Source organism: Hordeum vulgare, chromosome 4H, assembly GCF_904849725.1.
Source record: "Hordeum vulgare subsp. vulgare chromosome 4H, MorexV3_pseudomolecules_assembly, whole genome shotgun sequence".
In the NCBI taxonomy this organism is placed as follows: domain Eukaryota; kingdom Viridiplantae; phylum Streptophyta; class Magnoliopsida; order Poales; family Poaceae; genus Hordeum; species Hordeum vulgare.
This window is the reverse complement of record NC_058521.1, coordinates 605,799,610-605,871,698: the sequence shown is the minus strand read 5'-3', so window position 1 is coordinate 605,871,698 and position 72,089 is coordinate 605,799,610. Positions and strand designations below refer to the sequence as shown.

Sequence of the window (72,089 nt, the reverse complement as noted above, 5' to 3'; positions counted from 1 at the left end):
ATGATAGGTTGCCAGATTGTATACCACTAACTAGACCGCGAACAATTTTTTTTTGCCCCAATGGCCTCTGGATTAGTTTATCTTGATTACTTTCACTCATGTACGACAGTATGCATGCGAGCACAACGGCGCCCGACGTACACAACATCGACCAGATATGCATACAGAGTGGTTGCTGGATGTTAAATCTATTTTCTGCTCCCATGCGACACATGGACAATGGAAATTTGAATTGCATTTTTAGGGTAAGTTCATCTTTGTTTGTGTTGTAACTAAATTTTTTTAGATTATAGATCAATTTTTATAAATTAAGAGTATGTGGTATTTTTTTCTTCCGTTGCAACGCACGGGCCCTTTTGCTAGTAAATCATACGTTTGTAACCATCCCAACTGGTTGGTTTTTTTGCTTCCACCTTGAAGACCCAGGGTTCGATCACCCACTCCCAGTCCTTCCTTTCGAAATCTGTAATTGAGTAGTACTCCTTCCAAATTTCATTTTCACCTTTTTAGGTGAAACATGTGGCACATTGCATGTGTGCCATTTGTTGCAATCTAGAAGTTTTCTTTTTTCATTGATCTGAATTTTTAAAATATTTTATCTTCTAAACCGTGCGTTCAAATCTCGAACCATTTTCACTGTTGGGTTCATCACGTCGTGATCTTTAAAACTAGATCCCATATATTATAGGTTTTGATAAAAAAAATTCACGAAAAAACCTGAACGGAAAAACCGTGCCTCTCCTGATGGAAAAAACCAGAAAACGCGTTTTTTCTGTTTCTCACGTAAAAAAAATACCGCGGTTTTTTCTGTTTTCGAGAGGCACAACCTTGCCTCTCACGAAAAAAAAACGGTCCGAGAGGCATGTCCGTCCCTCCCACGAATGCAAAATCGTACCTCTTAGACAAGCAAAATCGTGCCTCTCGTAAAAAAACACTTTATTTTTTGTTTTCAAACCATGCCTTTTTGGAAAGCGAAATTGTGCCTCTTGCAAAAAAACACTTTGTTTCTTGTTTTCGCTCGCGAACGTAAAACCGTGCCTCTCGAGGAAGCAAAGTCGTGGCTCTCGCGAAAAAAACACTTTGTTTTTGTTTTTTCTCGCAAACGCAAGACCATGCCTCTCGGAAAGCAAAATCGTGCCTCTTGTAAAAAACACTTTGTTTTTTGTTTTCGCTCGCGAACGAAAAACCGTGTCTCTCGGGGAAGCAAAATTGTGCCTCTTGCAAAAAAAAATTTGCTTTTTTTTCGCTCACGAACGCAAAACTGTGTCTCTTGGGGAAGGAAAACCGTGCCTCTCCCAAAAAATTCAGAAACTTTTTTTTTCATTTGCCTTTTGCAAACGCAAAACTGTGCCTCTCAGGGAAGCAAAACCATATCTCTCGCAAAAAAAAACAGAAATGAGTTTTTTCATGCAAAAAATAATTTTTTGAAAATATTTTTCATCGAAAAGCTAAGAAAGACCAGTGAAAAACGAAACCCAAAAATAACTGAGAAAAATAATCTAAAAAACCAAAAACGCGTGTGAAGAAATAATAAATGAAATCGGAAGTAAATGCTCAGGGCATGATACATGATGACGACTAAGAACGCGTCAAATGATAACATGTGAGTATGATCACATGAAAGGCTTTTAAAAAAAATGCTCGCTAACTAGTTGCTCTCTCTTTTTCCTCATCCTTTTCTCTATCAGAATCCGCGGCTCAGTGCACTGTCTCGCCGACTGGACAGCCCAACGCAGCTTTCAGAAATATCTACTTTTCAAGCCTAGAGAAATATCTAATTTCTTTGACGTATATTATTAAGAATGGGCACTAAATATGGAGCAGAGTAATTGCCTTCCTGTAGCACCTAGCTCGAACTACAAACAACATGTTGGTCCAGGTTCGAATCACACATTATATATTTTTCTCATACATACAAAACATTTCTTACATATTCATATTTTTTTAATTACACACAAAATTGCATAAAATCTAGAAACATTTAAAAATAATAATCTACACATTTTTTAAATGTGTGATTTTTAAATGTCACAAACATTTGTTTTGGTAGCTATTACCTTTTTTAAAAGTTATGCTGACAAAGCATTTACACTGCATTAACATTTTCAATTTTTAATTTTAATTATTTAGAAGTAAATTAAGTTTTTGGGTTATATGTATTGAAAATATATTTAAAAGTACAAATAAAAAGATAAGGTATAATGAAGAAACATAAAAATGGGGACTAACCTGAAAGTTGGTCTGACGCATTATTTGCAGTTGGGAGGGTGCTCCTTTAGTAAGACCTTCTTCGGTCTTGCTGTGACCGAGGCCTAGGCACTCTTATCGACTAGGAGGTCTCACCGACTTTATTTTTAGACGAGGTCTCATGGACCTAAACATCACACTGGAGATGACGGACTCACTCGTGGCTTGGGTGAATGGAAATCAATTTGTATTCGTTTATTTTCCTCTTTATCCTCGACTCATCTAGACAGCTAAACAACTATTTTGATGGCTCAAAGTTCTGCAGAAAACTCTGATAAAGTTCACAAGTGTGAGATATATCATTTCACACTCTATCTATATTTTCAAGGGATATTGGACTGGCATTTGAATCCAAGCTCAATTATGCCTCAAATTTTGTTTTCAGTTGTGAGTAGGTGAAATATGGATCCAATATTAATGACATTTTTATTCGAGTTTCTCAATAACATATTATCCCCTAGATATATTTTTTATGAAATTTTATTAATGGAATCACCACCAAAATATAATGGACAACTCGGCAAATATTTTAGTATGAATAACTAGGACTTGAGTCAAATAACAATACTAGTCCAAATAAATTGAAATTAACATGAGTGATTATTTTTGACATGAAGGACCTAGTAAAAACATTAGGCTGATTTTTTGCTGCCATTTTCTTCAAAAGACCCATTTAACTACGTATTTGAATATTTTATGAGGTATTAAAATCAGGGGTGTATATATGCAAGGATGCCATGAAATGCAAGACACATGATGGAAACAATCTTCCAAACATAAGATTTTACAGTGTATGTCAGTACTCGCACCTCGAATATGTTGTAAACTCTCCAACTTATAGAAAAAAGAGTATGTTGTAAAGTTGGCATGGGAATGCCATGGTAACTGGTGTAGACAAGTATTTTTTTTAAATCAGTCACCAAAGGAATAGGAATCCCCACCCGTATATTGACCTCAATTTAAAAAGAGGTTCATCTGGCTTATGTGAGAAACCGGATCGAAAACCATCAATCCAGTTCATGATAAAAAAAACTTGACATACATCCTGCCGAAGCAAGAATACAGGAAAAAAACTTATACATAAATACAACAAAACACAAAGATCAACCACCTAAACATGATGTACACATAAGTCATTTATTGAAGGCCCACGATTTGCAGATGGGATCACCGCATACATTGTTGCATGAATCACTCATACTGTTTACATACAGCCGGGCCAGGGCCGGGTCAAGGCTAATCTAATAATGCATTCCAGATTGAGTTGTTCTAACTAACAATGCATATGGACGTGCAACTAGTTTACAATAAGCGAATCAAGAATTCAAGGGTATAGTCAGGGGCGAAGCTACCTATATGGCGTGGTTTGGCCATCGCCATACCTAACCAGCTATACAAATACTCGTATATATACTATAATAGTAATACTGAATCACCCTATTGGGTTGTGGACGTGCTAATTACAGCAGAAGCCCATCCCTGGCTGAATCGATGAAGCCCATAGCCCCACAGACGAGTACAGGACACGATTAATCAGATCACACGTTCTGCTAGCTAGGGTACGCCGCACAAAAGGGACACGGCCTGCACGCTGCATGAGCATCTGGGCATCCGGTAAATCAGCCACCGAAGGCTGTGGGCGCGAAGCTGGCGACCGGCAAGGCGACAAAGGGACTCCACGAGTCTGCGATCAGCGAGGCAGCGACCGGCGGCGACGAGCCCACGACTCGGCGAGTTCCAAGTATGCAAATTAACTACTTTCAAGTAGACTCGCTGATGACGCTAGACTTAAAATACAGTCTTCCTCCTTTTCTTGATCGCTGAATCTCATTTGCTTCAGTTTCATCAGTAGCACTAGAGAAGGTGCTAGTTGCAGTCTGCAGATGCCGCCGCCGCCGAATAAGAGGGTTAAATATGTAATGAAAGGTATAATTTAGTTTACTTCTTTCACTTGATCGCATCACTTCAACTATGTCATGTACTCATGTTACTTGCTTGATAACATACACAACTCTTGTGTTTTCTTACAGATTTAAAGATTATTTTTGCCAAAGCCAGTGGCACTAGCACCTCGAGCTGAGCTCCAACTTTGGAAGCAGCCATTGAACAACGAGAAGAAGAGCGTGCGCCTCAAGAGAATGTGCGGACTGAAGTTTCAACATATGTTCAAGAGGAAGAGAATGAGGGGGAAAATTATGTTGAGGATGAACCAATAGCTAGAGAAGAGGGAGAATGCAAGTTCATTGAAGAATTGCATCCTGACCACATCGAGCCTGATCCTGGGCTTCGAGTTCCAATCAATAATTTTCATCCCAATATTAGAGATGAAATTAGATTGGCATATGTGGCAAAGGGTCCAACTCGACCGGTTGGTCATACTTATGAACGTGATCATTTTGAGAGGGCCTTTCGTGAAGCGTGGTATGAAAAAAAATCCTTGGTTAGAATATAGCGTCAAAAATAATGCAGCCTATTGCTTTTACTGTTTTCTTTTTAGACAAGATCCGGTGGATGAAAAATTTGGTCATACTACCTTCACGAAAGAGGGCTACAGTACTTGGAAGAATGCATACAAAGCATTTCCTCTTCAAGTTGGTGGCCCTGGGAGTGTCCACAATCAAGCAAGGACAGCATATGAAGATTTCAAAAATCAAAGTTCAAGTCTGGAGCGTAAGGTTACCATATATAACAAAGAATCATTAATCAAGTATGAGACCCGTTTGGAAACATCTTTGGGGATTGTAAGTTTTCTTGCATTGCAAGGTGAACCATTTCGTGGTCACAATGAATCTGCCCTTTCTTTAAATAAGGGTAATTTTCTAGAGATGCTTGATTGGTACAAAGCAAGGAAGGAGGAAGTGAGAATTGCGTTTGATGAGCTATGTCCAGGAAATGCACAAATGACTTCTTCAACAATTCAAAAACAACTTGCCAAAAGTTGTGGAGATGCGGTCCGAAGAGCAATAAAACAAGAGATGGGGGGTAACCTTTTTTCAGTTCTTGTTGATGAATCTCGTGATATTTCAATTAAAGAGCAGATGGCCTTGGTTGTGAGGTAAGCCACTGGTTACTTGATTATGTGTTTCATATTTTGCCTTATAATCACCTTTTTCTAATTAACTAATTGTACTATTTCTTCTATGCCTTACAGGTATATGAACAAGTGAGAAGTTATTGAAAGATTTTTGGGTATCAAGCATGTCAAGGAGACCACATCAGAAGCACTAAAGAAAGCACTAGTTGAGGTTCTTGGTAAGAATGGGCTACTTATTGCAAATTTACGAGGGCAAGGGTATGATGGAGCATTTAATATGAGGGGAGAATTTAATAGTGTTCACAAACTTGTCCGAGATGAAAACCCATATGCTTTCTATATGCATTGTTTTGCCCATCGATTGCAGCTTGTAGTTGTTGCTGTCTCGAGATGTTGTTCTTCCATTGAGGATTTCTTTGGATATGTGACGATGATTGTGAACGCCGCTAGTTCGTCTTGCAAGAGGAAGGATATATTGCTTGATCAACAACGCATAAATTTGTTGGCTAAGTTAGAGAGTGGAGAAATTTTCTCAGGAAGAGGAAAAAACCAAGAAACATCATTGGCTAGACCAGGAGATACAAGATGGGGCTCTCATTATAAAACACTAGCCCGCATTGAATCAATGTGGGATGCAGTCATAGAAGTGCTAACTATTGTGCATGAGGATGAGCGTAATCCCTCAAGGGCGGGAGGTTTGGTGCAGATAATCGAGTCTTTTAGCTTTGTGTTCATCATGAAGTTGATGTTGCAAATCCTTCGCATTACAAATTAGTTGTCACAACTCCTCCAACGGAAGGATCAAAATATTGTTCAAGCTATGTCTTTGGTTACAGATGTGAAGTCTTCCTTGGCCAACTTGAGGAACCATGGTTGGGAACCACTTTTTGAAGATGTCAAGATCTTTTGTAATGTTAATGATATTCCAGTACCAAATATGGATGAAGTTGTACCGAGATTCGGTCGATCAAGAAAAGGAGGAAGAAATAATGTTACTCAAGAACATTTTTTTCGTGTTGATACCTTCTTTGCAGCGATAGATTCTATCACCACAGAGCTTGATCATCGCTTTAATGACATGGCTTCAGAACTGCTTTGTGGATTTGCTTGTCTTGACCCAAGAGACTCATTTTCCAAGTTTGACTTGGACAAAGTTGCTAAGCTAATAGACATCTATGATGCAGATTTCTCCAATGATGATCGTAAGCGTATAAAAATTGAACCCGAGCTGTTCATCAACCATATGAGAAGACATGATGACTTTAGAGTTTACCATGATCTTGCAACCCTAGCCAAAAAAAATGTTCGAACTTGAAAAAAATATTATGTTCCCTATGGTTTATCGCCTTATTGAGTTGGGGTTGCTTCTACCGGTGGCAACGGCATCGGTTGAAAGGGCCTTCTCAGCAATGAAGATCATCAAGACCGATTTGCGCAGCAAGATGTCCAATGGTTGGCTTGATGACTTAATGGTGTGCTACATCGAGAGAGAGATATTTAAAGGAATCGATCTTGCTGAAATTAAGAAGGAATTTCAACATAAAGGTAGAAGAATGCCATTGCCACGTTCTATTTAAGGAAAATAAATCTTCATTATGGGTATGTATTCTTTCTAACTATGTTCACAATAACGTGGTTTATCTCATTATATCCTACTAGTCACTAATTTATGATTTATCTATGGTTTTTATGTTTTTAGGTCATATTTATGCCCGTCTAGGTAATATAGATGATACATTGGCAATCAATCATCCATGTAATCTTCATCAAATGAGGTATTTAGAAAGACAATACTTATGTTTTGATTTTGGTTGTATTTATTGAACACCAATTAATATATATCTAGTATTTTACTGAACACTTCCATAGGTGAGTTGTACATGGTTTTTTTCATTCATACATTCCGCCACATCTTAAAATTATTCCTGCCTTCGCCACTGGGTATAGTCTTGTTGACGTGTAAAGGATCGCTGGCATCAATCCGCCAGACGAGCATTCACATGCCACCATCATCGGTGACGCGGATGGCTTGCATGAAATAACGGAAATACTAGTGTTTAGTGATACCACCTTTTAGGAGATTATTATTTTATTCTTTTAGAAAAGGAGGCTCATCTCCGCCCTCTGCATCAGAGATGCATACGACCCCTTTATTAAAAGTATAAAATAAAAAGTCTGCAATCCACAGTACAAGCTTACGATAAAGCTCTAACATAAAGTTGGAAAGAAATTGCCACAATTGGCATAAAATAGAACAAGAAGTCTATCCACCTATTCTACTATTGGACCGTCATCTAAATCGGTTGTCAATATCTTGAGCTAACATCTCCCATGTAGATCCAGTAACCAAAAGCCCCATGTTCACGCAGGAGTGAGTAACGACTATGCACGGATCAAAGAGGGTGCCATGTATAAAACGTGCAAAAAATTGGTATGATTTTGTATGTTAAAGACCATGTCAGTTCTACAATTCCATATAGCTCAAAGTAACGCACATACTTCTATACGAATATGTCTCGCCGTAAAAATGTCTACTTCATCTAGCCACGTCCCAAATAACATGTGAATGCTATTTGGAGGTGTGATATTAAAGGCTATATGAATGGATCTCCAAATAATTTTGCTAAAGGGCAGTCGAGAAAGAGGTGTTTGACAGTCTCAAGTTGATCACAAAAGCTACACCTTGTGTTTTCCGTCCAATTACGCTTTGCCAAATTATCCTTAGTGAGAATCACTTCCTTGTGAACAAACCACATAAAAATTTTGATTCTTAAAGGAACTTTGATCGTCCAAATATGAATCAATTTGGGAATTGATCCATAGTCAATGAGATCCAAATACATCAATTTCACCAAAAAGATGCCATTCTTAGATAGTTTCCAATGAAGTCTATCAGACTCATCCGATAGATTAACCTCCATCAGTCTCCTGACTAAATCAAGCCAAGGCAACCATCGATCTCCCAACAATGTCCTTTGGAAATGTATGTTCAGAGGAACAGACTGTAAGACAGTAGCAACGCAGGCCTCCTTACGCTGCATAATATTATATAGAGCCGGATATTGCGTGGCTAGCGGCGTCTCCCCCAACCACGTGCCTTCCCAAAACCTCGTAGACTCACCATTACCAACAATAAATTTAGACATATGGAAGAAAGCCACTTTTGTTCTCATTAGTCCGTTCCAAAAGGGTGAATCGTTGGGTTTCAAAGTGACTTGAGCCAAGGTTTTAGCATGTAAATACTTATTTCTCAAAATTTGTACCCACATGCCTTCAGACTCCACAGACGGTTTATACAACCATTTGCTAAGCATGCATTTGTTCCTTGACCTCTAGATTTTCAATCCCGAGACCGCCTTGCTCTTTGGGCCTACAAATAATATCCCATTGAGAGAGTCTATACTTTCTTTTGACCTCATTAGTCTACCTAAAAAAAGGGGATCTATAGAAGTCCTACATTTTCCGTACCGCGACAGGCATATCAAAAAAAGGGAAAGAAGGAACATCGGCATCCTTGCGAGTACTAAATTAATCAATACCAACCTACCTCCATAAGGCAACAACTTGCCCTTCGAGCAACTCAGTTTTTTCTCGAACCGGCCCTCTATACACTTCCACTCCTTGTTAGATAACTTTCGATGATGTATTGGTATGCGTAGATAGTTGAACGGCATGCTACCTGAAGCGCATCCGAACAGTTGTTTATACGTATCCTTCTCTTCTTTGGACTTCCCAAAGCAAAATATTTTGCTTTTGTGAAAATTTATCTTCAAACAAGACAACTGTTCAAACAAGCAAAGGACCAATTTCATATTTCTAGCCTTTGCAACATCACGTTCCATAAACAGAATAGTGTCATCAGAGTATTGTAGTATTGACACACCATCATCAATTAGGTGTGGCACAAGACCTCCTACTCGGCCTTCCTCTTTTGCCCTCCCAATCATAATTGTCAACATATCCGCAACTATATTTAAAAGGATAGGGGACATTGGGTCCCCCTACCGAAGCCCTTTATATGTATGGCAATAATGTCCAATGTCATCATTGACTTTAATTTCAACACTTCCCTTTTGTAGAAAGGATTCAACGCGTTTCCTCCAAACTTCGTCAAAACCCTTCATACGAAGCGCTTGCTGAAGGAAAGGCCACTTTATTTTGTCATACGCTTTATCAAGATCCACCTTGAAGATAACTCCATCTAGTTTCTTTGAGTGAATTTCATGTAAAGTTTCATGAAGGACAACCACACCCTCAAGTATGTTTCTGCCCGGCATGAAAGCCGTTTGACTTGGTTGCACAACCTCATGTGCAATCCGTGTCAATCTATTCGTGCCAACCTTAGTGAATATCTTGAAACTCACGTTAAGCACGCAAATATGATGAAATTGTTGGATACACATAGCTCCCTCCTTCTTTGGCAACAACGTGATTGTCCCAAAGTTAATGTGGAATAGTTGTAAGTTCCCATTAAACAAATCATGAAACATCAGAAGTAAATCATCTTTAAGTATATGCCAACATTTCTTATAGAATTCAGCTAGGAACCCATCCGGTCCCGTTGCCTTGTTATTTTTCATTTGCGCAGTAGCTTCAAACACCTCTTCCTTCGTGAAAGGCACCGAAAGAACCTCATTCTCAGCCACACCTAGCTGAGGTATATCTTCGACCCTTTGCTCATCCATGGACACAAAAGTGTCCTTGTGAGCCCCGAACAGCTGTACATAATAATCAGAGATATACAACTTTAGGTTCCCGTGTCCTACGTGTTGGGGAACGTAGCATGGGAAACAAAATTTTCCTACGCACACGCAATACCTATCCATGGTGATGATCATCTACGAGAGGGGAGAGTGAATCTACATACCCATAGAGATCGCTAAGCGGAAGCATATATAACGCGGTTGATATAGTGGAACATCTTCGCGATCCAAATCGCAGCCCGTCCCGCGATCTCATCAGGATCCGTCCATCGATCCCATCACGATCCATCCCGATCTAGTGCCGAACGAACGGCACCTCCGCGGTCAGCACACGTACAGCTCGATGACGATCTCCGCCTTCTTGATCCAACAAGAGAGGAGAAGATGTAGATGAGTTCTCCAGCATGGCAGCATGGTGGTGGTGGTGGTGGAGCTATTCCAGCACGGCTTCGCCTAAGCACCGCTCAAACTAGACTAGAGGAGAAACTGATCTAGAGAGAGGGCAACACGTGGCTATTTTTCTGTGTCTCAAAAACCCTATATACCTCTAGTATATATAGGAGGGAGGGAGGGGTGGAGGCAGAATCAAACCCTCAAGGTATGGCCGAAATTAGAGGTGGAGGAGTCCTACTCCAATCCTACTAGGAGTAGGATTCCTCCTTTCCACTTGGAAACCCTTTCCACCTTTTCCACCTTTGGGTATTTTGCCTCTCAAACTTCATGGGCCTTAGTGGGAGCTTATGTCAGCCCACTAGGGGATGGTTTGTATCCTCCCACAGCCCATAAGGCCCCTCGGGGCGTGACACCCCTCCCGATGGTCCCCGGTACCCTCCCGGCACTCCCCGTACATTACAAATGAGCCAGAAACTTTTTCGATGACCAAAACAGGACTTCTTATATATCAATCTTTACCTCCGGACCATTTCGAAGCTCCTCGTGACGTCCGGGATCTCATCCAGGACTCCGAACAACTTTAGGTTACCAACACCTATAACTCAACTATACTGAAACGTCACCGAACCTTAAGTGTGCAGATCCTGCGGGTTCGAGAACTATGCAGACATGACCAGAGACACTCCCTGGTCAATAACAAATAGTGGGACCTGGATGTCCATGTTGGCTCCTACATATTCTACGAAGATCTATATCTGTTGAACCTCTATGTCAATGATTCAGTTAATCCCGTATGTTGTTCCCTTCATCCTTCGGTATGTTAGTTTCCCGAGATTCGATCGTCGGTATCTCTATACCTAGTTCAATCTCGTTACCAGCAAGTCTCTATACTCGTTCCATAATACAAGATCCCATGACTAACTCCTTAGTCACATTGCTTGCAAGGCTTATTGTGATGTTGTATTACCGAGTGGGCCCCGAGATACCTCTCCGTCACACGGAGTGAGAAATCCCAGTCTTGATCCATGCCAACCCAACACACACCTTTAGAGATACCTCTAGAGCACCTTTATAGTCACCTAGTTACGTTGTGATGTTTGATAACACACAAGGTATTCCTCCGGTGTCCGGGAGTTGCATGATCTCATGGTCATAAACAGATACATTGATATGCAGAAAACAGTAGCAATAAATTGACACGATCATATGCTACGTTCATAGTTTGGGTCTTGTCCATCACATCATTCTCCTAATGATGTGATCCCGTCATCAAGTGAAAACACTTGTCTATAGCCAGGAAACCTTGACCATCTTTGATCAATGAGCTAGTCAATTAAAGGCTCACTATATGATCTCCCTGATGGCCATCCTCAGTGTCCATATCTATGTGCTGACCCAGCTCCTGAAAATGATCATTCTCCTCTATCTCAATCTCAAGATCATAACTCCTACAACATAAGTCCATCTCGCAATACACGGATGTGTTCAATGCTAACCACACTGACTAGCAGGTGAGCCACTCCCTACGCCCTAGTGAAGGGCATGTCCACCTATTCCGTCTCCCCAATCAAAGAGCCAAGACTCCAGGTAACCATAAAATCGTCCAAATGCGCACTCGGTGCTCCTAAGAAGAGAAACCAAAGCTTCGATAGAGAAACCCCCTCCGGCTCCTTATTTGTCCATGCTTCGAACTCAAGAACACACGTACTGTAAGGAAACTTGCTCTTCCCAAACTTTAAAAGTTTAGCAAGATCCTCCTTATAGGGGAAGTCGACCTTGAAGCTCTGTTCATCGAGCGTCGTTGGTGCCAACCGAAAACTCGCAGACGCAAACTCACGAAGCCGCTAAATAACCTGATCCTTAGACATAGTCCCGCTAGTCACCTTGATCACATCGGTTCGAGCATTGTCCACACTCGGTGCAACCGAGGTCGACGTAGGTGACTCAAAGAACATCAATTTCGGGCAACACGCTCCATATATGATCACCACTAGCTTCGGCCTCAGAATCAATGGGCACCCCCTGACTCATGCTTTGGCTTGCGGCAAATGTCACATAATTCAACCGAGCATTCAACAACAAAGTGTCCTGGTTCGCCATAACGATAGCAACTCATTTTTTCTTTCTTAGGAGCCCACTTAGACGCCTTTTCTTCCACCTTAGTCATGACACCCGTGTGATCCGAAGCAGCCTTAGCCGAAACCTCAACTGTAGCCAATTGTTTAACGGTGTACAGCTCCGCTTCCGTCAAAACAACCTTAGTCGCCCCCCGTATTTTGGAGCTGGACTTAGACTGTTGCTCCGTGTTTGGCAGTGAAGTGGGTCTAGGAGGGATCGGCCGCCTGCCACCCCGTGTTCTTCGGTATGCAGGTGCCACGTTGCCTAAAGGGCGGCCGCAACGATCCCTCCACAAACTCGTCAGAAGGACCACTGAAGTCCCTCGTCGGTGTTATGTTATTGTTCCACGCATAACCGTGCCCCCACCTGCAGATGAGGACCCGCGGTGCTGCCCAGTACTGTAAGCATCATATCCATCAACGCCTCATTGGCCACGCGGTGGCGCACGATCGTTATCACCTAAGTTCGCAGCCCCGCTCCCACGACCCGCGGTCTGGCCCGGACCTGCCGTCCGAGCATTGCCTTGAGCTTGGTTGCCTCGGCCATCGCCAGAGTTTCCACATCAGCGAGACCCACCGGCGTCTACCCCGTGTCAAGCACCGCCCCCGACCACTTTCTCCTTAGCGGCATGCATCGACAGGAAGCTTCCACGACTGGCCATGACCGCCGGTGCTAGAAAGCTGTGCACCCTCGAAGCATAACCCGAACTCAACTTCGGGAATCTAGGTGAATTTCTCCTCCTAAAAACCCTAGGTGAGGGCTTCGTCGCCAGTGTTTCATCTGCCGCCACGGTAACTAGCAGGCCCGAGATAGAGCCATCGGAAGGCGTAGCATGGGCCGAGTTCTGGGCTACATACCCAGAACTAGCAGACCCACGACTAGCTCGGAATTGTGAGGCCCATCAAGCCCAATGAGAGTTTTCAAACACGTCGCACGAAGACAGTGGATCTCTTCCGCTGTTTTCGCCACCGGCATCAGCACCGCTGGCACCGGACGCCGCTGTTGTTTCTTGTTACGAACAATTTTCGAATTTGAGCCATCCATGAAATCATCACAGGCTAACATTAGATAGCGGACCCAACCCAAGACCGGATCATCGTCGCTGCTTTTCTCTAATGCCCCGTAGATCTCCTGCCGGCCTTATCACCCTTGATCATCACAGCAACAGCGGGCTGCATTGATGAGGACGACAACGACGAGGCAATCATCTTTGGCTTGTCTGCAAACGGAATCTCCCTGTGGTCATCATCATCGTTGTCATCATCTGCAAGCACCCAAAATCGCCCCCGAACCTCCTTCGCTCGACGCCGTAGTTGTCCTCGCTATCGCTTTCCTCCTTCTCCTCCTTTGGTGGCAGCTCAACCATTTCATGGACCGCCTGATTCTACTCTCGGGTGAGGGCGCGTGTGTTCCTCCGTTGTCGTTTGTTCATAATGCAGGCGCAGATGGCTTCCTCCTCTGCGGCCGCCCATGCCGCCACATCAACCACCTTCGCCGTCGCTATTTCCGTCATGATACGGGCCTCACCGGACCGTATCCTCTTCTTCCCACTATGGGCCACCCGTTCCCGGCGGGACTAATAATCTGCCCGACATGTGATGGGGAAGGAGAGATTTTCCGGCTGTCGAGACCATGATAATCCAATCTCAGAGGACCTGAGCGCCTGTTGAGCCGACGCTATGGAGACACATTGGACAAGTCCTTGCATCGGTCGGGCGCTCTCCTCCTGGGAGTAGCGGAGTGCAATGCGGACCGGCATTGCATCCTCCAACCTGCACATGATGACATTCTAGTCGACGGATCCAGACTGCTCGGAGTCAAATCTGCCACCATGCCGGAGACGGCCAGAAATCCGGTGAGCTTGGGTGGCGGAGGGAACGGAGGGGAGTTGAATGTGAAGTGGCTAGAGTTTGGTCCGGCGAACGGATGGGGACGCATATATGTGCGGTTGTTGTAGGCCAATGCGGGCCAGACTGATATAACGGACACACCCGGGTGCCCTATAGCTGCCTCATATTTAGGCTGGATATGAGGGGTGTCGGTCAGTTTGGATGTTCAAGGCCCGTTTAAGGCGTCCGACTTGGTCAAAATTTTGCAACCGGTCAGTGGGCTTGCGCCGCACTTATTTCCCTTAATAATTGGGGTTCCTCTAATGTGTTTCTGTTTCATAATCCAACGTACTCCCTCCGTCCGGTGAAAAGTGTACATATAGATATTTTAGGACAAATTATGAAGTGGAATAAAAAAATTATTGAAAAAGGTGCAAGCCACCATCTCTCTCCTTTTTAATTGTTCAACCCTCAATGAGCTAAGTGCATGTAAAAATTAAGAAAACTATGTGTAAGTATAATGGTATTGGTCTTGATTACCGTCTGATGAAAGAGAAGCATTTCTTTCTACTTTAAAGTCCATTAAAAAAATAAAAGTATATTCTTTTATGAGCAAATTTTAAAGCCAAACATACGCTCTTCACCGGACGAACGAAGGGAATACGCGGTTAGACAAGTCAACTAATATTAATGATCATAAGAGCTGGGCAGTGGAGGTCGGTAGAAGCACATGCATCGCTATAGGACTATTGACTAGGACTAGGAGAACCTGCTTTTATTTTCTTTGCTAGTTCAATATTAACGGATGCATGCATGTGTTCAATCCTGAAAATTCGGTCTCCAATCCTCGCTGTCTCATCATCTTGGGTCTTTCCTTCATCACGGTTTAAAAGACGTGTTTAGAAATTCTCTAAAACTTAAGTGGTTATTGATTGGTTGTGAGGTGGATTAAAAAATAGCATTTACACTACGCATGCATATAGAAATAGTACAAGGTCTTTGTCACACAAAAAGAAATAGTACAAGGTCTTTGTCTCATATCTTAATGTTGGCTACGATGAGTTTCCGCAACAAGGTCTTTGTCACACAAAAAGAAGTAACAGTACCTCTGTTGCAGAAAAATTAAATTGCAACAAGATCTCTGTTGTAAAAAAATAAACTGCAACAAGACCTTTGTTGCAAAAAAAAACGGTAACAAGACCTTTGTTGTAGAAAAACACCGATAACAAGACCTTTGTTGCAAAACAAAAATTAAAATTTAACTTGTGTTGCAAAAGTTTCTGTAACGTGTTGCGGCAATTTCCTACAACATGTTCGCAACGCATGGTCGTTCAATCGGTCAGATCTCACGGTTCGTGGGGCAAAAATCTTTTTTAAAAGATCAGTCGGTGAACGCATAGCGGTCCCAAAAAAAGAAAAGGGAATCGAGAAAGGAAAACTTTGATCCCATGTCCTCTACCTAGCCGTAAAACGAAGGCGCACGGCCCACATTCCAGTTCTCAGCTCTCACGGAAGAAAACAATTGCAAAGTTAGTTGTGATCGATCTCGATCCTCAACACGCTCGAAGAAATGCCGCTTCCTCTCCTCAAAAGAACCATCCTTTGACAATCCAGTGATCTCAATGTGTGATAGCACCAAGATTCCTTTGACAATATCCAAGGCTTTATAATATTGCACAATGTAAACAGGACTATGTGTCCACGGTACTACAATCAATACCTCTTAATATACAGTTTAGGCAAGCTTTGCTGGGAGCACGCTAGAATGAATGGTTAAATCTGATCAGCAGACTGATGCGCATACAGTTATCTGATCAGGCGGATAGTGTACGCTGGACTTTAGCTACGAATGGTGTATTCTCAGTAAAGTCCATGTACACGCATCTCATTAACACTGGAACAATACCCAGATCGGTGCATATTTGGAATATCAAAGTGTCTCTCAGGATTAAAAAAAATTATGTGGTTCATACACAAAGGGGTGGTATTAACCAAAGATAACTTGATAAAAAGAAGATGGAGAGGGAGACCTAATTGTTGTTATTGTCATAACAACGAAACAATAAGACACTTATTTCTAGACTGCAATCTTGCAAAATTGTTATGGCGTACTGTTCATATAGCCTTTAATATCTCCCTCCTTTATGCAATCATTCGTTATTTAAAATGTGGCTCAATGGAGTGGACGTTCAATATCGAAAGTTATTAGAATTGGGGTGTGTGCTTTATTTTGGACTATATGAAACACCAGGAATGATATGATTTTTAATGACAAGAACTTCAACAATTTTTTACAGATTATCTTCAGAGCAACGTCTTGGATCCGTGCGTGGTCGTTACTCAGTCATGCGGACTCCAGGGATCTTATGAATATTGGGTGCAACCGATGAAAGACGGTTGCACGGGCTATCTTGCCGATTTGAATATCGTGCTAATAATAGACTAGGTGTATAGGCATCGTAGTCTACTTGTAGGTACGCCGGTTATGGCAGTTTGCTTTGCATTGAATCTTTGTTTTCATTTTAATGCTTCAAAGACTTGTGGAGCTTAGACTTTATTTTGAATCTATTTTAATAAAAGGATTGCATGCATCGATTAATGCAGAGGTTGGGGACTAAGTTTTTTTTTGAATAAAATATATTCCTGCTCCTACCAAAAGAGAAAAAAATTGATGAAGAAAAAAACTTTGATACCATGCCCGCTACCTACCTAAACGATGGCACAAGGATCACATCTGGGGTCTCACCGGACAAAACAAGTGGAAAGTAGTTGTGCTCTCCACCCTCAACAGGCTCAAAGAAATACATGCTCTTCCTCCTCTAAAGAACCATCCTTCCACAATCTAGTGATTTCATTGCACTATCAATGAGAAGGGATCCACCCACAAGAACAAAAAGGGAAAGACATGGCGCGGCTATCAACACGGCAGCGAGAACAATAGGTAATTCCACGATTTCACCGCCTCCCCCTCCCACTCCCTTCCTCGCCGCCGCCTGAGGCAGCCGCCGGGCAAGCCGGGGGCGTCAAGGATGGTGGCAGCGGGGCCTAAGCTGCCCTGCCTCTGCATGCGGAGTCTCGGATCTCGAGCGGCGGCTCCATTGGCGAGGCACGGCAGGCTAGCAGCCGTGCGGGAGGTGGATCCAGCGTCTCGGCCGCGCGGGCGGCGGGATCCGGTGGTCGCTGGCGTTCGGCGACGGCTTTTGCGGTGGCCGGTGCGCGCGATCTAGCGCCTCCCCTCCTTCCCTGTTCGGCGTGCGGGCCAGCCTGGTCGGGCCGCGCTTCCTCGGATTGCCGGTTTTGTACAGGAGGTGCTGCTAGTGGTGGGGATCTAGTTTGGGCGAAATCCCTGGTCGGCCATGGCCGGCCGCATCGACGACGACGCCCGAGGGCGCCGTTTCCCTCCTTGGAGGCGTCGGTATGGACTGATCCCCTCACTTCCCCTTCCCCTAGGTCTCCCGGGCGAAAGCCTTAACTTTGTTGGACGGCGGCGGCGCTCAAGGCGTCGTTCCCTTCTTGAAGGCACCGCTTTGGAACCTTGGGGCTGGGTGGCGCTTGTGGGTGGTGGGCGACGGCGGTGGTGCGACCCTATCCTAGCATGGATCTCCGTCCTGCTTGGAGATGGACTCGCGTAGGTGGAGGTCGTCGTTTGGCGTCATGATGGCGTCGATGGCGGAGGCACCTGCCAAGGCTGGTACCTCAATCTGATCTGAAGATGGACCAGTGGAAGATGACGGCAACGACACATGTGAGTGCGTCGGACCGGTTTGTGCCCCGGACCCGGTATGTGGCTCGGTCAGGGTCTCCGGCTTTAGATGTTAGGCTTAGGTGAGAGGTCTGGGTATTTGGTCCAGCTTGCACCCCTTCATCATATGGATAGGAGTAGCGGCAGATGTTGCCAAGATGGCGGATTCAGACATATTGTTGTACTTCTTTGTAAGGTCCTCGAGAATAATCAATAAAATGGCCGCATGCATCTCCCAGATGCAGAGGCCGGGGGTCATCTTCCTTTTCTAAAAAAAAAAAACCCTGCATAGACTTAGAAAGATGAGAATCATTGCACTCGTTCAAAACATGACTGAACTCCACATATCTTTCAAGTTACTATGCTCCCTGAGAATAATGTTGCCCTGTGGTTGCTCGGGATTTAGGATGCCAAGGAATGCAAGTAATTGTGGCAGCCGTGCCCCACGTTTTGCCTTGCGTGTCCGTTCATTTGTTGATCTATTGGAGATGCTCTTACTACCTCTATTCTACTCCCTCCGTTCCTAAATATAAGTCTTTTAAAAGATTTAATTAGGTGACTACATACAAAGTAAAATGAATGAATCTATATTATAAAGTATGTCTATATACATTCATATGTAGTTCTTTAATAGAATCTTTAGAAAGACTTATATCTAGGAACGGAGGAAGTAGTTTAGATGAGATATTTACAAGCTCATATCACACCACCACACACAAGCACAACCACTGCATCGAGAGCCAAATCTTTCTCGGAAGCTTGTATGGGGCTGATCTTCAAAACTGTTATCACGAAACAAACACCCCAACCATGGTCATCAAGACATAAAAAAAAGCAGTTGACTCCATTTGTGGAAGCTCGCTCATGAGTCATCACCATTGGTCATACATATACTAGTTTAACTTTGAAACAACAGTATGGTTTGCACACTGATTGTACAAAATTTGCATCCATATGCAAATGTTGTACTCTGCGTTCGAACAACAGAACAATAATGTTTTAGATTAATTGTTTCTCAGCCAATATAAAGCAAGGGGGTTTTTTGCAAAAAACTTGCCACGTCGGCATCTGATAGACGGACCCTATCGACCAGAGACACTGTTAATACCTATTTATACGCGGTTTAGATCTTTTTGTAACGGTTTGCCCAAAATTTGATACTAATATGTAAAAATTACCAATCTTCTTAATACCAGTCTGCTTGTAATGATTCAATTGTGATACTTTTGTGCAATTAACTCTATATATATGCACAACGAGATAATGTTGTTAACAAAATCATGGACGTGAACATACAATTTGAGCATATATCTAGCTAGAATTCCGAATACATGTCAAGTCATATTTTCTATAACGTACGCATGCATGTATTAGGCATGTGATGTGGCTTGCGTTGCCCCTTCGCCCTATATATGTATGCAACGCACCTCGTCGATTTAAGCCAGCCAACCAACCAAGCGAGCCCTCATAGGGGCGACAGAAATGGGCAGCTCCAGCGACATGATCTTGTCTGCCGTCGACGACAAGGAACCATTCCAGCCTCTCAACCAGGAGGACGTCCGCACCTACCTACACAAATCCGTCGACTTCACCAATGTGGAGTCCATGCCGCGCGGTTCTCTTCCCGACGTCCAGCCGGGGTACCTGCAGCGCGAGTTCATGTCGTCCCCGCCCACCTATCCCTCGCCTTTCCATGTCACCATGAAGGAGCTCAGGGACTCCATCGTCCCCGGCCGGCATGACGCACTGGGCCAGCCCCAACTTCTTCGCATTCTTCCCTGCCACCAACAGCGCCGCCGCCATCGCCGGAGACCTCATCGCCTCCGCCATGAACACCGTCGGCTTCACGTGGCAGGATGCCCCCGCCGCAACCGAGCTGGAGGCGCTCACGCTCGACTGGCTCGCACAACTCCTTGGCCTGCCAGCCACCTTCATGAACCGCACCGTCGCCGGTGCCCGTGGCACAGGCGGTGCCGTCATCCTCGGCACCACCAGCGAGGCAATGCTGGTTACAATCGTGGCTGCCCGTGACGCTGCGCTGCGCCGGAGCAGCTCCATCGGTGTGTCTGGCCTGCCGCGCCTAGTGGTCTAGCTACGCCGCGGACCAGACCCACTCCACCTTCTTCAAGGCATGCCGTCTCTCCGGCTTCGACCCCGCCAACATCCGCTCCATATCCGTGCCGGGCCAGAAACCGACTACGGGATCGACTCGACCAAGCTGCTCGAGGCCATGCAGGCCGACGTCGAGGCTGGCCTCGTGCCAACGTACGTCTGTGCCACGTCTTCCAACGCCGTACGTCGACCCGGTTGGCGCTGTCGCCGACGTTGCTTCATTGTTCGGCGCATGGGTCCATGTCGATGCCGCCTACGCCGGCAGCGCTTGCATCTGCCCGGAGTTCCGCCACCACCTCGACGGTGTGGAGCGGGTGGACTCCATCAGCGTCAGCCCACACAAGTGGCTTCTCACCTGCCTCGACTGCACTTGCCTCTATCTCTATGTTCGTGATGCTCACCGCCTGAGCGACTCCATGCATGGGCACCAACCCAGAGTACTTCAAGAACGATGCTACCGAATCAGGTGACGTGGCTGGTCTAAAGGACATGCAGGTCGGTGTGGGCCGCCGCTTTCGTGCCCTCAAGCTAGCTCTGGATGGTCATGCGCACCTATGGCACTTGCAAGCTCCAACAACACATCCGAAGTGACGTCGCCATGGCCAAGATGTTTGAATGTCTTGTCGGTGGGGACCCTCGATTCGAGGTCGTCGTGCCTAGGAACTTTGCCATGGTGTGCTTCAGGATCAAGGCGAGTGGAGCCATGACAGAGGAGGACGCCGATGAGGCCAACCGTGTTCTGATGAAGAACGTCAACAAGACCGGTAAGGCATACCTTTCTCACACGGTGGTTGGCGATAGGTTTGTGCTTCGGTTCGCCGTGGGGGTCATCGCTACAGGAGGAGAGGCATGTGAGGAGTGCGTGGGAGCTCATCAAGAAGACAACCGGTGAGATAATCTTATCTTATCTTATCTTACCTCTATCCCTACTAATAAATCACATATTGCTTATGCGGTACGTCATTAAAATTGCCTCTAAAACTCTCTAATATTGCCCACCAGTGCCACTATATAAGTTATAAAAAAACGTTTTGCAGGGAATCCTCGCATGGGCCGGCCCAAGCATAGGGACCAGCTATACTACGCTCTGCTCGCTGGAAAATACACAACACGTCCATTTTGGCCAGCCCATCGGAGGGGCCTATTTTTTTAGTTTTTTAGTTACTATTATTTATCTGTTCCTTTTTATTTTTTCTAATTCAAATTAATCAAAAGTAAACTTTAGAAATTCAAAAAATTATATTTACATAAATGTTTCATAAAACATAAAATGTTTGCAAATTCAAAAATTGTTCGGAATTTTTGTAAAAATATTTACATATTAAAAAATTGTAATTTTGGAGAAAACATTCGTGATTGAACCGCTCTAAAGCTCTAAAGGTCAGCTTCTCAGGCTCGATACCGGGAGTCACGCACTTGAACCGCTTCCAAACCCTGCCCGACAAGGATAATGATTTGCTAAGTTTTTCATTAATTGATATATCAGAAAATCATCGAGACCGATAGAGCGCAAGAATGATTGAAATTACCCTTGGAGCATGTCCTGCAGGCTTTGGAACTATTCCAAGGGTCTCGATAATGGGTCGAAGGCATCAACTCTTCCCTTATCAATTTGAATGTCCAACAGAATCCAATGGAAGCTGCACATGTGTGTGTGTGTCAGTAACTTATCAATTACACTTATAAGTGAATGGACACAACAGAGTAAAGACCCTCACCTGAAGTTGTATGGAAACAGTATGTGGTCACAGAAATTTTGATCTGTTAGAAACCTTAGAAGGTTTTCCTCCGTCTCCTTGGGTTTATCAGTTAGCGTCGCTATATGTATTTTATCTCGGTCAATAAACCCAATATTTAGGATGTTCTTTCTTTTACAATCCAGAATCTTCATTCTGCATAATAGAGTACAAGTTATATATAGACAATGAATTAAAATAACTAAACAAGTTATATGTAGACAACGAATTGAAAAACTTACACACAATAGCAACTCATAAGCGATTTGTCGAGGGCGTCGCCATTGTACATCTGGAAGAGTTCATCAAAGTCGATATGGATTTCTTCGGGGCGGCCGTAGTACTCCCGTGGGACACTCAGCACGACCATCGTTCTCCCATTCTTTGATTCACTTAAGTACCATGTATGCAAGTAACGCATATTTGTTGGGAGATCATCTTTGCTGACCAAAGGCGCTCCCATGACAAACTGTGGCTTAGGGGCTACCACAGCCTTGGGTAACCTGTCGTGTTGGGAAGCCAGAATGTCTTCAACCGAGATACCCCATTCAGCCGCCCACTTCTTTGCTAATTCGAAATCTTGCCCCTGCACCGGAGGGGGGACATTCTCTGTTAACACCTTGAGGGGTGGGATCGACTGTTTGGCCTGTTGTCCAAGCTGAGGAACGTCTGATTTTTTCTTGCTTGTAGTTGAACTTGATTTGCTCCCACTTGCACTTGCACGTGATCTGCTCTTTTTCACTTCCTTCTGCAATGTGCGTGTATAGTCATCAGGCTTATGGTGTAAGTCATAATGTGATGGAAGGGTCGTGAAGTATTTTGCAAATGCTATTTGCTTCTCGGTGTATTCCGGGCGGGGCTCGGGTTCCTTCTTTTTCATCTGCGCATCATGATGTTCCTTTGCTATCCTGGCGTTTTCCTCGGAGGTACGATCATAAGGTCTGATAGGAAGATTAGCATGAGGTACCTTTGGGAGGGGCGACCGTTTGCGCTTTGGGGGGCTCCGTCGCTTAGAAATCGTCGGCGGAGCATTCTTGGTGGCACGCTTCCGCTTAGTATCCGGAGCGGGCGGCGGCGGAGACGGACGACCCAAGTCCGGCGGCGGTGATCGAGATGGACTCGTGTTGTGTTGGCCGACGTCATGTGGAGGGCTTGGAGGTAATGGAGGTGTAGGTGACCTGCGACGACTCGGTGGCGGTGTTGTCCTTGGGGCCGAGCCTGGAAGCTTGATGTAGTTCTTGTCCCATAGGATGACTCCACCCAGTACTTCTTCGAGTGTCCTCTCATCTTCGGGTCCAGCTATGTCGAGTTCCATATCATGAAACCCCGCCATGATTTCATCCACCCCGACTTTAGCAAAGCCAGCTGGAATCTCACGCCCATGCCAGCGTGCATCAGGGCCAGAAGGTAAAGCTTGTCCGACGGCCACCTTCATGGATATGTTCTTGAATTTCTGATGGAGTTCACATGATGTTGACTCCTTGATTCCATCCACGGGGTAGCCGGGACCGCCCTCTATCATTCTTCGTGCATCGTCGGGCGGGGCATCAGATTCAGCCACGCTGCTTTTCCGCTTAGATGGGGCGGGGCAACATTGAAATGCCTTCCAGTGATTCGCCTGCTTGGCTAGATACCCCTCGAATACTGGCACTTTCTTTGTCTTCAGATAGTTTTTCCATAGCTTCTTCTTCCAGCTACGGAACAGTTCGGCCATCTTCTTCAGAGTCCACTGCTTGACTTTGGCCCTCAGTTTGTGTGCGGCGTCTTCATTCTCACATTCTGGCAGGTTGAAATGTGACATGAGATCATTCCAAAGATTATCTTTGTACCTTTCGGCGACATAGTCACTATCGGCTGCCCCTTTGCGCTTGTTCGACTCCCGAACGCTGATCGGGACGTGATCCCTAACGAGAACTCTGCATTGCTTCTTGAATGTGTCAGCAACATTCTTAGGAAGCTTGGGTTCGCCCGTAGGAAATATCACCTCAAAGGTGTAATGCGTCCGTGCATCCAACTTTCTAGTCGGGCCTCGTTTCGTAGTTTTGCTCGATGTGGAGGCCTAAGAGGGAGAAACATTCGTCAAATGAATGTATATGTATACAATATAGATCTATCTCCAATATTTTTCACATATTACAAGTGATTTTCGAACTTCATATGTATACCTCGCCGGACTTTATTATTTCTTCACCGGCTTCTCCATCAGTGGAGCTATCACCTTCTCCGTCATTGGACCTATCTCCTGCTCCATCGGCTTCATCTTCGTGTCGCTCGACCTCCATTCCAACGTTCTGGTTTAGATATGACGACGGAGATTCAGCTGGTTCAACGTCGGGGCCGTCTTTGATTATATCTTCGAGAAGTTCTTCCTCTTCGAGGTTCCTGATATGTGGATCCATAGTTCTGCAAAAAACGGATTCTCTTAACCTTTGTACCAAAAAAGAATTATTCTATCAGGAAGTCCGTTCCAAAACAACTTAAGTCCGAGGTCATGGCTCCACCCGGGACTCCTAGATTTCCGCATAGTATTCAAAGTAGGAGTACTTTTCCAATTTAAGCATTCAATAAGCAAAACCAAATCGTAAAATAAAGTAGTATTCAAATTAGCAAGCATTCAATTATAAGTTAATACATCATCACTTTTGTCCGTACATCGTCGAATATTATCACTAATACTCCTCGAATACTATCATACATATAGCATCACTGATACATCTAGAACCGTAGCGCCCGACGGGTATCGGCGCGGGCGGTGGACACCCAAAGAGAAGGAACCATCACAGGATCATAGCTCCAGTGAGATCCCCGAAGAACCTGCCAGGTATGCTCGAACCTGCCCTCCAACGCAACCATGTAGCGACGGACGTGCTCATCCTCCTCGCTGACACGGTGACGTACCACCTCCGCGGTGTCTGGAAGCCTCAGCACCCTCACTGGCCCACGCGACCAACACCAAACAAGGATCGGGTCAACGACGGGCTGGCTCCTCACCAACCTACGCCCCCCGGAAGGTAGCACCTCCCAATACCAGCCGGGCGGAGCCCAGTCCCGGACAGGGCCCCTCTGATCAAGCAGGTGTCCTCCGCCGAGTCGACGACGAGGATGCGGGATAGGCATCGTAAAATAAACTAAAAAAATAAACTAGTTCTATTAATTTTCTTGCTAAAAATAAACTATTAACACTTAAGCATATACAATAGCAAAATTAAACTATTAACACTTAAGCATATACAATAGCAAAATTAAGCAATAATCTAAGAAACACTATTAACACTTAAGCATATACACTATACAATAGCAAAATCAAATGACAAAAAAAATATTTCTTCTTCTTGTAACCATAAACTATTTTTTCCTCTTCTTCTATTTCTCCTCTTCTTCTACTTCTTCTTCTACTTCTACTTCTCCTCTTCTTCTACTACTTCTCCTCTTCTCTTCTTCTACTTCTCCTCTCCTCCTCTTCTAATTTTTTCTCTTCTTCTACTTCTCCTCTTCTTCTATTTTTCCTCTTCTTCTATTTTCATTGATCTCCAAACGGTATTCAGGCTTCGACATGTCAGGACTTCGAAGGCTCATATGGCAGTTGCCTTGATCGACGAGGAATATGGTAATATGAAGACCAATTTCCCAAAGTCTCAACACAAACTTTGGGAGAAGGCCCCACTTGATCGTATCAACATTGAATCAAATTATAGGGAAAATTGAAACTATATTAGAAATTATAGTTTCAATTTTTATAGGGAAAATTGAAACTATATTAGAAATTATAGTTTCAAACTAAGTCACAAAAATTGAAACTATATTAGAAATTATAGGGAAAATTCAATATAAATTCAAATGATAATTTAGATTGAATTTTCTCTATGATTTCGAATATAGTTTCAATTTTTTTCTATTTTCATAATTAATAATTTTGACTATCCAAACTATTATCTATTTTGTTATTTTCAATTAAAAACTATGTTTACTAAAAATTCTTTTTGCATATTTGAGAATTTGACAAAACTATGATAATGAAAAGTGTTTCAAATTGAATAAATAATGCAAAACTATTTTTTATTTTCATAATTAATAATTTTGAGTATCCAAACTATTATCTATTTTGTTATTTTCAATTAAAAACTATGTTTATTAAAAATTCTTTTTGCATATTTGAGAATTTGGCAAAACTATGATAATGAAAAGTGTTTCAAATTGAATAAATAATGCAAAACTATTTTTTATTTTCATAATTAATAATTTTTACTATCCAAACTATTATCTATTTTGTTATTTTCAATTAAAAACTATGTTTATTAAAAATTCTTTTTGCATATTTGAACTCCATACTTTTTGTGTGTTCAAAATGCACCATTCTAAGGCACATCACAAAATTTCAACAATTTCTGACTTCATTTGGTATTCTTCGTGCATTTACTTATTATTTTTTTGAGCTAGTTGACCCTGAAATTGAAAAGCACTACAAATGAACTCTAAAAATGTTGAAAGTTGGCATGCTATAATCATTTCACCCACATAGCATGTGTTAAAAAGTTGAGAGGGCTACGACAAAAACTGGATGCAGTTCGTGTACAAAACGGACAATCTCTCTCGAAGTAGCAAGGCTTCGAACGAGAACTCATCTCTTACAAAGGGATTTCAATTTTTTGAACTTATTTGAACTCCATACTTTTTGTGTGTTCAAAATGTACCATTCTAAGGCACATCACAAAATTTCAACAATTTCTGACTTCATTTGGTATTCTTCGTGCATTTACTTATTTTTTTTGAGCTAGTTGACCCTGAAATTGAAAAGCACTACAAATGAACTCTGAAAATGTTGAAAGTTGGCATGATATCATCATTTCACCCACATAGCATGTGTTAAAAAGTTGAGAGGGCTACGACAAAAACTGGATGCACTTCGTGTACAAAACGGACAATCTCTCTCGAAGTAGCAAGGCTTCGAACGAGAACTCATCTCTTACAAAGGGATTTCATTTTTTTTGAACTTATTTGAACTCCATACTTTTTGTGTGTTCAAAATGCACCATTCTAAGGCACATCACAAAATTTCAACAATTTCTGACTTCATTTGGTATTCTTCGTGCAGTTACTTATTTTTTTGAGCTAGTTGACCCTGAAATTAAAAAGCACTACAAATGAACTCTGAAAATGTTGAAAGTTGGCATGATATCATCATTTCATCCACATAGCATGTGTTAAAAAGTTGAGAGGGCCACGACAAAAACTGGATGCATTTCATGTACAAAACGGACAATCTCTCTCGAAGTAGCAGGGTTTCGAACGAGAACTCATCTCTTACAAAGGGATTTCATTTTTTTGAACTTATTTGAACTCCATACTTCCTGTGTGTTCAAAATGCACCATTATAAGGCACATCACAAAATTTTAACAATTTCTGACTTCATTTGGTATTCTTCGTGCATTTACTTTTTTTTTGAGCTAGTTGACCCTGAAATTGAAAAGCACTACAAATGAACTGTGAATATCTTGAAAGTTGGCATGCTATCATCATTTCACCCACATAGCATGTGTTAAAAAGTTGAGAGGGATACGACAAAAACTGGATGCACTTCGTGTACAAAACGGACAATCTCTCTCGAAGTAGGAGGGTTTCGAACGAGAACTCATCTCTTACAAAGGGATTTCATTTTTTTGAACTTATTTGAACTCCATACTTTCTGTGTGTTCAAAATGCACCATTCTAAGGCACATCACAAAATTTCAACAATTTCTGACTTCATTTGGTATTCTTCGTGCATTTACTTATTTTTTTTTTAGCTAGTCGACCCTGAAATTGAAAAGCACTACAAATGAACTCTGAAAATGTTGAAAGTTGGCATGCTATCATCATTTCACCCACATAGCATGTGTTAAAAAGTTGAGAGGGCTACGACAAAAACTGGATGAACTTCGTGTACAAAACGGACAATCTCTCTCGATGATGGTCGCTACTCCTACTTCCCCTAGTACATAACCAATATATAGCACAAGGAGAAGAAGGAGAAGCGACCCCCACAACAAAAGTGGTTCCGCGGCACGCCACGTGGTTCCGCTGCACGCCACGTGGGACTAATGGTCTTTCATTTTTAAATGACTGTTTTAATCAAAAACAGATCTGTTACAAAAGGGATTTCATTTTTTGAACTTATTTGAACTGAAGACTTTTTGTATATATATGTGGTCGAAATGCATGATACCATGAAGTTAGAAAGGGCTAAACCATTCAAAAGTAGCAAATGAAGTTAGAAAGGGCTAAACCATTCAAATTTGGAAACTACAATGACACAAACAGAAACTAGACATATATAAATTGGTCCAAGCAGTACATGATACTAGTCCAAACAGTACATAATAATAGCTACCATAGATATATATACAAGTGTTCGACGTTGAGAACACTACTCGTCTGAATCGTCTGAATCAGAATGTCCACCTTCCTCGAGGTGACGCTGGCCATAGTTGACGACTCGAATCTTGCGGTACAACTCGTATGAAACGTATGCATCTTTTGCTGCATACTCAATGTTGATAGGATCAAGTGGGCCCTTCTCCCAAAGTTTGTGCTGAAACTTTGGGAAACTGGTCTTCATATCACCATATCCCTCGTCGATCAAGGCAACTGCCATATGAGCCATTGAAGTCCTGTCATGTCGAAGCCTGAATACCGTTTGGAGATCAACGAGGCAACCAGCTGGTATCTCAATACCGAAGCTGTGCCTCATCTTCAGCTTGTCGTTCCTTATGTCAACGGAAGCAAAAGTGATGCCGCTGCGAAGGAAGTCCATGAGTTCTGGACAATCCTTGTCACTCCTGCAACAGAAACAAATTAAAATGGAACAAATGTTACATACTGCTGCAATAAGGAAACATGTTTCACTACAACTAAAGAGAAAATTATCTTTAGGATTCAAATAGAACATATGCAATGGAACCTAGAGAGATCACTATAGCTATCCAATGGAACCTAGAGAGATCACTAGCTATATGCAATTTTCATGACTATGACATATCATATTGCTATCCAATGGAACCTAGAGAGATCACTAGCTATATTCAATTTTCATAACCTTGGATCAAAGAACACCGCATAAAATTGTATCACTACAACTATGATTTCAATGGAACATATTGAACCAATCAGATTTTTCAGATTGTGGAACACTATTCTAATCAGATTGTGTTCCCTTCAACTAATCAAAATTGTTTCACTACAACTATTTGAAGCGAACCAACTATGATTCCAATGGAACATATTAAACACTAGTTGATTCTAATACGATTTTTCAAATTATGGAACACTATTCCAATCAGATTGTGTTCCCCTTCAACTAATCAAAATTGTTTCACTACAACTATTTGAAGGGAACCAACTATGATTCCAATGGAACATATTAAACACTAGTTGATTCTAATACGATTTTTCAGATTATGGAACACTATTCCAATTAGATTGTGTTCCCCTTCAACTAATCAAAATTGTTTCACTACAGCTATTTGAAGGGAACCAACTATGATTGAAACAAATAAACTTACAATGTCATTATCTTGGATCAAAGAAAGCCTCAAAACTTACCTCGCCCATTGGAAGATCAAGACATGGCGTGCGAAGCATAGTTGGATTTCGGCAACACCGCGTTGATCGGCCGTGTACTCCAAATCAAGCCCCAAGAACTTCTCATGATCCACTGCGTTGTCAAACCATTTTTCCTTCAACTGTTGAAGAAAAAACGGCACCTCCCTGCTCAGGTTCGTGTACACGACATCGAGCATGGTCGTGCCATGTGCGAGCACCTTATGAAAGCTAGTTGGCATGGTGGAAGAAGAGAAGGGAAGAAGAGAGGAGAAGAACAGAGAGGGAGAGCAGAGAGAAGAAGAAACAGAGAAATGGCGACTGTACGCTTCGGTTCGTGTTTTTCATCGCCCGAAACGACGCGGGATGCAAACCGTTTGGGTCTTTAGTCCCGGGTTGAGCCACCAACCGGGACTAAAGAGGTATACCAACGGTTGCCACCACTACGGCAGGCCACGTGTTAGTCCTTTAGTCCCGGATTGAGCCACCAACCGGGACTAAAAGGGGATACGAACGGTTGCCACCACCACTGCCCGCCGCGTAGCCCTTTATTCCCGGTTTGGGACACGAACCGGGACTAAAGGCTCCTTACGGGCCGGGACTAAAGCCTCGAGGGAGGCATTGAGAATTGGGGCGACGTGGTCGGGCCTTTAGTCCCGACCCAGAGGCAGGCCGGGACTAAAGGGTCCCGGCTAAAGGCCCGTTTTCCACTAGTGTGAGATGGTAGACTGCACATGCATCATGCATGGCTGCTCATGCATGCATTGGCTCAGTACAAGATCACTATACGTACACCTACACCATCACTGCATGAATACACTACAGATGTGCAACTAGGAGGACCCTTAATGCGTCAGCCAATGAAAATAACAACATCCAAAATGAATATTAATGATGACGGGAAATAAGGAATACTAAATTTTCATTAGATGCCTAAGGCTGGCCATAGTGGGAGTAACTTAGAGCATGGTTAATAGTATAGCCAACTGCTGGCTATAAGCCATCTTATAGCACATCTTATAGCTAGCTTGTACAATAGTTAGCTATAAAAGAGTACTACTTTTATCATATATGACCCACCTTTCATTCTTACAAAGTACCTACGAGCACGTGCTAGAGCTAGCTCTTCACGAAGAGCCCGCTTCCCTTCTTTCTCCTCTTCTCTTTCATCCAACTCAGCAAAAATATACTATTTTAATCCTTACACCCTGCTGACTGTATCTTATTATACTTGCTCTTAGATAGTATCATGTACTTGAGAGTAGCAAACATGCTGATGTGACAGACAATTAAAGAAGAAAAAGAGGGTTAGAGTAACATAGGTAGATACCGTATCATGTTAAATGTTATGCTAGTATGTGTCTTGCATGTCAATAAATGAGGTCATCTACTATCATAGTTTATGATACTATCCATTATGAAGGTAGTATCATACAATAGTATCATATGCATGATACTACTACATGATACTCTCCACTGCCTTATGCACCTACACGAAGGGAGTGCTCTCCTCATCCTCTTCTTTGCAAAGCCATTTACTTCACAAACATCTATTCATAACTCCTAGATCTACTCCTAGTACCCCTCTGATCCACAGATCGACAAAAATATTCCCATCTGACAAGATTATATTTACAAGTGTATTCAAGGATCACATGAAATGTGACAGACATGATCGTAACAATCTTCCGAACATAACGTTTTACAATGTATGTCATTACTCGCACCTCGAGTATGTTGTAAACACACCAACTTCCAAAAAAGAGAGTATGTTGTAAACTTGGCCTAGGAACGCCATTCTACCTGGTTTAGAAAAGTTTGTTTTAATCAATCACACAAAGGGAGAGGAATCCCCACCCGTATATAAATGTGATTGATCTTGCTTATGTGGGAAACCGGATCGGAAACCATCAATCCAGTTCATGATATAAGAAAAACCTTGACATACATCCTGCCGAAGCAAGAATACAATACAACACAAAGATCAACAACCTAAACATGATGTACACATATAAGTTATTTAATGTAGGCCCATGATTTGCAGATGGGATCACCGCATACATTAAACTTACAGTGTTGCATGAATCACTCATACTGTTTACATACAGCCGGGGCCAGGGCCGAATCAAGGCTAATCTAATAAAGCACTCCAGATTGAGTTGTTCTAACTAACCATGAATATGGACGTGCAACTAGTTTACTATTTGCGGATGAAGGGTAATATAGTCTTGTTCACGTGTAAAGGATCGCTGGCGTGAATCCGTCATATCTACTTCATCCGTTTCTAAATACAAGTCTTTTTTAAAATTCTATCAAGGAACCACGTATGGATGTATATATAAAATCTTTAAATAAGTATTTGTAGGTGTAGCATTACTCGTCGAGCAACTTCTCATACCTAGTGCTAGTACAATAATGCTAGAACTTGAATTCAACTAGGGCGAGCCCCTTCATCCCTTATTATCAGTCATAGTTAAGTATGTCTTTGTTTGTACTCCGTCCGTCTCATAATACAAAACTGTCTTTGATATTACTATATATTTTCTTTATATCTAAATAATTGTAGTTGAAAAAAAACTAGACTAAGTTTTTTAACTAAAATTATTTGGAGAATGCTAGGCATCCACCGATGGATTTGTAGTAACCATCCACCATCATTTTAGCCGTCCGATGCGTACGCGTGCACCGTTCGATCGCCAGCTTGGTCGTCTCCGTCCACCACACAAAATCCTGAAACAACGCTCCAGTTGCGGAAACAAGCATGCTGCTACGTCGTTCGACTGACGGGTTAAAAATGACTGACGGGTCTTTCGCAACATAGATTATGTTGTAATTTTTTTGCAGCAAAAGAGCATGTTGCGAAAACGTTCGTATATTTTTTTTGCAATAGAATTTGTTATAGAATATTTTCTGCAACAAGGATCGTGTTGTAGAAATTTTTGCAACAAATGTCATGTTGCAAAAAACTGTTGCAACGTAGGTCAGGCTGTAGAAAACTTTTGCAACAAAAGATATTTGTTCCAATTTTTTAAAACAGAGACCAAGTTGCAGAAACTCGTCATTACGCCTACTTGCACTATGCAATCGTAGAAATCGACCGACTGATGGGAAGAGTTTTCCTTGTTATATAATATTTTCCACAGCAAAGCGGAAACATATGTAGAATTCTTTCTCTACAACAAAAGTCTTGTTGCACAAATATTTTGCAACCGAGTGTTTGTTGTAGATTTTTTTCTGCAACAGTAGGATGCAAGCTAGGTGAGCGTACATAAGGCAAGCGTTGCACGAGCGAGAGGCGTCTACCCTCAAGAGATTTAGATTCAGATCCTGCAACATAGGACGTGTTGCGGTACGCAATCTGTAATAAACGTTAAGTTACAGAATGACAAACTAGATGAGTTTAAATAGGACACGCGTCACACGATCGAGACGGCGAACGTCCGACGTGCGATCCGTCGGCTGGAGTACAACGTTTCCCTAATTATTTAGATACCGAAAAAGTATTAATGAGCATGAAATTTAACCTTTTGCTAGATGCTTGCACCGGCCAGGAGTCGCCCGGTTGTTTTCAGATTCCAAAAATAAAGTCATGTGAGGTAGGCAAACAAAACAAGTGATGGCACGCAAGTTCACGCGCCGATAGAGACAAGAAAAGAAATGCACACCTTGCATGACATTGATCCTTCACCAACTCATCGCCGGTCACTATACTATACTACACACTGCACACCGAGTGCGATCGAGAGCTAGCTACCTTCATCGAGCGACAATGGCGTCCGACCGCCTCAGCGCGCTCAGGGCCTTCGACGACACCAAGGCCGGCGTCAAGGGCCTCGTCGACGCCGGCGCCACAGCCATCCCGGCCATCTTCCACCACCCTCCCGACTCCTTCACCCCGTCCACTCTCACCACCGACGTCGCCGTCCCGGTCGTCGACCTCTCCTGCAGCCGGTCGGACGCGGTCGGCGCGGTGAAGGCCGCGGCGGAGACGGCCGGCTTCTTCCTGCTGGCGAACCACGGCGTGCCGGAGGCGGCCATGTCGGGTATGCTGGCGGCCGTGCGGCGCTTCAACGAGGAGCCGACGGAGGCCAAGGCGCCCTACTACACGCGGGACGCGGCGAGGCGCGTGCGGTACAGCTGCAACGCCGACCTCTTCCAGACGCTGGTCGGCAAGTGGCGCGACACCATTTACATGGACGACGCGGACGAGGACGACGCGGAGCTCCTCCCGCCGGCGTGCAGGGGCGTCGCGCCGGAGTACACGGGGCAGATGCGGCGGCTGGGGCGCGCCCTCTTCGAGCTGCTGTCGGAGGCCCTGGGGCTGCCTCCTGGGTACCTGGAGGAGGAGGCCGGCGGCATGGAGGCGCTGAGCGTGGCCGGGCACTACTACCCGGCGTGCCCGGAGCCGCACCTCACGATGGGCACCGTCAAGCACTCGGACCCCAGCTTCCTCACCGTGCTGCTCCAGGACGGCGTCGGCGGCCTCCAGGTTCTCGTGGACGACGACCTCGAGGATGCAGCGTGGGTGGACGTGCCGGCGGTGGGGGAGGCGTCGCTGGTGGTGAACGTCGGCGACTTCCTGCAGCTGGTGTCCAACGACAGGTTCAAGAGCCCGGTGCACCGCGTGGTGTCCAGGAGAGTGGGGCCCCGGGTGTCGGTGGCGTGCTTCTTCCGGGCGAACGGCGCGACGGTGTGCGCGCCGGCGGTGGTCGACGGGAGTGGCCCGCCGCGGTACAGGAGCGTCAAGGCGGAGGAGATGCTCTGCGTGTCCAACACACAGACACGACTCAACAACTTGAGGCTCTAGCTAGCTTACCCTCCGTTCAAAAGAAACAAGCTATGTCACGCTCCGTTGTACTGCAAACTGCTATTCCCTCCGTTTTCAAATATAAGTTTTTTTAAAGATTTCACATACATATGTATATAGACATATTTTAAAATAATTTATACATAGTCTTTTATTAATAAAATATTAAAAAACATATATTTAAGAATGGAAGGAGTATATCATAGGCATGATGGTTGATCATCGGGTCGTCGTTGTGTAGAGAATTCCTCTTTCAACTACTCCGAAACTCATAGGATAGAGGTTGCCATCATGGGCCCTTCCAATGACAACAAATAATTTAAGCTCGAAAATACTTTTAATGAGAAAGTGAACTATGGCCTTAAAGTTAACTTTTATAAAATTGAATTGTTTCGTTTCGGAGAGGCTAAAGGCGTGTCTACACAATACGCGGACCTGTTCAGTTGTGCATATGCCTAATTCTTGATAAAATATTCAAAAATTCTAATTCATTATCAACGTCTCACTAGTCACTGATATTGCAGAGTGGAAATGTGTTTGATAGTGCTTAGAGGAACATTTGAGCAGTTTGAAAGGTAAGCAGTTTGCTCTCCGTTACAGGACGACTCGTTCTGATAAAACTCTATTCTCACAAACATGACTCATTACATGCTCTTCTTTTTTGAGCTCCCAAATGCAGGCTGGATTATTTTCGATCCATATCCTTTTCGCAAGGAGACAGTACATAGAAAATGTATAGGCTTGAAGCTTGAAGACTCGCATTTTGGAGATGGTTTGACGGTGGCAAAGGAACTATTATATTCTGTTTCGGAACTTTCGCGATGAAGGAAGACTCGAAGATATGTTTTTGGGAGGAAAAGTGGACAGGAAATGTCACTCTTCAGGATGATACAACATTCTTCCGATAAGGATGATAATCTTGTGCATGTCCTCAACTTCTCCCCGCCAGAACTATCCTTTAGACGGTTTTTGATCAACCCTCATCTTGTTTCATGACATCATCTTCTATCCCGTTTGAATTCGATTAACCTGACTCAAAGACGGAATGTGTTTGAGTGGAATCTAATTGCAAACGGGCCCTTCTCGGCCGACTCTATGTACCGGATTGATTTTCACATAATTCTGTACCACCAATCCTTGTCCACTGCCCTTGATTTTCATAAAGTAAGGGCTTGCTGGTACTCGCGAAATCCCGAACTGAAGTAGACGGCTCAGATCATCCCTTCGTGGAAAATCCACTTTAATACCTCTGTGGTTCCACCCTCTCAAGTGACCATCGGAGGGTAGTAGAAACCAGCCTCCTAAGCTGATTGACCAACCCCTCCTCCGTCATCATAACTCCCATCACTCGCACCAACCCAATCCTCGGGCTCTCAAGTCGTGGTCTAGTGGAGTTCAAACCGGTGGTCTCGAAGAACATTGATATTTCCCGAGTGCAAGGAATCATCGTAGCACTTTCAAGATGGAAGTGGTAAGTATGGAGTGTCGAACTCACAAAGAGCTAAAGGTAAGGTCAATATTTTCCCAAGTCCTATCTGCCACCAATACGACTCTACGTACACCAAGTGTTTGCTTCTATCTAGTAACGAGAAAGAAAATTGCGTTGTGGGCATAAAGAGGATAACTTTGCATGATATTAGAGAACTAAAATATGAAAATAGTTGCTGCATTAAATAGAGTTAGAATATATTACAATATATTACAAAAAGCGAGTGTGGAATAATGATGGTATGGTGCGTCGAATCATTCTAGGCAATTGATGATGAGATCAGTAATCATTCTTGCAATTTTATATGAGAGAGAGGCATGAGCTAGCATACTTTTCGTACTTGGATCATATGAACTTATTATTGGACCTCTCGCAAGCATCCGCAAGTACTAGAAATCATTAAGATAAAACCCAATCATAGCCTTAAGTATCAAGTCCTCTTTAGTCCCATACGCGCACAACTCTCTTCCTTGGATGTAAGTTTTTATCATTCTCGCCACCCACTATAAAATATTCATGAACATATTGCAACACCCTCCAATGTGAATCTTTCACGTGTGTGCCTCACGAAAAGAACCTTAGGACAGCCCCAAAATCAAACATACACTCGAACCGTAGTGTGCCGTAGACTGCCTCCCTAATCATGACTCCCCTGTTGGGGCTAAAGGAAATACTTGACTTTGCCGTACTTACCCGCTGGCCAGAGCTGGTACAGTAAGTATCTAAGATCCTCCTCAAAGTACTAGCATCATGACCATTAGCTCTCATAAGAATAATGGAGTCATTGGTAAACAATAAGTGAGAGATGGAGGGAGCATTTCTGCTCACTCGAATACCTTTGATTCCTCCAGTCTTCTCCTCGCGGGCCAACATACTCGACAACCCCTCTGAACATAATAGAAATAAGTACGGTGACAACGAGTCTCCCTATCGTAGCCCCCTCATGGGAACAAACTCGTTCGTCTACGTGTTGTTAAATTTGATTATGTAGCTCACAGAGGAGACACACTCCATATGATCAATTCCATCCAAAATGGGTGGAACCCCACCTTCAACATCATTTGTTGTAAGAATCCCTACTCAACTCTGTTATATGCCTTGAGCATGTCCAATTTAACAGCACATATACCATTGGTTTTATGGGTCTTCTTCTTTATTGCATCAGATTTGGTTTCCTCCAAACTAAATGAACCCTTACGAGTCCGTGTTGCGCATGTCCCTCGCCTGGGTCACACACCACACCTTTACACGATTTCTCTTCTTCTTCTTTTTCTTAATTTCACTTTGAACAAATCGCGATAGCCAGAGGGGTGCGGCTATGCCTCACCTATAGTGAGTCGGTAGAAGCACTCATCTGAAGCACCTTCACCAATGGGCTGGTATAGCACGCATGGCTTTTGGAGCTCATTTTTTCTTAGTTTCTTTGCATTTTGTTTATTTTTTGCTTCCTTTTTTGTGTTTATTTATATTTGGAAATATTCATCGTATATATATTACAAAAGTAAATTTACATAAATTTTGTAAAAATCTTAATCATGCATTTGAAAAAATGTTAAACGTGTATGGAAAAAAATCTAATGTAACCAAAAAATGTATAAGGTATATGAAAAAAATAGATATCAAAACATAAATATAAATAACTTTTAATCATATATTTAGGAAATTTTAAATATGCATATAAAAATACAAGGTGTATGTAAAATATACGACGCGTATGAAAAAAGTGTAGACATGAAAAATTTCAAATGAAAAATTATTAGTCATGCATTTTAAAATGTTTAACATATATAAAAAATGCTTCTAATGGATACAAATAATGTACAACGTGTATGAATAAAAAGATGTTAAGAACTGAAAATATATAAATATTAATCATGTATTTAAGAAATGTTAAATACGTTTAAAAAATGTTCATGGTGTATACAAAAAATATATAAGGTGCGTGTAAAATGTACAATGTGTATGAAAAAAGTATGCATCAAAACATAAACCAAAAATATCATCTCTCCACACACACACACACACACACACACACGGGTCTCATCTTTCAGAAACATTTTGAAATATCAGCCCAGCTAACCAGGCCTTTTTTTTTTTCTTCTCTTTCAAGGACACAAGGAGGAGACCGAAGACCGGAGTGCAGGAGGAAGAAAGAAAACCAGGGAAAAGCCAGCGCAGATCAGACCACGCCACCAATCAAAACCCCACCTCCCCGTCGCCGGTCGTCGCCCTCCCCGCCCCCGCCCCCGCCCCCGCCCCTCACCCCCCACAACCACCTCCGCGCGCCGATCCGCCCCCGCGGCCAGGCAGAGGGTTTTGCTCGCTCCCTCCGGGGCGGCCAGATCTCGCGCGGCGGCGAGCAGATCTGGGCCGGGTCCCCGCCTAGAGAAGGATGGCGCTCTCGGGGATGCGGGGGCTGTCCGTCTTCATCAGCGACATCCGCAACTGCCACAACAAGGAGCAGGAACGCCTCCGCGTAGACAAGGAGCTCGGCAACATCCGAACCCGCTTCAAAAACGAGAAGGTACCCCCCCTCCCCTCCCCTCCATTTCGCGATCTAGCAGAATTCGGGCCTGCTTCCGCCCAACGACAGTTCGCCGACCCCTTCCTCGTCCTAGTGTCGAAAATTTCTGCTGGACGGTAGCCAGTAGCCTCATCCTACTCTGTCGGATTAGGCGCGGTCTGCGCTGGTTCAGATGCAAGCGTGAAACAGCGGTGGTAACGAGTACCTCGAGTAAGTAGTTTGGGGTTGGGATCGAGCTGCTGCGCCAGAGCTATGTCAAGGGTTTCGAATTGAGCTACTGAGGCACACATTGTGAAGCTCAACGGCCTTGGGTTGAGTCTTCGCCACCTGCTAACAACTTACTAGTATACTGTATACAACTACCTCCTAAAATGACAGTGGAAGGTTCGCCCCCTTTAGAGATGATGCCTACAAAGTCCACTATTGGGTTGCCATGGCATGAGCTAACTTTTTTTTCATTTATATTCCACTTCTGTGTGCTAGACCAGCTAGTACCAACTCTGCATCAAAACCTGTGAAAATGTTGTCATTCTACCTCCAACGATGTTGATCACATTTCCATTTCGTAGACAATGACATAGCCTCCCATGTACACTACTGGCAATGTTATTTGGTTCTACAACAATCACGGGCCTACTTTTGGCGACATGTCTACCAACAACGTATTTATCTTCTCCACGATACACCTGTTGTTTCTACTAGTAATCAAAAAAATTGGTGGTTTGATGCTTGCACATAGAACTTGTCCGAGGAGGCTGGCTGCAAATGCGACGTTCAGGCGTAGGGGCGTGAAACAGCTTGGGGTTGGTATTGAGCTGCTGGGGCAGGACTATGTCAAGGAAATTGAGCTGCTGGTTGAGCCATTGCCACCTGCTAACAGTTTACTACACACCCACCGTCCTAAACTGACAGTGGAAGGTTGGTCCCCTTGTATATTAAGAGATAAATAGTGGCTACAAAGCGCATTATCGGGCTGCGATGCCATGAGCCAATCTTGTGATTTATGTTCCAGTTATGTATGTTGGACTAGTAGCTACGATCAACTCTGCATTCAAAACTACTGTGAAAATGCTGTGAAGCTACTTTCTACCTCCAACGATGTTCATCACATTTGGATTTCGTAGGCAATGACATAGCCTCCCGTGCACGCGATGATATTTCTAGATGAATGTTAGCAACAACAATCACGGGGCTGCTTTTGGCGACATATCTGCGGACAACGTATTTATTTATGTTCTCCACGATACACCTGTTGTTTACACTAGTAATATTTTTTTTTCGAGGTTTGATGCTTGCACATATAACTTGAACGCACACACTATAAATTACAAAGTAAAGCTCCACACACGTGGTGTGTTAGTTCAGTGTTTTGTCGCAAAGTGGCACTGCTACATGTGAAATTGGTGCGACACCAAACAGCGATCATATGCCTGAATGCATGTGTATCAAGCTGCTGTAATGCGCACTCGTGCATTAGGATAAATACTCTTAAACTAGACTAAGAAATACTGTATTTACTTGATTAATTCATGCTTGATTACAGGTAACCCCCATTACATATTCGGGAGTTCTCCCGAATAATAGGGAAACTAACCAAATCATACAGCAATTAGTCGGCAGTTGCATAACAGTATGATCCTCATCTATACACAGATGGACGTGTGCATACATCTTGCACGTACCTGGTGTTTGTAGAGTCAGATTAAAATAAAGACCTGCCATATTTCGATGTACATCTTCTTCATGTCAGGCCAGTTGTGCTAGGCATGTACAATCGTAAGTGTAAAGTGGTATTGGTCTCGTCAGCGCATGACTGGTGGTGCAATGTTGAGGCTGCAGGGTCATTTAACTTACAAAACCAAGTTATCATACTAGTAAAAAAATCATGAATTTAAAACCAAGAACAGTGCACTGACCCCACAGGGTTGTATTGCTGGCACGGATACTATATGCATGTATTGCAATAATTAAGGTGGCACAGTAACCTTACTAAAAAGCACCATTATCTGCCATCTTGCAGGGATTGTCGCATTACGAGAAGAAAAAGTATGTTTGGAAAATGCTTTATATACATATGCTGGGTTACGATGTTGATTTTGGACATATGGAAACTGTTTCTTTGATATCCGCGCCGAAGTATCCCGAGAAACAGGTGAAAGCCACATCTTTAGAATCTTCAATTATCACATTCCATTCCAGTAGAATAATTGTTCCCTAAATCCTAATTGCCATCTTCTGATTGTGCTTCAGGTTGGATACATCGTGACATCTTGCTTACTTAACGAGAACAATGATTTTTTAAGGATGGTCATAAATACAGTACGCAATGACATCATAGGCCGAAATGAGACTTATCAGTGCTTAGCGTTGACGATGGTATGTCATCCTGTTTTACTCTCGTATATTCCGCATCTTCTTTTGATTTATTTGAATTCTGTAAACATCATTAGTACTATTATAAACATCCTTTTCCAACTATTGCAACATCACATATCACATTTAGGAAATGTGACTTGATACCAGAAGATAGTGATGCAAAAGAACATCAAGATGCAAAAACTACTTCTTAGGGATTTAAACAACCAAAACCTGAATTGCACTGACAAGATTTTCCAGTATTATGATAATTTACTTTACTATGGGCTTTGTTAAATGGCTGTGACTATTGCGCATTACTCAGCTATTTAATGAAAAAGAAAAATTACACCTGCTATTCTATGTGTGCTTCCTTAATTAAATCTGTTTCAGGTAGGTCTATTCTATGTGTGTTTCCTTAATTAGATCTGTTTCAGGTAGGTAATATTGGCGGGAAAGAATTTTCTGAGTCGTTGGCCCCTGATGTCCAGAAACTTCTTGTAAGTGTATAATATTTTGTTAGTCTTTTCCTATCTTCTTGTTTGAGCGATTGGACTAATGAAACATCTACTCATCAGATTTCAAGTAGCTGCCGGCCTGTTGTCAGAAAGAAGGCTGCTCTATGCCTTCTGCGACTTTATAGGAAGAACCCAGATGTTGTGAATATCGATGGCTGGTACTAACATAACTAAGCATGAAGTTTTATTACCCACTCCACACAATTGGTTAGCTAATTGCATTTTGTATGTCAGGTCTGATCGGATGGCACAACTTCTAGATGAGCGTGATCTAGGTGTGCTGACATCTGTCATGAGCCTTTTTGTCTCACTAGTATCTAATAATGCTGAAGCATATTGGAATTGCCTTCCAAAGTGTGTAAGAATATTGGAGAGGATGGCAAGAAACCAAGATATTCCCCAAGAATACACCTACTATGGAATTCCATCTCCTTGGCTTCAGGTCTTTTCTTTTCTTTCCTTGGCTCATCCAGCTTGGTTGATGTTAGGCTTGCATAAATTTGTATGGAGATTGTTCAATCTATTCGGTCACAACCTGCTGAAATCTTGTTCTCCTTCAACTTTGATTGCGTACCTGTGATATTTTTCTTTCAGCTGGTCGTCAAATACTGTATGTCTGATTTATTTTCATAATTTATTTGTGCCATTTATGTTTGTTACCTACTATCGTGCTTAACCGGAAAAAACGTATATAGCTGCATGCTTCTTTCTGTGATTTGTTATGATAAACATTTGAATCTCTGGAGTTGAGTGTGCAAATGTGATGTGAATTAGTATTAAGCATGTACTTGGGTTGTGGATAAAGAAAGTTATAATGCTAAGCCGTATTTCACAAGCCATAAATTCATATTACGTAATCTCTAGTGTGCATACTAAGTAAGCAACAAAATCTTATGATTTTCTGAACTCAAAGCTGGTGGAGTTGCTATAGTTGGAACATTACGTTCTGTTTTTATTTAGTGGGTGGTAGTTTTACGCAATGCTTGTGTGGCCCTGGCGGAACACATTGTTTCCATTGTCTTCTTAAATTGAATTATATAACATCTACATCCATAATCTAGTTTTTATGCTGGGTTGTTCAAAGAGATGTATATACCTGCTGTTCATGTTGGATGCAATTTTTCTGCACATTCAGTAGTTCTTAAAATTAATTTTATTAATATTTCAGGTTAAGGCAATGAGAGCTCTTCAGTACTTCCCTACCATTGAAGATCCTAGTGCAAGGCGAGCTTTGTTTGAGGTACAACTCTTTTTACTACTGTACTCCACATATACAAATAGTTCATGGATTATAATGGTTCCTGTAATTCTGTAGGTTTTACAGCGTATTTTGATGGGTACTGATGTTGTTAAGAACGTCAACAAGAATAATGCCTCACATGCTGTCCTCTTTGAAGCTCTTGCTCTGGTGGGTCCGTGCTATCTTTTTGGGCTTCTATTGTTTATTTTCTTTCGTAGCAACGTGTCATGTCATTTCCTCTCCTACATCACTTTTTAATTCATATTTTATCTCGATAACCTCTTATGCTTAAGCATCTCTTCCTTTTCCTTATAAAAATTTGTTGTGCAATACTTATCCTCAATCCAGGTAATGCATCTTGATGCTGAAAAGGAGATGATGTCCCAATGCGTGGCTCTTCTCGGCAAGTTTATTGCTGTCAGGGAGCCCAATATTAGGTATCTTGGTCTGGTAAGTGGCTAAGCATGTTTCTTGCAATAGCGCCTTCACTTGATTTTACGCCATATGTCTCCCGATGTTGCACTAGGATCAAACTGCGTGACTATAAATTTTACTATAACGTAACAATATTCCATTCATCTTCACAGGAGAACATGAGTAGAATGCTGTTAGTAACAGATGTACAGGATATAATAAAAAGGCACCAGGCTCAGATCATTACGTCTTTGAAGGATCCAGATATCAGGTATCTGAGGACTTTCCAACATCTGTGGTTGCATAGATATTATAAACTGGTTAACACTGGAAAAATAATCTTATATATTAGTTTACGGAGGGAGTAATATATAAAGAAGTGCAAACCAGTCAGATCACAGTTTTGACCTAAGGTTGATAGTTTGGAATTCCTCACCTTATTTTTCAATGTAGGAGAGTATCCTGCTGCATTCTTTTTTTGACAGCCAAACCACTTAAACCTAATTCGTGAATTGTTCTGCAATTAATTGAATCATTAATGTTATTTTTACTTTAGGCAAACCTGAGTACATGCCTTGTATTAGTAATTGTTATTTGAATATTTTATTTGACATCCTTCCTGAGAGGTACATTCATGATATGCTGGACCTAGAATCTGACTACATTGATAACAGTTTCTTTAAAATATCCAAGTGCCATTAGACAATTCCTACTAAAATGCTGCTTGATTCGAGACAGACATATATGTTTTTGGGCTTCATTTGAAACCCTGTTTTCTCCACCAGCCTTCTGCTATTCTCTCCCTCCCTCCCAATGTTAAAAAATAGAACAGTGCTTATGTGTTAAGCTCCATCATGACTAAGTAGTTAACACAATGAGCACAGCTATGTACACAGGCCACTTAAGAGGTGTTTTATATTATTAGCATATTTTTATTAATTCAGTATGTTTTCACACGTTTACCTACACTTGGTGTGTTAATGTTTATGTGTTTTCTATCGTGCAGCATTAGAAGGCGGGCTCTTGATTTGCTGTATGGCATGTGTGATGTTACAAATGCAAAGGAAATTGTTGAGGAGTTGTTGCAGGTAACTAATGTCGTTATAATGGTCCTGCAAACGACTTTCTTTCTTTCTAAGTAGGCACCTGTTAACACTTACTGTGGTGTTCTTAATATATTATCTTCATTTTTCTCAGTATCTTAACACAGCTGAATTTGCAATGCGTGAAGAGCTGGCTCTGAAGGCAGCCATTCTTGCAGAGAAGTTTGCTCCAAATCTTTCATGGTAAAGAATTTTTATGACAGGATCAGACCATATTTCACTATTTTACATACATGATACTCCCTCCGTTCCTAAATATAAGTCTTTTTAGAGGTTTCACTAAAAGACCACAGTGGATGTATATATACATACTTTAGAGTGTAGATTCACTCATTTTGCTCCATATGGACTTATATTTAGGGACGGAGGAAGTACATTGGTATTTTGCATGCACAGCCAGGAACCTGCAAAACCCGATCAAGTAGCTGTTAACCTAAAATGGGTTTCACACGCAAAAAAAAAACCCACCTAAAATGGATTTACCGAGACAGGCAACAAATCTGATATTTCTGTATTGGGTTGCTGCACTTTGGTAGAGTAATAACTGGAGAGAAGGACACACTAATTTATGCTGATTTATTATTTATGTAGCTTCAGGTCATTGCGAAGTGTTGGCCGTAACTAACTATTGTTTCTGTAGGTATGTTGATGTTATACTTCAGTTGATAGACAAAGCAGGAGATTTTGTAAGTGATGATATATGGTATCGAGTGGTACAGTTTGTCACCAACAATGAGGATCTTCAGGTTTTTGCATATTTCTGATTTCAGTTCCGCCGGATCTTCTCTGTATTGTTTGATGGGCCTGATGTTTGACTTGTAATTTTCTCAGGCATATGCTGCAGCTAAGGCAAGGGAATACCTTGACAAGCCTGCTTTGCATGAGACCATGGTCAAGGTATTTTACATGACCTGAACTTGTTGTATTTGTACCATGAAGTTTAAATTTTCAGGAATGCTTGATTGTTTTAATTTGTAAAATCCCACTATAAACCTGTGTTTTAACTATCAGTAAAGTCTGTTGATAAATAAATAAACCATACATTTATCCATGATCAACCTCATTTAAACTTGGACTTTCCGTTCTGCCTTTTTATTTGTCTGTCATAAAGGAATCCGATCTGCCTACCAAGTGTCCGTCCTTCTTGTTTGTACTGTGTTTTACTTCACGTTAACCTACTCTCCTACCAATACAGGTCAGTGCTTACCTTCTTGGAGAGTATGGCCACCTTTTGGCCCAAAGACCTGGTTGTAGCCCCAAGGAGTTGTTTACCATTATAAATGACAGGCTCCCAACAGTATCGTAAGTTGTACAAAGGTCTTCCTTGAGTAACTTCTTTTTTCTGCCCTAATGTAAAATTTTAATTCTCTGATTTTTCATCAGGTCAAGTACTGTTGCCATTATTATCTCAGCCTATGCCAAGATACTTATGCACACTCAGCCTCCTGATGCGGGACTGCAGCAACAAATCCTGACAATATTTAAAAAGTACCAATTTACTCGTTCTGCTTTGATGACGTGCCACCTTTTGTATGTCTGTGAAGTTTTTTTTACGCTTACATTACATTTCAGGCATGAGAGTTATATTGATGTTGAAATTCAGCAGAGAGCAGTTGAATATTTTGAACTAAGCAGAAAGGGTCCTGCTTTGGCTGATGTATTGGCTGAAATGCCAAAATTTCCTGAACGTGAGGTAAACATGTATCCTGTTTCCTCTTAGCTGTGTAAATGTGCACTCATATTTGCTGGTACATCAAGAAGGATTGATGTTAACTTTTTAATAATGCATTTGCATGTCTACTCTAGTCTGCTCTGTTGAAAAAGGCTGAAGATGCTGAAGTTGACACAGCAGAGCAGAGTGCCATAAAACTGCGAAGTCAGCAACAATCATCCAGTGCTCTTGTTGTAGCTGCTCAGCCCCCTGTAAACGGACCAGCACCAGCTGCTAATCATCTCACTCTTGTGAAGATGCCAAGTCAAAATATTGCTGATGTATGACCTTCTTAGTTATCTTTGTTACTAAATACATTGGGCATCATTTATGAGTTTCATTTAAGCAATATTTGTGATATTCAGGAGAGCAATGTCAGTCATGACAGTCATGAAGAAACCGCAGTAGAAGCTCCTAAAGAAAATGGTGCTCCCGTCGAAGTTCAGAGAAATGTCGAGATCATCCCTGAGACCGCTCCTGTTAGTAAAGTTGAGCCTCCTGCATCTCATCCTGCTTCTCAAGCAGACCTCCTTGCAGACCTTTTGGGCCCGCTTGCAATAGAGGGTCCTCCTGCTGCTGTAGAGCAAATTCCTGCTCAAGGCTTGGAGGCTAATCAAAGTCCAGTAGGTGACTTGGCACTAGCTACCCTTGAGGACCAGTCCAACTCTGTTCAGGTATTGCAGAACTTTCTCATTACATTAAATGCCTTTATCTGGAACTACTTCATGGCTGTGTGCTCACTGTAGTATCGAGTAGCAGAATATGCAATATTGTCATTCAGTTTTGTATGCGTTCGATACTGTCTTCTGTTGACCAACTCTGCTTTCTACAGCCAATTGTCAATGTTGAGGAGAAGTTCAATGTATTGTGCACGAAAGATAGTGGAGTTCTGTATGAGGATCCTAACATCCAGGTTTGCAGAAGTCGTTAATCTTTTCTCCTCCTGTTGAGCATTTATTATCTCTGCTGCCTGAACCCTCTTTGTGATCTTTTTCTTACTGGACTGTACCTCTAGATTGGTTTGAAAGCAGAGTGGCGGGCCCATCATGGTCGTCTTATTCTTTTCCTGGGGAATAAAAACACTTCGCCTCTTATGTCATTGCGGGCTCTGATTTTGCCTCCTAGCCATTTCAAAGTGGAGCTCTCGTCAGTTCCTGATACTATTCCTCCTAGAGCACAGGTGCCAAGCGCCTCAGTATAATGCTTTCACATTTTCCATGTTTTCTTTCCTGAATCAATCTCATTTTCATTTTCCTGTGTTCTTCAGGTGCAAATCCCAGTCGAGGTTACAAATCTCCGCGCGAGTAGAGATGTTGCTGTTCTTGATTTCTCATATAAACATGGAGCAACACTGGTGATTGTTTTATGCCATCATTTTTCCTGAGAGTCCAGATATTCTTTTGTTTCTCACAATGTAACAGTAGTGTATTTGCTTTGCTTACCCAGGTGAACGCTAAACTTCGGCTCCCTATTGTATTGCATAAATTCTTGCAACCTATAACACTTTCCCCTGAAGATTTTTTCGCCCATTGGAAAACATGGAATGTTCAGTCACTCAAGGTTCAGGAAGTGGTAAGGACTCACATGTGTTATGGATTAGTGAACTGCTAAGTATTAGTGATCATCACTATTACTTGATTAAAGGCTTACTGGATCAGCCTTTCTAATGAACCCCTTTTTTGTGAACGAACAGGTTAGAGGTGTAAAACCATTACCTATTCCTGAGATGGCTAGTCTTCTCCTGAGCCTTCATCTGGCAGTTACTCCTGGACTTGTATGTTACACCATATCCCCATGTTTTTTTTACCTCTTTAATTTCCCCAGGAATTATTGAACTTGTTCATTTTACTAGGATACCAACCCCAACAACATGGTGGCGTGCGCTACATTCTTTTCGGAAACAACCAATGCCGCGCTTTGCTTGGTAAGTATTCTGGTGACCCTTCCATCGAATTGCTTGTTTGGGAATTTTTCTGGGAAGAAACTAAGCTGTTGTTGTATACGATGAGTCTCTTATAGTTACTGAGCTATTCTGGCACCATGTCGTCATCTACACAATATGTTGACTAGCTAGCACCGTTGGGTTAGACTTAAGATAAGCTCAAGCCAGTTCACTGCACAAACCAGTACATGCCTGCCATTTTTCAATATCCATTTCGACCTGCCAAATAGCCACCCAGTAGAAAATTAGGATAATGTACATGTGATCCCAGGATAGGGTGAATGGAGCATCGTGTTTTTTTTATCCAGCCTCTTGTGCTACTGGTGACTCGGTGCATCTCTGTTCTACTATGCAGCTTATGCTGCATCATCCTTCATACTGGCTGGCATATTGTATGGTTCAGTATACTCATGTACAGTGGCTTCACTGAATCTATTAGGAAACTGTCGTAATAACTACCGTGTAGGACAAGGTTACACCTGAATATTACTGTTACATTGAGCATTAGCTAAGGAGAAATTATTAGCTAAAGGTCATTCAGTCACGAGACATTGGGGTGCTGAATGTTTTCCCGTTGCCTACCATATTACTTTTTATTCCCTCTGTACCATAATATTTGTTGTTGGGGAGAACTAATCTAGTTCTCTCCAACAACAAATATTTAGGAACAGAGGGAGTATGAAATATGCATGCTTGTATGTGCTGTCCCATCTCAGTACTTGTGGTGTCATTCTTCAATTTTGTCATAAACTATGATTTTGTTGGGTTATAAATGCTAGGTAGGTTTCTAACCTGATGCCCGCTGTTTTGATTTTTTTTTGTTTGTGACTATTTTGCAGGTGAGAGTTGAGACAGATCCCCAAGACAGGACCCAACTCCGGCTAACAGTGGCATCAGGAGATCAAAATCTGACATTCGAGTATGCGTTTTACTCCTTTCACCTCTTGTACAGCCATCAGCAGTTTATGGTTATCGCTACTAGGATAGGAAAACGAATGCTGATATTGTAATTTATATATATTTTTACTTTCCCCGTGTGAACAGGTTGAAGGAGTACATCAAGGAACATTTGATCGACATCCCGAGGGCTCGAGTGACCTCCCCTCCTGCACCGCAACAAGCGCAGGTGGCTCCAGCAGCAACAGCCCCCGCGACATATAACGACCCTGGTGCCATGCTAGCTGGGTTGCTATGAAACCAGACGATATTGAAACAAACAAGTAGCATCGACGTGCATTGCAGTAGTTTGATGGTCTGAGGATCTAATTAACACCGCCAGTCCAGTCCAGTCCAGAAGCTTGTATCTTGCTGCTGCCATGAAGACGACGAAGCGTGCTGATAAGGACTGGGCAGGAAGAGCTGGCGGAGGGCAGAGATAGTAGCGGCGAGGGCTGCGTCGATGGATCGATGATAATCGGTGGTTTTCCATTAGCGTGTAATCGTTGTTGTCGTGTTCCTTGGCTTGAGATGTATACTATTACAACTATAGTACGTACCTCGGAATCCCTGCTAGGGGTGTGGTGGTGTTGGTGGTGGTGGTGAGGTTTGACGACATATGTAGCATTTTGTGCTTGTGGGTGTGTGTTTATATCGAGAAGAAAAAAGAAGGTTGCTAGGAATCTTTAATTATAACGCAGTCGGCTCGGCTGTAAGTAAAGTTTGCATTGCATCCCTAGACGTTTGTTGGTACTTCCTTCGCATGACGTGCATCTAGATCGTCGATTTGACTTATATAAAATATATCATTTAATATAAAAAATATGTATTATTAAAAAATATATTATTAAAACAAAACATTTAAAGTTTTTAAAGATATGTTTTTTATACTTCATTCATCTCAGTTTATAAGTTTGACACGTGTATCTAGGTCGTCAATTTGATCAACTTAATGATAATTGTATATTATAAAAAATATATCATTAAAATCTTTAGACGTTCTATTTTTTAATGATATAATTTTTATATTAAACAATAAATTTTATATAAGTTAAATTGGTGACCTAGGTATACGTGCGTGCCTTCTAAACTGTGATGGGTAGTAATATACTCTCTCCATTCCTAAATATAAGTCTTTTAAGAGATTTTACTAGAAGATTACATACAGATGTATATAGACATACTTTATAGCGTAGATTTACTTATTTTGTTCCGTATGTAGTCTCTTAATTAAATTTTAAAAAAACTTGTATTTAGAAACGGAGGGAATATATTTTTATTAAGTTGATCAACTTAATGATCAGATACATGTGTGAGACTTTTAAACTGAGATAGAGGGAGTATGACTAGCAAATACTCCTTCTGTACCATAATATTTGTTGTTGGGGAGAATTAATCTAGTTCTCTCCAACAAGTATTTAGAAACAGAGGGAGTAAATGACAATGAACAACGTACCATCTCAAAAAAAGCAAGTGACCTTTCGTGACTGTCTGTCTGCGTCGTGACAGGTGATACATATAGCAACACATAATGACAATGAACAACGTACCATCTCAAAAGAAAAAAGAAAGAGACAATGAACAACGTACTGTAGAGCACAAGAAGTCAAGACCGGCCTGGAGGAGGTGACAGTTAGCTGTGTGAAGCTGACGATGACGATGAGACGGGTCTGTGCAGACGGTGACCACATCCACATCGGAAAGAAAGAAAGTGTCAGTTTGTGTACGCAGCTCTGGCTCTGAGCCGTCTCGTCTCGTCTCGTCGGGCCTCCCTAAAGTCGAGTGCCCGACGCGTGCTTCTAACTGCTGCTGCTGCTCCTCTCTCGTCTCGTCTGTGTCGCGAGAGCTACTCCGGCCGCCGCTCTACTACTCCTAGAGTACTAGACCTGTACTACTTTCTTCTACTCCCTCCGTCTCAAAATAACCGTCTCAATTTTATACTAGTTCTAGTATAAAAGTATACTAAGCTTAAGACAATTATTTCAGGACGAATGGAGTACCAAATGTTGAGTAAATAGGCAATTTTTCGAGCAGATTAATCCATGAAATAATTACTAACATGGCATTGACTAGGTTCATGACATACTGATCACGGAGTATACTAGCAAGTACTACACATATAGCAGAAACATCTACGCATATAGGCAATACTACTAGTGCAAACACAAACAGGAGAGAGACAAACACATCATACCCTCCGATCGGCCAGTTGACCGTAGCAGCAGCGGCGGCGGCGGCAGTATCCTCTGCCGCCTAATTCTCGGCTTCGGCCTTCTCGCGGAGACGGTCAGCTTCGCTTGGTGAAGACATGGCGATGACGAGGGCGACGCGGACGTAGACGAAGCGGACGGACGGAGGCGAGCAGTTCATAAGGATAGCCGGAACCGGCTTCTCAACCACAGGTAAGTCCTTTGAACTCTTATATGTTTGTTGGACTTCATATTGTCCTTTGAACTCTTCACTTTAACAATAATTGTTTGATTATCGCAGTTCATAAGGATAGCCGGAACCGGCTTCTCAACCACAGGTAAGTCCATCAAAGGATCTCGAAGAAATTCTGCTTCGACACCAGATGTGTCTAATGCTGTTAATTCTGCTTCCATTGTCGATCTTGTTAAGATCGCTTGCTTGCAAGACTTCCAGGAAACAGCACCACCCCCAAGAGTAAACATAACCCAGTAGTGGCCTTCATCTCATCAGCATCAGAGATCCAATTCGCATCACTATACCCTTCAAGTACCGATGGGAATCCCGTATAGTGAAGCCCGTGGTTGACAGTACCTTTCAAGTAGCGCATAATTCTTTCAACGGCACGCCAATGAACATCGCCCGGCTTTGCAACAAACCGGCTAAGTTTGCTCACAGCAAACGCGATGTCAGGCCTCGTTGCGCTAGCTAGGTACATAAGTGAACCGATAATTTGAGAGAATCTCAATTGATCTATAGCTGTGCCTTTAAACTTTCGAATAAGCACACTAGGATCATATGGTGTTTGACAAATTTTGTAGTCTGAATATCCAAAGCGACACAAAATCTTATCAACATAGTAGGATTGCAGAAGTGTAATCCCACCCTCATCATCTCTCAACAGCTTGATGTTCAAGATAACATCAGCCACCCCAAGGTCCTTCATCTCAAAGTTTTGAGACAGAAAAGACTTAACCTCCTCAATTACTTTGAGGTTGGTTCCAAATATCAGTATGTCATCAACATACAAGCACAATATAACTCCTTCGCCCCCACCATGGCGATAGTATACACATTTGTGAGCTTCATTGACAACGAAGCCAACAGATGTTAGAGTTGTATTAAACTTCTCATGCCATTGCTTAGGTGCTTGTCTCAGACCATATAAAGATTTCAGCAACTTACACACCTTTCCTTCCTGACCTTCTATCACAAAGCCATCTGGCTGTTGCATATAGATTTCCTCATTTAGCTCTCCATTCAGGAAAGCCGTCTTAACGTCCATTTGATGAACAAGAAGACCATGAGAGGCCGCCAATGAGAGTAGTACTCGAATGGTGGTCAGTCTAGCCACAGGTGAATAAGTATCGAAGAAATCTTCTTCTTCTTTCTGGGCATAGCCCTTGGCCACAAGCCTAGCCTTGTACTTTTCAATCGTACCATCGGGCCTAAGCTTCTTTTTGAACACCCACTTGCATCCCAATGGTTTGCAACCATAGGGACGATCAGTGATTTCCCATGTCCCGTTAGCCATGATGGAATCCATCTCGCTACGGACCGCAACTTTCCAGTAATCAGCATCTGGAGAAGCATACGCTTCTGAAATAGAAGTGGGATTATCATCCACGAGGTATACGAAGAAATCATCACCAAAGGTCTTTGCAGTCCTTTGTCTCTTGCCCCTACCACGGGTTTCCTCGTCATCCTCCTCAGGATTTTCATCATGTGTTTGTTCATAGTATTCCATAGGAATGGCAGGCTCATGAGTTATCTCAGATTCCTGTCTAGAAGTGCTTTGCATATCTCTCATGGGAAATATATCCTCAAAGAATGTAGCATCCCTCGACTCCATTATTGTACCGACCTTCACGTCAGGTACCTCAGATTTCACTACTAGAAATCTATAGCCTACGCTATTCTTAGTGTATCCCAAATTAACGCAGTCCACAGTCTTTGGTCCAAGCTTACGCTTCTTGGGGATTGGTACATTGACTTTCGCCAAGCAGCCCCAAGTACGTAAGTACGAGAGCGTCGTCCTTCTCTTCGACCACTCCTCGTAGGGAGTGACCTCATTATCTTTTGTAGGAACTTTATTCAGGACATGACACGTGGTCAATATAGCCTCCCCCACCATGCCTTGGATAAACCCGATGTATCTAACATGGCGTTAGCCAAATCAGTTAGAGTACGGTTTTTCCGCTCGGCAACCCCGTTTGACTGGGGTGAATAGGGAGGCGTCCTCTCATGAATAATGCCGTGTTCCGAACAAAATGAATCAAATTCGTTTGAGAAGTACTCTCCACCACGATCAGACCGGACTCGTTTAATTTTCTTTTCAAGTTGATTCTCAACTTCTGCCTTATAGATTTTAAAGTAGTGTAGAGCCTCATCTTTAGTATTTAACAGATACACATAGCAAAATCTAGTGGAATCATCTATCAATGTCATGAAGTATTTCTTTCCACCTTTAGTCAACACACCATTCATCTCACAAAGATCAGAATTTATGAGTTCTAACGGTGCCAAGTGTCTCTCCTCTGCAGCCTTGTGAGGCTTGCGAGGTTGCTTTGCTTGCACACACGAATGGCACTTAGAACCTTTGGCTAAAGTGAAAGTTGGGATTAAATTCAGTTTTGCTAGCCGCGACATAACACCGAAACTTATGTGACAAAGATGTGAATGCCAAACTTCAGATTCATTAACACTCGAATGAATATTGTTCATGACTTTATTACAAAAATCTGCAAGAGAAAGACGGAACAGACCTCCGCATTCATAACCTTTTCCAACGAAAAGTCCATATTTCGTAACTACTACTTTATTAGACTCGAATACCAACTTAAACCCTTCTCTACACATAAGGGAGCCACTAACGAGATTCTTCTTGATGGCGGGGACATGCTGCACGTTCTTCAGCTGCACGATCCTTCCCGAAGTAAACTTCAGATCGACCATGCCAACACCAAGAACAGAAGCACTCGCGCCATTCCCCATCAATACGGACCCGCGACCGGTGGCCTGATAAGAAGAGAACAATGATAAGTCAGCACACACATGAATATTTGCACCCGTGTCCACCCACCAATCGGTGGACTGACAAACTGTAAATACAGTAAGTAAATTACCGTACCCAAATGCACCACTTTCATTGTTGCCCACAATCATATTGGTAGACTTGGAGTCCTGTGCCGGCTTCTTGTACTTGTTTGGGCATTTGTTCGCCCAATGTTCCTCTGAACCACAAGTATAGCAGCCATCTCCCTTCTTATTCTTCTTGAAGGGCTTCTTTCCCTTCTTCTTGAAGTCGGTATTCTGTTGAACAGAATTCTTTCCCTTGGGCTTGTGGGAATTGAAGTTCCTCTGATGTACCATATTGGCAACAGAAGAGCTTTCCACCGCTTTTCCATTGGAGTCCTTTGCTCTCGAGTTCTGCTCAACACTCAGATGGCCGATGATGTCCTCTACTGAGAACTCGCGCCTCTGATGTTTCAGAGTAGTAGCAAAGTTCCTCCAGGAATTAGGGAGCTTAGCAATTATACAGCCCGCGACAAACTTGCCCGGCAAATTGCACTTAAGAACCTCAAGTTCCTTAGCTATGCATATTATCTCATGAGCTTGTTCCAATACAGAACGGTTGTCAACCATCTTGTAATCGTGGAACTGCTCCATAACATACATCTCACTCCCAGCATCGGTGGCCCCGAATTTAGATTCGAGCGCCTCCCACAAGTCCTTGGCAACATGCATATGTAAATATGCATCAACCAGCTTATCTCCGATCAGGCTAATGACTGCTCCCAGGAATAGGACGGTGGCCTCCTTAAACATCTTCTCCTGTTCAGGAGTGATAGTTTCCGTAGGAGTGACACCAGCTACCCAGAACACGTTCATAGCTGTGAGCCATAAGGTGGTTCTCGTTTGCCAACGCTTGAAAAAAGTACCGGTAAACTTATCCGATTTCAGTGCAGCAGCAAAACCATTACTCGAAAAATTCCTACAGAAATTAGGTTTTTGGATTGTTGAGTAAATAGGCAATTTTCCGAGCAGATTAATCCATGAAATAATTACTAACATGGCATTGACTAGGTTCATGACATACTGATCACGGATTATACTAGCAAGTACTACACAAATAGCAGAAACATCTACGCATATAGGCAATACTACTAGTGCAAACAGAAACATGAGAGAGACAAACACATCATACCCTCCGATCGGCCAGTTGGCCGTAGCAGCAGCGGTGGCGGCGACAGTATCCTCTGCCGCCTTCTTCTCGGCTTCGGCCTTCTCGCGGAGACGGTCAGCTTCGCTTGGTGAAGACATGGCGATGACGAGGGCGACGCGGATGTAGACGAAGCGGACGGACGGAGGCGAGCAGTCGCGTGATCGCTCCCCAAAAACCTAATCGCCCCACTCCCGTGCAGGAATCAGAGAGGCAAGGTTTCGGAGGCCTGCTCTCCCGTCGACCGTGTACGCGGTAAACGGGACGGAGTCGCCGATGGCAGCAGCAGTCAAGGAAGGAACGCGTGAGGCAGATGTGATCTGATTCTCGTGACGGCTAGGGTAGGCGATCGCCTGCTTATAAAGGCGGTTGGGTGGAGAGACGTGGGCCAAACCCACGCCCGAGTCGGTAACAGCCACGATCCGACGTCTCGGATCGTACCTTGTCCGTTACGTACTCTCCGTTCCTGACCAGCAAAAATAAGCGCGTAGGTATGAGCTCGGCTCGGCTCATTCCCGCAACCCGCGGCGCGGCGTGCCGTGGCGAGGCGGGCGGCGGAGGAGGAGTGCGCGAGGGCACCTTCTCTTCTCACTCTCCAATAGCATGTGGAAGAGAGACCCTTATAAAGGGGTCCAAACTCTCATCCACTAGCGGGGTGGGACTAAACTTCCCACCACCTTGTCATGCCACCACCTACATGGGCCCTTGGAGATTTTTCTGAAATTTGTCTTATGGGCCTAAGGCCCATCTCTAATTTCAACACTAAATAATGGTTTTCCTATATAATGCGATGACACGAGGTGAGATGAGATGTATTACCTTTACTAAATGCCCCTTGACAGATCTTATATCCCACATTGACCCCTCCCTATCATGCCTCACCGTTCGAATGCCTTCCTACTAGGCGCCTTTGACCCCCGCTCCTCCCGCCCACCTTCCCTCCGAGCAAGTTGCCCCCTTCCTAGCGTCACATTCTGAATCCAGGGAGCTACACTCGCAGGTCCCCGCCCCTTCCTCCCCTCCTGTCCTTGTTCCTCATGGACCCGACGCCAATTTCAGGCGGTCTGTCGTACACCGGCGACTCTCCCTAGGAAAAGCAGCAGCCTGGGCGCATCCCCTGGTGGGTCCAACCCGCGCTCCAACCTCAAATCCCGAGCGGTAGAAGAATGGAGATAAGGCGATCTACCAAAAGCAACAAGTAATCTTCTTACGATTCAACTTGGAAGGATGTATATGAGTTGTGTACTATATACCTTTAGAGTATCTCTAGCCGACCCTCGTAAAAGAGTGACCCGCAAAATGCATTTACAGGTCGCTGCACAACAATTTTGCGGGGCCATTTCGTGCATCAAAGATCAGACCCGTATATGAAGCTGTCAAATTTAAAGAAAAGAAACGTTCGTGGGTGAAACTACATCATGGTTCTTCATCAAACTACATCATGTTTCTTCAGACCTGTATATGAAATTGTAAAATTTGAAGAAAAAAACGTTCGCGGGTGAAACCACATCATGGTTCTTCATCAAACTACATCATGTTTCTTCACACCCGCATATGAAACTGTAAAATTTGAAAGAAAAAACGTTCTCGGGTGAAACTACATCATATTTCTTTAGACCCGTATATGAAACTATAAATTTAAAGAAAAAAACGTTCGCGGGTGAAACTACATCATGGTTCTTTATCAAACTACATCATGTTTCTTCATCAAACTACATCATGTTTCTTCATCAAACTACATCAAACTACATCATGTTTCTTCATCAAACTACATCATGTTTCTTCATCAAACTACATCATGGTTCTTCATCAAACTACATCAAACTACTCTTCTCTCTCTCTCTCTCGTCTGTGTCGCGAGAGATACTCCGGCCGCCGCTCTACTACTCCTAGCGTACTAGACTAGTAGACGGAGTATTTCTTCTAGTAAATAATGGTTTTCCTATATAATCTGATGATACGGAGATGAGATGAGATGTATTACCTTTACTAAATGCCCCTTGACGGATCTTATATCCCACATTGACCCTTGTCTATCACGCCTCACCGTCTGAATGCCTTCCTACTAGGCGCCTTTGACCCCCACTCCTCCCACCTACCTTCCCTCCGAGCAAGTCGCCCCCTTCCTAGCATCACATTCTGAATCCACAGAGCCACACTCGCAGGTCCCCGCCCCCTTCCTCCCCTCATGTCCTTGTTCCTCATGGACCCGACGTCAATTCCAGGTGGCCTGTCGTACACCGGTGACTCCCCGTGGCAAAAGCAGCAGCCTGGACGCATCCCCTCGTGGGTCCAACCCGAGCCCCAACCTCAAATCCCGAGTGGTAGAAGAATGGAGATAAGGTGATCTACCGAAAGCAACAAGTAATCTTCTTACGATTCAACTTGGAAGGATGTATATGAGTTGTGTACTATATACCTTTAGAGTATCTCTAGCAGACCCTCGTGAAAGATTTACCTGCAAAATGCATTTACAGGTCGCTGCAGAGCAATTTTGCGGGGCCATTTCGTGCATCAAAGATCAGACCCGTATATGAAGCTGTCAAATTTAAAGAAAACAAACGTTCGTGGGTGAAACTACATCATGGTTCTTCATCAAACTACATCATGTTTCTTCAGACTTGTATATGAAATTGTAAAATTTGAAGAAAAAAACGTTCGCGGGTGAAACCACATCATGGTTCTTCATTAAACTACATCATGTTTCTTCACACCCGCATATGAAACTGTAAAATTTGAAAGAAAAAAACGTTCTCGGGTGAAACTACATCATGTTTCTTCAGACCCGTATATGAAACTGTAAAATTTAAAGAAAAAAACGTCCGCGGGTGAAACTACATCATGGTTCTTTATCAAACTACATCATGTTTCTTCATCAAACTACATCATGTTTCTTCATCAAACTACATCAAACTACATCATATTTCTTCATCAAACTACATCATGTTTCTTCATCAAACTACATCATGGTTCTTCATCAAACTACATCAAACTACTCTTCTCTCTCTCTCTCTCTCTCGTCTGTGTCGCGAGAGCTACTCCGGCCACCGCTCTACTACTCCTAGCGTACTAGACTAGTAGACGGAGTATTTCTTCTAGTAAATAATGGTTTTCCTATATAATGTGATGAGAGATGAGATGTATTACCTTTACTAAATGCCCCTTGACGGATCTTATATCCCACATTGACCCTTGTCTATCACGCCTCACCGTCCGAATGCCTTCCTACTAGGCGCCTTTGACCCCCGCTCCTCCCGCCCACCTTCCATCCGAGCAAGTCGCCCCCTTCCTAGCGTCACATTCTGAATCCACGGAGCCACACTCGCAGGTCCCCGCCCCCTTCCTCCTCTCCTTTCCTTGTTCCTCATGGACCCGACGCCAATTCCAGACGGACTATCGTACACCGGCGACTCCCCGTGGCAAAAGCAGCAGCCTGGCCGCATCCCCTCGTGGGTATAACCCACGCCCCAGCCTCAAATCCCGAGCGGTAGAAGAATGGAGATGAGGCGATCTACCGAAAGCAGCAGGTAATCTTCTTACGAATCAACTTGGCAGGATGTATATGAGTTGTGTACTATATACCTTTAGAGCATCTCTAGCAACCCCCCGTAAAAGAGTGACTCGCAAAATGTGTTTACAGGTCGCTGCAGCTCAATTTTCCGGGGCCATTTCGTGCATCAAAGATCATACCCGCATATGAAAGTGTAAAAATTGAAGAAAAAAACGTTCGTGGGTGAAACTACATCATGGTTCTTCATCAAACTACATCATGTTTCTTCAGACCCGTATATGAAACTGTAAAATTTGAAGAAAAAAACGTTCGTGGGTGAAACTACATCATGGTTCTTCATCAAACTACATCATGTTTCTGCAGACCCGTATATGAAATTGTAAAATTTGAAGAAAAAACGTTCGCGGGTGAAACTACATCATGGTTCTTCATCAAACTACATCATGTTTCTTGAGACCCATATATGAAACTGTAAAAGTTGAAGAAAAAAACGTTCGCGGGTGAAACTACATCATGGTTCTTCATCAAACTACATCATGTTTCTTCAGACCCGTATATGAAACGGTAAAATTTGAAGAAAAATACGTTCGCGGGTGAAACTACATCATGGTTCTTCATCAAACTACATCATGTTTCTTCATCAAACTACATCATGGTTCTTCATCAAACCACATCATGGTTCTTCATCAAACTACTCCTCTCTCTCTCGTCTGTGTCGCGAGAGCTACTCCGTCCGCCGCTCTACTACTCCTAGCGTACTAGACTAGTGGGCAGTAGACGACGGAGTATTTCCTCTACTAAATAATGGTTCTCCTATATAATGCGATGTGATGAGATGAGATGTATTACCTTTACTAAATGCACCCTGACGGATATTATATCGCACATTGACCACCGCTTATCATGCCTCACCGTCCGAATGCCTTCCTACTAGGTGCCTTTGACCCCCGCTCCTCCCGCCCTCCTTCCCTCCCGAGAAAGTCGCCCCCTTCCTAGCGTCACATTCTGAATCCACGAACATTTTATGTAGGATGGCGTATCGTAATTGAAAGGATCGATATTGTTGACTAGAGGGGGGGGGGGGGGGTTGAATAGACAACGACCACTTTTTAAATAATCTTAGCAAGTTAAGGTAAATAATATATGGGTTCACAAATGTTACGACAATGAGGTGAACCCTAATGGAGCTAACAACAAGAGCTATTAAGACAAGTAAGATATAGTCAACAATATAAGCATACACAAAGTAAAGGTTAGAATAACCACAAGTGGAACCGATGGAGACGAGGATGTGTTACCGAAGTTCCTTCCCTTTGACAGGAAGTACGTCTCCGTTGGAGCGGTGTGGAGGCACAATGCTCCCCAATAAGCCACTAAGGCCACCGTATTCTCCTCACGCCCTCGCACGATGCAAGGTACCGTGATTCCACTATAGGTGCCCTTGAAGGCGGCGACCGAACCATTACAAACAAGGTTGGGGCAAACTCCACACAAAGCTTGGAGGCTCCCAACTAGACCACGAAGCTTCACCACAATGGAATATGGCTTCGAGGTGACCTCAACCATCTAGGATGCTCAAACACCCAAGAGTAACAAGATCCGCAAGGGATTGGTGGGGTAATCAACTTTTCTCTTGGTGGAAGTGTGGATCTAGGCCTTCTCAACCAATCCCTAAAGAATCAACAAATTTGATTGGCTAGGGAGAGAGATCGGGCACTTTTGAGCTTAGGAGCAACAATGGAGCTTGAGAGGGTAAGAGATAAGGTTCCACAGCTAGAAGAACCCTTTATATAGTGGGGGAAAAAATCCAACCGTTTTCCCACTCTCTGCCCGAGCTCCAGCGGTACTACCGCTAGCTGCAGCGGTACTACCGCTGGCACTCGAGCGGTACTACCGCTGACCAGGGGCGGTGTTGGAAATGTGCCCTAGAGGCAATAATAAAATGGTTATTATCATATTTCCTTGTTCATGATAATCGTCTATCGTTGATGCTATAATTGTATTAACAGGAAACAGTAATACATGTGTGAATGAATAGATCACAATGTGTCCCTAGCAAGCCTCTAGTTGGCTAGCTCGTTAGTCAATAGATGATCATGGTTTCCTGATCATGGACATTGGATGTCATTGATAACGGGATCACATCATTGGGAGAATGATGTGGTGGACAAGACCCAATCCTAAGCCTAGCACTAGATCGTATTGTTCGTATGCTAATGCTATTCTAATGTCAAGTATCTTTTCCTTCGACCGTGAGATTGTGCAACTCCCGGATACCGTAGGAGTGCTTTGGGTGTATCAAACGTCACAACGTAACTGGGTGACTATAAAGGTGCACTACGGGTACCTCCGAAAGTGTCTGTTGGGTTGGCACGAATCGAGATCGGGATTTGTCACTCCGTGTGACGGAGAGGTATCTCTGGGCCCACTCGGTGGAACATCATCATGATCTCAATGTGACTAAAGAGTTGGTCACATGATGACGTGCTACGGAACGAGTAAAGAGACTTACCGGTAACGAGATTGAACAAGGTATAGGTATACCGACGATCGAATCTCGGGCAAGTTCTATACCGACAGACAAAGGGAATTGTATACGGGATTGATTGAATCCTTGACATCGTGGTTCATCCGATGAGATCATCGTGGAGCTAGTGGGTGCCACCATGGGTATCCAGACCCCGCTGATGGTTATTGGCCAGAGAGGTGTCTCGGTCATGTCTGCCTGTCTCCCGAACCCGTAGGGTCTACACACTTAAGGTTCGATGACGCTAGGGTTATAGGGAATTGTTGTACGAGGTTATCGAAAGTTGTTCGGAGTCCCGGATGAGATCCCGGACGTCATGAGGAGCTCTGGAATGGTCCGGAGGTAAAGATTGATATATAGGACGGATGGTTTCGGACACCGGAAGTGTTTCGGGCATCACCGGTAACGTACCGGGACCACCGGGACCACCGGAGGTGGTCCCGGGGGACCACCGAAGGGGGGCAACGACCCCGGGAGGCTAGATGGGCTAAGTGGGGAAGGGAACCAGCCCCTAAGTGGGCTGGTGCGCCCCCCACCCAGCCCATGTGCACCAGAAAAAAGGGGAAGGGGGGGAACCCTAACTTAGGTGGGTCTTAGGCCCACCAGAGGGGTGCGCCACCCCTCCTCCTTGCCCTGGCCGCCACACCCCCCATCTGGGAGGGCTGCCGCACCCCCTAGGGTGGGAACCCTAGGGGTGGCACCCCCTCTTCCCTTCCCCTATATATAGTGGGCACTTTTGGCCTTTGGAGGACACGGTTTTCCCTCTCCCTCGGCACAACCCTGCACTTCTTCCTCCTCCTCTCTGCCGGTGCTTGGCGAAGCCCTGCCGGGAGACCTCGTCTCTCCACCGACACCACGCCGTCGTGTTGCTGGACTTCTTCCCCAACCTCTCCCTCCTCCTTGCTGGATCAAGGTGCGGGAGACGTCACCGGGCTGCACGTGTGTTGAACGCGGAGGTGCCGTTGTTCGGCACTAGATCGGAATCGACGCGAGTATGACTCCATCAACCGCGTTCTAGCAACGCTTCCGCTTAGCGATCTTCAAAGGTATGAAGATGCTCTTACCCCTCTCTCGTTGCTGGTCTCTCCATAGGAAGATCTGATCATGCGTAGGAAAATTTTGAATTTATGCTACGTTGCCCAACAGTGGCATCCGAGCCAGGTTTTCTATGCGTAGATTCCATGCACGAGTAGAACACAAAAGTTGTGGGCGATGGTTTGTCAATTTGCTTGCCGTTACTAGTCTTATTCTTTTCCGGCGGTATTGTGGGATGAAGCGGCCCGGACCGACCTTACACGTACGCTTACGTGAGACTGGTTCCACCGACAGACATGCACATCGTGCATAAAGGTGGCTAGCGGGTGTCTGTCTCTCCTACTCTAGTCGGATTGGATTTGATGAAAAGGGTCCTTATGAATGGTAAATAGCTCTGGCATATCATCGTTGTGGCTGTCACGTAGGTAAGAAGGCATTCTTGCTAGAAACCCAAATCAGCCACGTAAAACTTGCAACAACAATTAGAGGACGTCTAACTTGTTTTTGTAGGGTTTGACATGTGATGTGATATGGCCAAAGTTATGATGTTGCATGTATGATGTATGAGATGATCATGTTATTGTAATAGGTTTCACGACTTGCATGTCGATGAGTATGACAACCGGCAGGAGCCATAGGAGTTGTCTTAATTTATTGTATGAGATGCAACGCCATGTGCATACTACTTTTACTTCATTGCTAACGGTTAGCCATAGTAGTAGTGATAGTAGTAGTTGGCGTGACGACTTCACGGAGACACGATGATGGAGATCATGATGATGGAGATCATGGTGTCACGCCGGTGACGATGATGATCATGCGATGCCTGAAGATGAAGATCGAAAGAGCAAAGATGATAATGGCCATATCATGTCACTATATGATTGCATTGTGATGTTTATCATGTTTTACATCTTATTGCTTAAAACGACGGTAGCATAATAAGATGATCCCTCTTAAAATTTCGAGAACGTATTCCCCTAAGTGTGAACCGTTGCGAAGGTTCGTTGTCTCGAAGCACCACGTGATGATCGGGTGTGATAGATTCTAACGTTCGCATACAACGGGTGTAAGCCAGATTTACACACGCAAAACACCTAGGTTGACTCGACGAGCTTAGCATGTACAGACATGACCTCAAATACAAGAGACCGAAAGGTCGAACATGAGTCGTATGGTTGAATACGATCAGCATGAGGTTGCTCACCATGGTGACTAGTCCGTCTCACGTGATGATCGGACACGGGTTAGTCAACATGGATCATGTATCACTTAGATGACTAGAGGGATGTAGATTTAAGTGGGAGTTCATACTTAATTTGATTAAATGAACTTAATTGTCATGAACTTAGTCTAAAAGTTGTCTTTATAAATATTGTAGATGTCCAACGTCAACCTCAACTTCAATGCATTCCTAGAGAAAAACAAGCTGAAAGATGATGGTAGCAACTATGCGGACTGGGTTCGCAACCTGAAGCTCATCCTTGAAGCAGCTAAAAAGGCTTATGTCCTTATTGCGCCGCTAGGTGACCCTCCCGCTCCCGCAGCAGCCCAGGACATTCTAAACGTCTGGCAAGCGTGGAGTGATGACTACTCTCTGGTCAGGTGTGGCATGTTATACAGTTTAGAAACGGGGCTCCAAAGACGTTTTGAGCAACACGGGGCATATGAGATGTTCCAAGAGCTAAAGCTAGTTTTTCAATCTCATGCCCGTGTCGAGAGATATGAAGTCTCCGACAAGTTCTTCAGTTGTAAGATGGAGGAGAACAGTTCTGTCAGCGAGCACATACTCAAAATGTCTGGGTTACACGGTCGTCTGACTTCACTTGGAGTCGAACTTCCGGATGATGCTATCATTGACAGAATCCTCCAGTCTCTCCCACCAAGCTACAAAGGCTTTGTGCTTAACTACAACATGCAAGGGATGGAGAAAACCATTCCCGAGTTGTACTCGATGCTCAAGTCTGCAGAAGTAGAAATCAAGAAGGAGCATCAAGTGTTGATGGTCAACAAGACCACTACTTTCAAGAAAGGCAGGGGTAAGAAGAACTTCAAGAAAGACGACAAAGCTGTTGCCGCGCCCGGTAAGCCAGATGCCGGGAAGAAGAAAAAGAACGGACCCAAGCCTGAGACTGAGTGCTTCTACTGCAAGGGAAAAGGCCACTGGAAGCGGAACTGCCCCAAATACTTAGCGGACAAGAAGGCCGGCAACGTTAAAGGTATATATGATATACATGTTATTGATGTGTACCTTACCAGCGCTCGTAGTAGCTCCTAGGTATTTGATACCGGTGCTGTTGCTCACATTTGCAACTCAAAGCAGGAACTGCGGAATAAGCGGAGACTGGCCAAGGACGAGGTGACAATGCACGTCGGGAATGGTTCAAAGGTCGATGTGATCGCCGTCGGCACGCTACCTCTACATCTACCGTCGGGATTAGTTTTAAACCTTAATAAATGTTATTTAGTACCAGCTTTAAGCATGAACATTGTATCAGGATCTTGCTTAATGCGAGATGGCTACTCATTTAAGTCAGAGAATAATGGTTATTCTATTTATATGAGTGATATGTTTTATGGTCATGCTCCGCTGGTGAATGGTTTATTCTTGATGAATCTCGATCGTGATGTTACACATATTCATAGTGTGAGTACCAAAATATGCAAAGTTGATAATGATAGTCCCACATACTTGTGGCACTGCCGCCTTGGTCATATCGGCGTTAAGCGCATGAAGCAGCTCCATACTGATGGACTGCTAGAGTCTCTTGACTTTGAATCATTTGACACATGCGAACCGTGCTTCATGGGCAAGATGACTAAGACTCCATTCTCAGGAATAATGGAGAGAGCAACCGACTTATTGGAAATAATACATACTGATGTGTGTGGTCCAATGAACGTTGAAGCTCGCGGTGGTTATCGTTATGTTCTCACTCTCACCGATGATTTGAGTAGGTATGGGTATATCTACTTGATGAAGCACAAATCTGAGACGTTTGAAAAGTTCAAGGAATTTCAGAGTGAGGTTGAGAATCAACGTGACAGAAAAATTAAATGTCTACGATCTGATCGTGGAGGAGAATATTTGAGTCACGAGTTTGGCACGCACCTAAGGAAGTGTGGAATCGTTTCACAACTGACGCCGCCTGGCACACCGCAGCGCAACGGAGTGTCTGAACGTCGTAATCGCACTTTATTAGATATGGTACGATCTATGATCTCTCTCACCGACTTACCGCTTTCATTTTGGGGATACGCATTAGAAACTGCAGCATTCACTTTAAATAGGGCACCGTCTAAATCTGTTGAGACGACACCGTATGAACTATGGTTTGGCAAGAAACCTAAGTTGTCGTTTCTTAAAGTTTGGGGCTGCGATGCTTATGTGAAGAAACTTCAACCAGAAAAGCTCGAACCCAAAGCGGAGAAATGCGTATTCATAGGATACCCTAAGGAAACTATTGGGTATACCTTCTATCTTAGATCCGAAGGTAAAACCTTTGTTGCCAAGAACGGATCCTTTCTAGAGAAAGAGTTTCTCTTGAAAGAAGTAAGTGGGAGGAAGGTAGAACTTGATGAGGTAATTACACCCCCTCTCGAACAGGAAAGTAGCGCAATGCAGGAAGTTGTTCCTGTGGCGCCTACACCGACTGAAGAGGAAGTTAATGATGATGATCATGAAGCTTCGGATCAAGTTACTACTGAACCGCGAAGGTCCACAAGGGTACGCTCCGCACGAGAGTGGTGCGGCAACCCTGTGATGGAAATCATGTTGTTAGACAACGGTGAACCTTCGAACTATGAAGAAGCGATGGCGGGCCCGGATTCCAACAAATGGCTTGAGGCCATGAAATCCGAGATAGGATCCATGTATGAGAACAAAGTATGGACTTTGGTGGACTTGCCCGATGACCGGCGAGCCATAGAAAATAAATGGATCTTCAAGAAGAAGACTGATGCAAACGGTAATGTAACCGTTTACAAAGCTCGACTTGTCACAAAGGGTTTTCGACAAATTCAAGGAGTTGACTACGAAGAGACTTTCTCTCCCGTAGCGAAGCTGAAATTAGTCCGAATCATGTTAGCGATTGCCGCCTTTTATGATTATGAAATTTGGCAAATGGACGTCAAAACAGCGTTCCTTAACGGGAACCTTAAGGAAGAGTTGTATATGATGCAACCAGAAGGTTTTGTCGACCCTAAGGGTGCTAACAAAGTGTGCAAGCTCCAGCGCTCCATCTATGGGCTGGTGCAAGCATCTCGGAGTTGGAACATTCGCTTTAATGAGGTGATTAAAGCGTTTGGGTTCATACAGGTTTACGGAGAAGCCTGTCTGTACAAGAAAGTGAGTGGGAGCTATGTAGCTTTCCTCGTACTATATGTGGATGACATATTATTGATGGGGAATGATATAGAGATGTTGGAGAGCATAAAGGCCTATTTGAACAAGAGTTTTTCAATGAAGGACCTTGGAGAAGTTGCATACATATTAGGCATCAAGATCTATAGAGATAGATCGAGACGCCTCATAGGTCTTTCGCAAAGTACATACCTTGACAAGATATTGAAGAAGTTCAATATGGAAAACTCAAAGAAAGGGTTCTTGCCAGTTTTGCAAGGTATGAGATTGAGTAAGACTCAGTCGCCGACCACGGCAGCAGATAGAGAGAAGATGAGTTCTGTCCCCTACGCTTCAGCCGTGGGCTCTCTAATGTATGCCATGCTGTGTACCAGACCTGATATAAACCTTGCCATAAGCTTGGTAGGGAGGTACCAAAGTAATCCCGGTGCAGAACACTGGACAGCGGTCAAGAATATCCTTAAGTACCTGAAAAGGACTAAGGAAATGTTTCTCGTTTATGGAGGTGACGAAGAGCTCGTCGTAAAGGGTTACGTTGACGCTAGCTTCGACACAGATCCGGATGACTCTAAGTCACAAACCGGATACGTATATGTGTTGAATGGTGGGGCAGTGAGCTGGTGCAGCAGCAAGCAAGAAGTCGTGGCATCATCTACATGTGAAGCGGAGTACATAGCTGCTTCAGAAGCAGCTCATGAAGGAATTTGGATGAAGGAGCTCATCACCGACCTTGGAGTGGTTCCAAGCGCGTCGGGTCCTATGACACTCTTCTGTGATAACACTGGACCATTGCCATAGCCAAGGAGCCCAGGTTTCACCGGAAGACGAAGCACATCAAGCGCCGCTACAACTCCATCTAGGACCATGTCCAGAGTGGAGTGACAGATATTTGTAAAGTACACACGGATCTGAATATTTCAGACCCGTTGACTAAACCTCTTCCACGAGCAAAACATGATCAGCACCATAATGCTATGGTTGTTCGATACATCACAATGTAACTAGATTATTGACTCTAGTGCAAGTGGGAGACTGTTGGAAATGTGCCCTAGAGGCAATAATAAAATGGTTATTATCATATTTCCTTGTTCATGATAATCGTCTATCGTTCATGCTATAATTGTATTAACAGGAAACAGTAATACATGTGTGAATGAATAGATCACAATGTGTCCCTAGCAAGCCTCTAGTTGGCTAGCTCGTTAGTCAATAGATGATCATGGTTTCCTGATCATGGACATTGGATGTCATTGATAACGGGATCACATCATTGGGAGAATGATGTGGTGGACAAGACCCAATCCTAAGCCTAGCACTAGATCGTATTGTTCGTATGCTAATGCTTTTCTAATGTCAAGTATCTTTTCCTTCGACCGTGAGATTGTGCAACTCCCGGATACCGTAGGAGTGCTTTGGGTGTATCAAACGTCACAACGTAACTGGGTGACTATAAAGGTGCACTACGGGTACCTCCGAAAGTGTCTGTTGGGTTGGCACGAATCGAGATCGGGATTTGTCACTCCGTGTGACGGAGAGGTATCTCTGGGCCCACTCGATGGAACATCATCATGATCTCAATGTGACTAAATAGTTGGTCACATGATGACGTGCTACGGAACGAGTAAAGAGACTTACCGGTAACGAGATTGAACAAGGTATAGGTATACCGACGATCGAATCTCGGGCAAGTTCTATACCGACAGACAAAGGGAATCGTATACGGGATTGATTGAATCCTTGACATCGTGGTTCATCCGATGAGATCATCGTGGAGCTAGTGGGCGCCACCATGGGTATCCAGACCCCGCTGATGGTTATTGGCCAGAGAGGTGTCTCGGTCATGTCTGCCTGTCTCCCGAACCCGTAGGGTCTACACACTTAAGGTTCGATGACGCTAGGGTTATAGGAATTGTTGTACGAGGTTATCGAAAGTTGTTCGGAGTCCCGGATGAGATCCCGGACATCATGAGGAGCTCTGGAATGGTCCGGAGGTAAAGATTGATATATAGGACGGATGGTTTCGGACACCGGAAGTGTTTCGGGCATCACCGGTAACGTACCGGGACCACCGGGACCACCGGAGGTGGTCCCGGGGGACCACCGAAGGGGGGCAACGACCCCGGGAGGCTAGATGGGCTAAGTGGGGAAGGGAACCAGCCCCTAAGTGGGCTGGTGCGCCCCCCACCCAGCCCATGTGCACCAGAAAAAAGGGGAAGGGGGGGAACCCTAACTTAGGTGGGTCTTAGGCCCACCAGAGGGGTGCGCCACCCCTCCTCCTTGCCCTGGCCGCCACACCCCCCATCTGGGAGGGCTGCCGCACCCCCTAGGGTGGGAACCCTAGGGGTGGCACCCCCTCTTCCCTTCCCCTATATATAGTGGGCACTTTTGGCCTTTGGAGGACACGGTTTTCCCTCTCCCTCGGCACAGCCCTGCACTTCTTCCTCCTCCTCTCTGCCGGTGCTTGGCGAAGCCCTGCCGGGAGACCTCGTCTCTCCACCGACACCACGCCGTCGTGTTGCTGGACTTCTTCCCCAACCTCTCCCTCCTCCTTGCTGGATCAAGGTGCGGGAGACGTCACCGGGCTGCACGTGTGTTGAACGCGGAGGTGCCGTTGTTCGGCACTAGATCGGAATCGACGCGAGTACGACTCCATCAACCGCGTTCTAGCAACGCTTCCGCTTAGCGATCTTCAAAGGTATGAAGATGCTCTTACCCCTCTCTCGTTGCTGGTCTCTCCATAGGAAGATCTGATCATGCGTAGGAAAATTTTGAATTTATGCTACGTTACCCAACAGGCGGTACTACCGCTGACTAGCGGTACTACCGCTGGTTGCAGCGGTACTACCGCTGGGCCCCTGGTAGTGCAAAAGCACTACCACCACCAAGAAAGTCTTCGCAAAAAGGTCCGTCCACGAACAACCGCTAGGCAGGCGGTACTAAGCTCCTGGAGCGGTATTACCGCTGACCAGGGGCGGTACTACCGCCAGCCAGCGGTACTACCGCTGGCTGCAGCGGTACTACCGCTAGCATTCCAGTGGTACTGCCGCTGGGGCCAGCGGTACTACCGCTGGGGACCATTTTGCAAGGAGGAAAGAAACACAGAGGCGGGGGCCGCTCCAATGAAGGTAAGGGAGAATATGTGAAGTGTGCGCGTGCAAAGATAGATTCCACCCAAACCTTTCCACTACGGATCCCCTCTTAATAGTACGGCTTTCCTATGACTCAAATAAAGAGAATCGTAGAGAGAGCCGTGCTTCCGTTCTATGAATGAGGAGGCGAGTCGTCTTGTGCCGTTGACGTGTGTTATCTGAAACCTTAACACACACAGTTAGTCCTTTATGGTACTGTCATCAATCACCAAAATTACTTAGGCATAAACTATGCCCCAACAATCTCCCCCTTTTTGGTGGATTGATGACAATATCGGATTTGCACAGAGAATAATATGAGAACAAAAAGATAGAGATATATGACAATACGGGGCATATGACTCACAGCATATGATGGAAATAAATCTCACATAAGTTCATGTCTCACAAACGATAGCAAACTAGAAGCAAACCAAGTTCGAAGCAAACCACAAAAGAAAGCAAAGCAAAACAAAGTTCGAATATGAAAGCAAATCCAGCTCCTAGACTCTCTCCCCCTTTGGCACAAGACACCAAAAAGGGGCACACCTAACGCCACAGGTGGTTACTCCTCATCCTCAGCATCGCCAGACTCGTCGGTACCCTCCTGATCGTCCTGCTCCTCCTCTGCCGCCTCATCGCCAGACCACTGAGCTTGAGCCTGCATCCAAGCAGCCTCTGGAGTGATGTCGTCCTCTGATCCGCTGGAGATGTCCACATCAATAGTCATGAGAACATGCTTGTGCCTCTGGCGGCTCTCCTTTTGAGCCACGTGCATCTGGTACTGACCCTTAGCCTGCATGCAGAATAGAGTCTTCATCTTATCCTGCAGTTTGATGGCCCAAGATGGCATGGCAGAAGGGCAGGACTGAGAGGCAGTTCCTCTGTTAGCAGCAGTCTCTGTGTCAGTATCCATGTGCTGAGAGGAAGTTGACGGGTTGGCCCATTTATCCTTGACGCGAAGCTTGATCGGGTCGTGCACAATGTAGTCAGACTGAGCATAGAGCACCTCCTCCGGAAAAGTATCTTGCCACTTCTGACAAATATAAGCGAACAGATAAGGCCCGTAGATGGGAACCTTACGCATGATGATGCAGTTCTAGAGCTCCGTGAACATCACATCAGAAATATCAAGAGGGGCACACTCCTTAGTCATAGCCTCCTCACATAGCAGCAGCATCTCAGCCAAAGAGCCATGAACCTCGTCGAAGTTACCAATGCGAGGGAAGAGGGTGTTGCGAAGGATCCGATGCATGATGTCCAGATGCTTGGGGAGCACACCCTTCCTCACATAGAGTTGTTGCAATCTGTCCTTTGCGGGGGGCCTATCGGTGGGGGCTGCAGCATGAGGACGCGACCCAAGTGGAGTGTCAGCTCCCTGGAAATCAACCTTGAGGAATGTCATGAATTCACGCCAGGTACCGGTCATCTTCTGAGTCCCAGTCATCCATACCATAGAGCGGTCTTCATCAGGAGAGAAGTGGACCGTGACATAGAACTGAGCAACAACAGTGGGGTCAAAATCTGTCTTGAAAGTGATGATGTCCTTGATGCCCAGTTTTTCAATCAGAGAGAGGGCATCACCAAAATAGTCCAGGTTCCGCTGAAGATGAGCTAGGTCAATCCACTGAACAGGGACATAGTTCTTCTTGAATTGCATGACAATATCACGGTAGTGTTGGGGAACGTCGCATGGGAAACAAAAAATTTCCTACGCGCGCGAAGACCTATCATGGTGATGTCCATCTACGAGAGGGGATGTGTGATCTATGTACCCTTGTAGACCGTACAACAGAAGCGTTAGTGAACGCGGTTGATGTAGTGGAACGTCCTCACGTCCCTCGATCCGCCCCGCGAACCGTCCCGCGATCAGTCCCACGATCTAGTGCCGAACGGACGGCACCTCCGCGTTCAGCACACGTACAGCTCGACGATGATCTCAGCCTTCTTGATCCAGCAAGAGAGACGGAGAGGTAGAAGAGTTCTCCGGCAGCGTGACGGCGCTCCGGAGGTTGGTGATGATCTCGTCTCAGCAGGGCTTCGCCCGAGCTCCGCAGAAACGCGATCTAGAGGAAAAACCGTGGAGGTATGTGGTCGGGCTGCCGTGGAAAAGTTGTCTAGCCACAACATGGTCAACATTCTTGATCACAACCTTCTCTTTGAGATAATGGTTCTGAGTGCAACATCCTTTGCCCATTATCTCAAAGAGAAGGTTGTGATCAAGAATGTTGACCATGTTTGGGCAAAGGATCAGTGCAAGATCTACCTGTTGGAATTATGCCCTAGAGGCAATAATAAATATAGTTATTATTATAATTCCTGTATCAAGATAATCGTTTATTATCCATGCTATAATTGTATTGAAATGAAGACTTATATACATGTGTGGATACATAGACAAAACATTGTCCCTAGCAAGCCTCTAGTTGGCTAGCCAGTTGATCAAAGATAGTCAGTGTCTTCTGATTATGAACAAGGTGTTGTTGCTTGATAACTGGATCACGTCATTAGGAGAATCACGTGATGGACTAGACCCAAACTAATAGACGTAGCATGTTGATCGTGTCATTTTGTTGCTACTGTTTTC

At 43.9% G+C, this 72,089-nt stretch overlaps 2 protein-coding genes and 1 pseudogene across 3 annotated transcripts; all 3 read left to right on the top strand.

Moving 5' to 3' along the window:
• Positions 1-19,548: 19,548 nt before the first annotated feature.
• Positions 19,549-21,167, top strand: LOC123450922 (annotated as a pseudogene).
• An 11,913-nt stretch (positions 21,168-33,080) lies between these two features.
• On the top strand, positions 33,081-34,433 carry LOC123447554 (DIBOA-glucoside dioxygenase BX6-like). The gene has a single exon (XM_045124160.1). The coding sequence runs from the start codon at positions 33,161-33,163 to the stop codon at positions 34,295-34,297; it is 1,137 nt and encodes a 378-aa protein (XP_044980095.1). The 5' UTR covers positions 33,081-33,160; the 3' UTR covers positions 34,298-34,433.
• A 3,612-nt stretch (positions 34,434-38,045) lies between these two features.
• Positions 38,046-49,219, top strand: LOC123450031 (AP-2 complex subunit alpha-1-like). 2 transcript variants are annotated; one of them, XM_045127427.1, is made up of 27 exons: positions 38,048-38,310; positions 40,331-40,462; positions 40,561-40,686; positions 41,103-41,165; positions 41,244-41,341; positions 41,418-41,625; positions 42,352-42,423; positions 42,499-42,591; positions 42,772-42,873; positions 43,011-43,108; positions 43,844-43,925; positions 44,035-44,123; positions 44,581-44,686; positions 44,772-44,837; positions 45,136-45,242; positions 45,324-45,428; positions 45,513-45,633; positions 45,747-45,932; positions 46,017-46,325; positions 46,484-46,564; positions 46,667-46,831; positions 46,919-47,005; positions 47,098-47,223; positions 47,345-47,425; positions 47,504-47,575; positions 48,433-48,512; positions 48,638-49,219. In XM_045127427.1, exons 1-27 carry the CDS (start codon positions 38,179-38,181, stop codon positions 48,786-48,788), a joined length of 3,138 nt encoding a protein of 1,045 aa, XP_044983362.1. In that variant the 5' UTR covers positions 38,048-38,178; the 3' UTR covers positions 48,789-49,219. The 2 variants fall into 2 exon arrangements, with proteins under 2 accessions (XP_044983361.1, XP_044983362.1); XM_045127426.1 differs by having other exon boundaries at positions 38,046-38,310; positions 45,324-45,633.
• The last annotated feature ends 22,870 nt before the right edge of the window (positions 49,220-72,089 follow it).

Bases quoted from the DNA above. Each gene is read 5' to 3' on its own strand.
- LOC123447554 (XM_045124160.1), top strand. From the start codon at position 33,161: ATGACATTGATCCTTCACCAACTCATCGCCGGTCACTATACTATACTA.
- LOC123450031 (XM_045127426.1), top strand. From the start codon at position 38,179: ATGGCGCTCTCGGGGATGCGGGGGCTGTCCGTCTTCATCAGCGACATC. The intron at 44,124-44,580 runs GTAAAGAATTTT...TTGTTTCTGTAG, and splicing joins TTTGCTCCAAATCTTTCATG to GTATGTTGATGTTATACTTC. The intron at 46,565-46,666 runs GTTTGCAGAAGT...CTGTACCTCTAG, and splicing joins ATGAGGATCCTAACATCCAG to ATTGGTTTGAAAGCAGAGTG.